This window comes from Lycorma delicatula, chromosome 3 (assembly GCF_047948215.1).
Source record: "Lycorma delicatula isolate Av1 chromosome 3, ASM4794821v1, whole genome shotgun sequence".
Taxonomy (NCBI): Eukaryota; Metazoa; Arthropoda; class Insecta; order Hemiptera; family Fulgoridae; genus Lycorma; species Lycorma delicatula.
The window spans coordinates 210,147,372-210,219,460 of record NC_134457.1 but is presented as its reverse complement, the minus strand read 5'-3'; positions in this window follow the sequence as shown (position 1 = coordinate 210,219,460).

Sequence of the window (72,089 nt, the reverse complement as noted above, 5' to 3'; positions counted from 1 at the left end):
TTATTTTTTAATTTAAGAATGACAAATTATTTCTAAAACCTATAAAAAAACTTATATACATATCATTTTAGGATTAGAAACAAATCTTGTGAGAAATATTTCTATAATTTAATTTTTTGATCAGTACAATACTTTGTTTTATGGTGTAGCGGTTGAGAAACGAATAGGCGACAACATACGTATACAACCGAATGCACAGAATTGTGTAACAATGTTTTTTTAAATTTAATGTTTTCGTTATATTTCTATTATAATGGTGATGACACATATGTATTCATTAGAAAATCTATCAAACTATAATGGACTTCAGCGTCTAGAATAAATGCCACGCGCTATTTTTAAGGCTCCATTTTTAATAAAGGATCTGAAGTTCATTACGGATTCCAAAGAGACGATTGTACAAATTTAGAATACCAAACCCGATAATCTTTGTGTTAAGTGAAAGGATGTCTTCTAGTCATAGTGGGCCTGCATAGTTTCCTATAAAATGTTTGTAAAATTTCATTAAATGCAGGAGATATGTTTGCTTTTCTATGAAGTCGACAGCTAATTCTCATTGTAGTGTATCCAGGATCGTCCACGTTATTATAATTTACCTTAACATAATTTTTATACTTTTTAATATAATTATAATATTTTTGTCACGTGATGGTGGTAGGGGGAGGAAATTACAATCATAACAACAAAATTAGTTTTTGGAGAGAGATCGTATCGTATCCTTAGCATCACATAGCGATGTTGTTGCAGATGCGACTGCAGAAGGATTTTATATCAGATGAAATTAAATTAATGTGTTTAATTGATAATAGGTTTGGTTTCTTTACTGTTCTATGCTGCTTAAAAACAAAGTTAAATTACGGCCTTAAAACCACGTTTAATTTTTTTCTTCTTTGGCTATATACTCATTACATGTTTCTAGTGAAAGCCTTATTCATCGACTTTTTTCTTCTTCCTTACTTTAACTAATGTTTTAGAACAATCTTCAGCCGGTAAATTGTCTGGACTTTAGCTATGATTAATATTCGAGTGTTAAATAATTTGTCTCTTCTTCTAAATCGATAAAATCTTCTTCTAAAAAATTTCTTGTTTCTCTTAATACTTGCCTTCCTTAGATTAAAAAAAAAACTAAATTCCATTTTTTTCTGTTACTGTAACTTATCGATGAAGAATTATTTACCTGTAAGCCTGTACAAAAGTATATTAATTAGGTTAATTGTGCCGGTAGTTTATTTGATGAAAATGAACTCTAACGACAAATTTAAGTTACTATAAGAAAATGACTGAAAATTACAATTGTATAATGAAACGTAAAAGCACACTTATAGAATGCTTCGACTCAAATTTTCATATACGTTCTGGAAAAAAAACGTTAACATGTAAAAGGAGCTATGTATTTTTATACTACTGCAAAGAGCACATAATTGATATATATATAAATAAAATATTAACATACTCGTATATAAATAAAAATTCATACATAGTTCTATTTATATATAGATGCTCCTTTAATCTCAAAACCAAAATTTCATTTAATCTAGTCCAATAAATATAACGAGTATTAATAATAACTAGCAGACCCGGAAATTCTTCGCTATAACTAGATTTGAGTATGTATATATATATATATATATAAATGTATAAATGAACACAATTGAAAGTTTGATAAAACATTAACAAAATTAACATTACGGAACTTCACAAAATTTAACCATGCCCTTTTTCCCTTTACCCTTTCTCTCTTTTCCCTTTCCCCTGTTCCTCATTTTCCTTGAAGGTTGGGCATGCGCCGGATCACTGATCCTGCCTTGGTTCTCCCAGTCAGCCGCCGCCTTCCACAAATTTAACCCGGATCAGGCAGTCAGGTACTGCCTGACCCACGATACAGACATCCCAGGGCTCGCACGTAGCAGTAAGAGCTCCAATACCCTTACCCATGGGACAATCCCTGCCAACGGCCGAAGCGACTTACTCACGCTGGATGGCGCAAAACTTCGGCAGAGTAAGCTCCACAACAACCTCAACCCGGCTCCACAACCGTGAACAGACATGGGCACTCCCCATCCGCACTCCGTCCAGCTTCGGCAAACAGATCACGGTCATGCCTCCCACCACCCCTGCTACAAACAGTGAAACCGAGAAGCACAACCACAACCAATAATATTATTATTTAATAATAATGATATATATATTAATTAATTTTTATTAAAACTTGTTTCCTATAAAGTGATTTTAAACTATATTATCTATGATAATAAGAATCTAGAGAACATTTTAAATAAAAAAACAAATTAAGGAAGATTTTTAATTAATAAAAAAGACTAATTTTAAAATGAAATTATGTACTTTTAGAATTATGTAATGTAAATAGAGTAACTCTTACGTCATATTTATGAAACTTTGATTTAATTGTTCTAATGATTAATTTTTATTGTAATTATATTTATTCTTACAATTTGTATGCTCATAATAGAAAATAATATATTTACCAAAAATAAAGTATGTGTATTTACCCATAAGACGAGTTAGGAATTTCGTCGAGTCAAAATACCTACTAGGAGCTATTAGTAAACTAGAGAGATCAGAGAAGGCTTACGGAAAATATATGGAATAAATAAACAAACGACGAAAACAAACCCAATTAGATGATAAAAGTACTACAAGAGAGGTCACGCCATTTCTATATTTAACCAAAAGAAATAAATTTACCGTTGATGTCGATTTTGTTAAGAAATTCAAACATTTAAAAAACTGTAAAAAATTCAACCGATTAAATATTAAACAACGATATATTTCGTAGGAAGAAAGAAAAGAAAAGTTTGGACGAGATGGTGGAAGGAGTGAATAGTATGTTAGAAATAAGATTCGGAAGTTGAAAGTGCTGAGGGAAAAGAGAAGAAGACTTAAATTAAGATGGAAAGATAATGTATCAGAGGACCTAAGGGAGAAGATGTAAAGAAACGAGCCAGTCCAAAAACAAAGAATAAATAGAAGAGAAAAAGTTACAAATGAACACACTGACCCCGTATGACTAAGATGAATTAGAAAATATATTGATTTCCTTAAAAAAATTGATGTTTAAAATCAATAAAAATGCGAAGTAGATTACATCTTATATTAATTCTAAAATACTTGATATATATGTATGACAATATGTTGAAACTCAGGGACATAAAAAAATTGAGAAATTAAAAAATCCGGGTTGCCAGTTTTTTGATCGGTTATATTTTATTACTCTTACAAGCCTGTTGCTTATTGTGGAAACCGAGAAATTAAATAATTAATTTATTTTCCCTTTATTCAAGATATTGATAAATATTTATTTATGATTAATTATAATAATCTAATAAACGTTCTGTTACTTCAAGTCTCGCTGTCTTCAAATTTAGTTTATTTTTCCTGTTTTGATTTCCAATCGTAAAGGACAACTTAAATTTCTTTTCTTTGTTTTTAATTTGAAGGAAAATGTTTTTATTTTTCTTTCTGAAGATTAAAACAGTTATTGTTTATAGAAGGCAATCAATGTTAAGAAAACAAGAAGTACTTGATGCTAAAGTAAACTTCAGGGTAAAAGTTTTATATGAAAGGTTGTGAATTCCGTTTGAGCGCTGTGGGATTTCGTAATGTTTATGTCAAATCTTATTACAAGTATTATTTGAAAGAGCTTAGTTATTACTTATATAACTTTGAAAACATTGAAAATTCACTTTTCGGAATTATTTCATGTTTGGTTTATTAATAAACGTTTCTTGTTAATAAATTAGATTAAGATAATGATTTTATAAAATTATCACGTCAATTTAGAAATTAATTTATTTTAATTACTTTTTTATTTTTAACTTTTTAATCGATAAAAATAATAATAAAATTGTAATTTTTCTGCGGCTCACAATACAATGAACATTATTAATTGTAATTTTTCCTTATATCCGATCGTATATCTTTATATTAAAACATCTAAAGAATAAAGTTAGACAAAGTTACTTTCTATGAGAGTAAAAATTTTCCCTACGATGAAGAGAGTTAATCGGGTATTTTTAGCCGGCTCAATGGCATATTTATTTTCTTAGATATGGGTAATATATTTTGATGATAGTAATATATTTAAGTCATTGAAGCAGATTACGATAAAGCACAACGGTTTATCTTTATTTTCTTTGTACAACTGTTGCGATGCTTGTTTTGACGTGAAACGTCTTAAAAATCACACCGAAACATAAAGGGTTCAAAAACAGAAATTTTGTAGCGTTACGAAAAGGTCTATACTGTCCTGCCTTAATAACTCTCTAATTATTAGTTTCAGAGATGTAAATGCATTTTATAACTCACAAGGTCACCTCGCCGATACAACTTTGAGTTTGCATCACTGGTGAGCGAGTTGCCGGGAAGGGGGCACAGCGCAGATCGGCAAAAACTGGCGCTCTCGCTCATTTCCATTCAGTGTAGCTGACGACTCAGACGTAATAGTGTGGTGATTCGTATGGTTTTGTTTAGAGTTTGTTGAGATAGATCGATTTAAGTAATAATAAGTGTATTTCGGACAATATTTATGTGCAAAAAATTACAGTAAACACGTAAAAAAGTTTAAAAATTCAATATGTCAGCCTTACCACGCGCAAAAGTCAGCCGGAAATATAAATTACGCATATCGTTGAAAAAAGAAGGTTTTGAGGCACGCACAGGTACCCCAATGTCCGGTGTCGAGCGAGGGAGACTTTTGGGAGCCTCGCAAAGATGGCACGGCGCGCTCAGTGAACGACGCCGACGGCGCGAGCACCTCTGCCGCTGCTTATTATGCCTTATGTCTCTTACTTCTCATATCACAGACCAATGTTGAAGAAAATTGTCGTAGAATATTAGTCGAAATAAATATCATGTACAATTTAGTGTCTGTTTTGTATTAAAATTAAATTTAGTACGCAGTCCATATCTTGTTTTTATTTCAATCTAATGCACTAAAAGTGACTCGCTGACATACAGACCGACCAATTTATCTGTAGAGTTGACCAAATGAAGGAACTAAAATTTTCCATCGGAGACTTTTACTTTTGTTTTAAAAAGATACAATGCTGGCTCTTCCATTTAACTTTACAGATAACTTGGTCGGTCTGTAGCTGGGAGGAACTTCATCCAAAGTCTAACGTTTCACGTTTAACCAACGGTCGTGCGCCCCGACACAGCCCCACCCGATATTTTTTGGTTATGAGAGACATTTATGGGAGTGAATTTTGTTCATCATCTTTGACTATAAGTTTACTTTTAAGTAACTAACTTTGTAGCTGCAATAATAATTTTATGATGATTTTATTTATCTTCATAATATTTGGGGGATTTAATATCACATCTGAAATCTTTTTTGAAAATACTTCAAGTTTTTCTTTAGTTTTAGTAGAAAGCTAAAACAATTCCATTTTTGATAATTTTTTTTAAACCTTTGTCAAGTTTATATCCATGTATAATGCGCAGATACATTATAAATATTCTTTAATACACTTTTATTTTACTAAAACCTACAGTTTTCCAGTTATCGGTTATTTATTTATTTCTTAAATATTTATTACCTCAGCCAGAAATGGTTATTTAAAAAAATTGAAACAGAGATTTATGATTTGTTCTGTTGGATAAACTGAATAAGAAAATATGAAGAGTAGTAAAAAAACAGTCATTTTTTCTCCCCTGGATAACTTTATATTTTCAAATAACAACGTGATTAAATCATGTTGAGAGAGGAATGTACAATCTAATCTTGAAAGAAAATTATTACCAGTACAGTGTATGCTTTTAAAGCAACAGTCCGTAAATAATCCGTGTAATCTATATTGCAATGCGATGTGACAGTACTCTTTTCTCTTTACAGATATTATTATAAAATAAATTTTACTTTTAAATATCTTTTTGCCCTCGTCGTTAAATAATAACTACACATTTTTTTTTCTTCTTAATAAATATAGGACACAAGTTTTTGTTTATTTTTTTAAATTATTATTCTCAGCTGAAAATAATTTCTTAAAAATTTATTATTTGAAAAATACCTGTTATAATTGGAATATCACTGGTGGAAAAATGAAATTGTTTGTTATAAAGTAGTTAATAGGACATATATTTAGAATTTTTGTACGTGTTTGACACAACCATACATTCGTGTTTAGTTGAAAAAGTAATTAACAAAAAGTTCTTTCCTTTCGTTTCCTTCGTTTTTTTTTTTTTAAGAAAAGCTTTATTAATAAAATTCAATTGCATGGGTTAACAAATATATAATTGCAGAATAAAATAAATTGACCAGGAATTTTTTCCGGTATTAAACGAGTTATTGAGTTTAAAATTTATAGAAAAAAGATATAGCGCATCAGATGTACGTAATAAAATGAATATACTGGTATAGTAGTTATATCACACATTGAAGAAGTCGTATTTAATTTTATTTTATAAATTTACTGATAAATTCATTGTATTAGATTGGTAAGTATTTATTGTAAAATACTGTATCCTGAAATAGTCACTAAAATAATTTTTAATTGGACAAAATGAATTCATAGGCTGACGAGCTTAAATTTTTAAATATTGTACAAAAAGTAGTTTTCCTCCGGAAACAATAAAGTCGTTCGTCAAAAAGTCATGGATTTTTGTTTGATGTAAAATGTCATCTCACTCAAACCTTTATACAAACCTTTTTTTTTTTTACAAACCTGGTTTCCATAATACAAACCTTTCAGCTGAATGACAAAGCTTTCGGCTAGTCCCTCAATCCACGCTACCTTATGTCTTTTTACACAGTTTTTCTGGAAACCGATAAGGATATATAATATTAATATTGTATGATCGTAAATTTTGTTAAGATGTTATTGAGATTGTTTTGTATTTCTAAATGACAAGCTGAACTATTCGGTATTCGTTTGAAACTAGTTGTTATTGATTTTTATTAAGGAATCCGTAATAAAAATTAAAAAAAAAAATGCTTCAAATTTTATTTGTATAAGTTTTTACGCTGAAATGTTTTATTAAAATAAATACCCAGTGAATAAATGATAAAAACAAAAATTTTCCCGCAAAATACGAGAAGGAACTTTAAAAAGAAGGAAATTTAAAAAAAGTTTTAAAAATGAAATATTTTTGCTTTATTTGTCATACCTAAAAGTAATTCCATAAAACGAATCCCCAGTAAGTAAATCATAAATAACCATACAAAAAGAAAGGCTGAAGGGTTAACCTTAACTTGCGACTGAGCGCCAATTACGTTATGATACCAAGAAGTTAGGCCAACTTACCTGTGAGCGTATAAAAGAAATATCCGACCAAGGTTTTCATTTATTGCAGATCAGGCGGACTGAATCTTCCAACGGCCGTTACACGCATGGTGTTTTTTCTAAGGTGAGAAGTATGCAGGTAGTTTGGTGGATTTCTCCCAATCGGCAAATTAAGCAGTTTCTTTTTGGATATGGTGCTTTTCGAGATAGGTTGGCCAGGTTTAGTTTAATTCAAGCTTGTGTCCGGAGTGTAGGGCCATTGATCATGAGTGCCATGTCTAATAAATCTGCCCCAGGAACAAAATTGAACGTACCAAACTATTATAGAGAGCTTGCTAGGATCAGTTCTGATTTTGATCTGCAAGTTAATTGGAAAACCGAAAGGGAATGGAGCAAAGTTGCTGGATTCCTTAGATTGTTAGCCCTGAGAAAGACGGCTGAGGGGGGTCTGATGTTGTTACAAATGTATATATGGAATAGCAAACCGGGTGGCTAGGGGTCGCCTGTGCCCCTAGCCACCTTAGTTTAATTGGCTAAGATAGGCGTTTTGGCATCGAGCTCAGGTTAACGAGATATTCGTTGTAAGAATGTGTGAAGTACTCTGTGATGGAGCTGCGGTGTAGAAGGCTGTAGAAATTGACCTTGATTCCAAAAGTAGACCATAATAGAGAAAGATAAGCTATGTTTTCATTAGAATCGTATTAAATTTGTGAACCTATTTCGTGATGTTTAAGTTAATCAAGAAGACTTTGAGTAAATTTAATTGTGGATCAAAATAGTCGTTGTTGCAATCAATACTCATTTTGTTGGTAGGAGGATAGTATTTCTGGTGTTTAAGTAATGATCTGAGTGCATAATCTTAATTGAAGTTAGATATGGAAAGAGTTTTTGTGTAAAACCTTCGGTGTTAGAGGAAGGGACGGTGATCGGGCTTCCCCGAATCGATTAATTTGATATCTGAGGGTTGTAAGTTACGATAGGTGGTCGTGGTTGGAAGAAGCCGTACAAAAGCGGTAGTAAGTTGTGTAAATGCACTGATGGAAATGTCTGGCAAGACATTTGCTTAAGTGGCATTCTGAAAGAGGCCAAATTGATAACTGTGATGTTTATCAGGTTTAGAGGGTCTAAAAAACGACCTCCGGTAAAACCCATCAGTGCTAAGAACGGACGAAGGGGTTGTGGCGACTGGGATCGTCACAAGACGTAATCGTCTTCCTCTACGGGGGTTCAGGATTGTATGTAGTAGATGCTGCTTGTCCAAAAAAATTTCACTTGCCTGTTTATGAATTGAAAATCAATAAAATTTTGTGTTGAATAACTGATATCTCGAGAAGAGTCTACCTGATTTGATAAATGAAATACACAAATAAGCCTTCTGTTGTAAACATTATTCTTGGGGAAAAAGGGTATATTTCAACAGAACGTGATTTAATCAGCACTCAATAATTACGTGGAAAAAGATTCTCGTGGAATTCTAAATATTCTCAACAAGTTTCTTACTATACGTCTAAAAACAGTTATCTTGATTATTTTGTTCCTAAAACATTTAAAAAATTTTTCTATATAAATACACCAGTAAAAGCATCATTCGTGTTGGAATAGCGACCTCTGGCTCCTTTAAGAACAAATCCAGTGCAGTACATGGACATATTTATATATATATATTTTTTTTTCTCCACCTTGGAGCTACAACTGCTTTAATATGAACCCAGTCCTAAGGGAAATTCAGGAGGAATTATTTACACCTACACTTCTTTCGCCATCTTTGATGATCTTAACCAACATCATGGACATCGTGTGCAACAATCATTCAGTTTGCAGCTTATTACCAATGATGTACTCTGGGTTAAGTACACCTATTTTTTTTTAGCATGCTTCCCTATGCTGCAGGAACTGATCGCACATTAACACTGCATGTTCTGCGGAATCCTCCTCCCATCGTATTCCTTGGAGAGTCCAGTGTCCACGTATACAGGTATGCCTTAAAACACTTGTGACCAGTAAGGAATGAGTAATCTCGTACCCTAGTTCCTTATGTTTTCAGTACTGCCATCTCTGAAGGCAGTCTGTAAATTCATTTGCCTTTTGTCGACTGATTGCATCTTCTTTGATTTATTTATCTAAAATTTATAAAGATATCTTACAAATATTCTTTACATCACTTTACTTCGGTGTTTATTAACAAACATTATATTTTTTTTTATACTATTCTCTACTGAAGAGGTAGAAAAAAATTACATAATTCCTAAAATAAAGTAGTTTTGTACATTTTCCATTTTTCATGAAATATAATACAAGTATTAAATAACAAATAAATTGCCTATAATATATTGCTTATTAAATTTATCTAACGGTCTTAGTCTTAAATAGTACAAACACTTGTTATTTACTACTTGAAGGTTTTAACAAAAATACATGAAAAACAAAAAAATACAAATCAAAGAAGTTTAAAATGTGTTTTATTGTTGACCTTACAATTTAAAATAAATCAGTAAAAACCATGGTCCTACAAAAAAATAAGAGTAATCTACCTTTCAGAAATAAAACATCTTTTCTGTTTTTGATTGAGCAATACTTCTTTATTTTTATCAAACTTTTTACATTATTTTAACTTTGTTGTAGGCTTGAATCTTAATGATTATGATAAAAAAAAAGGTGAAGAAAATAGGTACTGGCAGTGTTGTATTGTTTTGGGTTTTTTATGTTTTCTTATGAACACAGTAGTAACAAATATCATGAAGATTAAAAATTTATACTTCGGATTTGAAGTAAAATTATTTGGGGGTTTAATTTTTTTTATAACTTTTTAGTTAATGTGAACTTAAAATATAATTAGAGATCTAGTAAATTAAATTCAAGTGTTATTACATATTACATACATATTGCTTACTTAGGAGAGTATTTATTAGGTTGCTACCTTAATTTAATTATATCTCTTGGATTTTAATTTTATATTTGTTTGCGTAGACATAAAATATACTTTTTTAATTTTTTTTGACATGATAATTATGTATGAGAGAAAGGAGTGTTATATATTTCTAAGAACAAAAATTAAACCCTTTTAAGGGTTAGTGGTTAGTTTTTGATAATTTAAAAACATCTTTAATCCGAGAACCTTTGGACATTCTATGGAAAACCCACATATTTTTGCATACAGTTTTAGTAATTTTTTGAATGAATATTTGTAATGAAAACTTAATATTGTTTCAATAGAAAGTCTCTTTCATCAAAAATTTATTTTAAATAATAAAAAAAAGATGTAAAGTGTTCTTTTTAAGTGAAAAAAAAAATTGTTTAATAAATTAAATATTTGAAAATTCTTTGCAGGTGTTAAAATCACATTATATTGTTGTTGGGTGTTTGATTTGTTGTGTATTGTTTCATCTTATAATGTTCAAGCGCATTAAGATGTGATACTTTTTTGTATAATAATGGAATATCTAGGTTATTATTAGCTTTAGTATATTTATACTCATGAGATGATTGGCAACTATTGTCTCTAGGTTGTTATTTTCATTTGTACATTTATCAAAGTAATTCTCGTTTGATTTTAATCGATGTAAAAAATTATCTGGTCAGAAAATTTTGGTTTATGTTATTCAGACACCTTGGGATTATTTGATAATTATATTCTGTGTATAATGATTTGATTTTAGTTTAGAATTCTAACGACCTTATTTTATACAAATTCTTTTAATTATTAGCGATGAATTGTTGATTATGTACATTAATGAAATATATATTTTTTTGGTTTTAGTTCTTTTTTTTATTGATTTTATTTAGGAGTTTGATAACAAATGTGCCATTATGTCTATTAGTGTAAGCTAGGTTGCTTAGAATGCTAAAGTGTTTTTTCTGTGTGGTCTGTAATGATGTTTATTTTGTAATCAGAGGAACTTACCTCTTACAAGATTAAAAAACTCTTGGTTTGGCTATTTAAAACATGGTTGTTTTGACTGGTGACTATTTTGAAGATAAATATGTTTGGTTTTTTATGTGGTTCTTTTTACCTGTAATATTACTTCTGTTTTGGTACTTTTCAGTATGAAGTAAGAAAATATTATACGATGGCGTATATTCGTCTACAAGTATGAGTATTAACATGTAATTCATGACCAGCTTGATATAAGTGTTTGACTATATTATCATTATATTTTAATGTGTTCTACATTTGCTAATTTGTTAATTATATTATAATATTATTATAATAATTATAATTATTATTATTATTATTATAGTTATATTATATTATTATTATTATTAGTTTGCTAATTTGTTGTTTATATAATCTGCTTTTTTCTGTTTTAACTGCAAAAAACTTGTATTTTTTACATTTAGTTGTTAATGTGTAGAAAGCTCCTGCTTTCTGTATATGTTTTTCTATTTCCATTTGTTTCCTTTTACTCCATTCTTCTATGTTTAGGCTGTGCGGCCAGTTTCTGAGTCTGAACATGTGACCAATTTTACTAACTCTATGTACTATTGCTTTGTAATAGTTACTTACTAGTTTCTTCCTTTTGCTACGAGATATTTTCTTAGATTGGGTGTATGAATGATTGGAATTCATGTTTCTGATGTATAAGGATTATCTCCACCCTTCTGTCTTATTTAATATGACTCTTTCTATTGCTAAGTGAAACTGATGGATCCTGTATTTATAACATTGTGTTGAAGTTAATGTTTTGAATCCTTATAGTTCTATTTTATCCCATTTTATTAATCCAAATGCGTGTGTGAGACTTGGTACTTATTTGTTCATAACTTTTACTTGTGCAGTAGGTTCTGTTCTCAGTATCTTTTCAAATTGTTAGTGTATTTCTGTTTCATTTTTCTTTTTTTCCCTCTTGTTGTGTTATTATCTTTTGTTTGTAACTCCACGATCTCCATTTCTTGTATGATTCTCTAATCTTCTAATATGTAATTTTTTTTGTTTGCCTTTAATGATGTTGATTTTAAATTTATACGAAAAAATATTTTCATAATGTTTTGACATTTTTTTGTTAGTTTAGACAATTCAACAGTTGCTTTTTTGATGTAAATATTTTGAAATTGTGCATTTAAAGATGATCTGTAATTTTCTAGAGTGGAACCTACTGTGTAGCATCCGTAATTGGTGAGATGTGTGAGATATTGAGTTAAGAACAAGAATGTGAGTTATTAGATAAATAATGATACAGAACCAGAGGTCACTTATGGAGTCTTCTAGGAAAATTCCATGTCTGATACGTGTAGGATTTGATGGTACATTTTCTGATATTGTTGGTTTAATAGTGATTTTCCAGTTCTTCATGGGATTAAGAAACCTTTATAAGTTGAGGGCAAAATTTGCATATCTGTGGTAACAGATATGCAAATTAACATACATATGCAAATATGACAGCGTAGTAGGGCACACTGTTATAAATCTTTTGGTTGTCTATATATGAAATATCAAAGCTCTTCTTTCCATTTTAATGTGATTTTTTATTTCTGTGTTTCTTGTTAGTAATTCATTACACATCCTTGTAATTATTAAATATTGTAAAAAGTATTTTTTAAATATTTTGGTCATAAGTGGATGAAATTTCTTCAATCAAAAGTTAGCTATTTTTTGTATGGTTGGTGCTGTTAAATCAAATGAGGCTTTTTTTTTCCTAATGTTTTCTATTATAATGGTTATTTCAGTCATTTGTTTTGTTGGTGTTACTTTTCTATTTCTATTTGAATTCAGGATGTTTCCCTAATATGTTGTTTTGCTATAGACCAAATATTACTCAAGAATGTTTTGGTATTTTTCATGTTTGGTGGAATTATCACCTACTATATGTTTTTGCTAACTCTTGTAATTTGTGCCTTTTATGTTTAGTTGTTCTATCGTTTTTGCCTTTTTAATTATTCTAATTCATAATGCTGTTTTTCTTTTCAGATAATTTGCCTTATTGATGGTTGTCTTCATTAGTTTTCTTTTTATAATCTGATTTGCCAGACTGACTTTTGACATTTCTTTTGTTTTATTGTCTATAAATCTTTCTGTTTCATGCGTATTTTTGAGCTATGTATATTAAAAGATTTGAAATTTTTGAACTGTGTATTAAAAATAACAATCCATTAATTATTCTAGTATGATTTTTTTTATTTGTTGTCTCTTTCATTGTTTTTATATGCTTGACTCTCATTATTGTAATAATTCTTTTGTATCTCCTTGAATTTCCTATTGTTAAATTAGTTATCTTCATATTCTATGTAGATTAGGTTAAATCTTTCATCAACTACTTTTGTACATTTATTTTATTGACTTTGTTAATATTTATTTTCTATGTTGATTCTGTATGTTTATTAACGTTCTGTGTTTTTAGTATGGTTTTGTTTACATGAAATACTATTTCTACATCTGTATGTATGTCTTCTGGTAGTATACAAAAACCTAATGCATAATTCTGGTAGTATACAAAAACCTAATGCATAATTCTGGTAGTATACAAACACCTAATGCATAATTCTGGTACTAATATAAAATTAATACTTGTTCCACTTGCTTTTTTTGGTTATAATACTAACAGTGAATAGATAATCACTGGTCTGTTAATTGAGTTTCGGTTATGTGTTTATAAAAGCTGTAAGCAGTGAATGTCAGTATCTCGCTAAATTTAAATGTTGATTAGTTACCTGACACCTACAATATCAGAATATGGGATGTATATTTTCACTTCATCTGGGTATCTCAATTTTCTGTCTGATTGAATTGTTAATTCAATTTTCTGTCTGATTCTCTGCATGGACTAATTGCTGGAAGGATGTCCTGCAAAACATTTCTATTAGGAAACATTTCTATTATTTCTATTACAAAACATTTTTATTATTTAGGTTGGACTCATTATCAATGGAAATCCCTGTTTGTTACTTTTTTGACCATGCTGAACATTCATACATATTTTCTGACCATTATGATATTTGTCCGATGGAAGTTTATTTTTCTAGTTCCTGTTTTACGCACTAGAAGAGGGTTTCCTGCTTGTAGAGCCAACCTTTACTAGCAGGGTGAAGACATTATGAAGATAAACATAATTTTTACTCTTTCATGTAGGTGAAAAGCAGATTTTTAAATAAATTTGAAACAAGGTTTTGTTCAAAGAAGCCGAAGTAGACATTTTAGAAGTTGACAACAATGTTTTATAATATCTTAAAATACAATATCTTAGCACAAATTTATGCTAATCTTTATAAAAGAAATTATTTATTTTAATAATTGTTGTTTATTTAAGAAAATAAGCAAATAAATAAATCAGAAAATTTTTAAGATGTTAAGGAAATAATTTTCAAATTGATCACTAGGGCAGGATTAAATGTTAAATGGCATGCAAAGTGCCTGGACAGTTCAATTCATCATTGCAACATTTTATAAACTTAATTTATTCTCACTTATGCATGAGATTACCATTAAAATGAACTTTATAAAATATTTAGTAAAGTGTACATGTTTAATTTTTTTCATTTTTTTAGCATGTAAAATTACTGAAAAATATATATAAATTTATTCATAAAACGTACTTAAATAGTTGCTTGAAATTCATGTTATAAATCTTGTCTTACTCAGTATTTGTTTTTACTTGAAAAATAACATTAATAACAATAAATAATATGAGAATTCCAATGGGGGGAAACTTAGAAGTTTTTATTTTTACGCATAATTCATTTTACTGTACAGTAGCCATATTATAGTTAAATAAATATACTTCAAAAGTTTTAATTTATGTAAATATTTTTAAGGTTTTATCCAAATTGTAAATCAAGCCTTAAATCTTGATTTTAATAGTATACAGTATACATAATCTGTATAGTTATTAAATATTATATAGTAAGGAAAGAATAAATATGTTGATATTTTTGTTATTATTCATCTATCTTATTCCGTACATTGTATGCACTTTTTTCATGCTATCTAAAGGTCATAAAATATATCCTCAAAATGAATGAAAAAAAAAAAAACAAAACTTAATATTAATGCAGTAAAAAGTTTATTTTATCATCATAGCATATATTCTATTTTTTTAATTAAAAACAATGACTACGCTGCATTATTTAACTATAAATGGCATGGAAGAAACATTTAAAATAATTTTTTGTATCAGCAGTGTTTTCTCTGATTATCCAGATTTGGCCTTGCAAAGGTCAGTCCGGATATTCTGTGTCCTCTGTAATTCCTTTTTAGTTCTTTTCAACTTTTTGAAATTGGCACTATATTAAGAATTGGTAGTATTTATCATTTATTTCTTTTTTTTAATTTGGTAAATTTGAAAAATTTTTTAAGTTGAAATTTAGAGAAAAACTGAAAAGTATTACTTTTTGTGATTTTCACTGGTTTTATTTATTTTTTTATTTTGATCTTTATTTGATTCATTTCATGCCCTTATCCAACTCATTTTCTTCTGCACAAGTCTTTTCTTCTACTTACTTTGTATCCCACATTTTTAATTATCTGTTTTATATGCTATCATTTTTGTCCTCTTTTACTGATTTTATTCTGTGTTACGAATCTAAATATATTGAAATGCGTAAATGTATGTATATATAACCTAATTATTCAATAAAAAAATGATTATTCTGTCATCAACTTTATTTCTAATTCTTCACAAAAGACTTTATTTTGCATTTAATTATTCCAACTGTTTCAACAGTCTCCTGTAACAACACATCCCACATTCGTTGTTGAGTTGGTTTCCTATTGTTCATGTTTCACTGCCATCAATTACTATGCGCAATAATAATATTTTAAAGACGATATTCTTAATTTTTAAACTTATGTGATTTTTTTTTTAGTAGGATAACAGGCATCTAATCTATAGTCATTAGCCTTTGTCCCAAGCTAAAACTTTCTACCATAATAAAAAATAGCAACCAAGTCAAAATGAGCGTCATATTTTTTTATTTATTTATTTTTTTTGAGGTTTTAGGAGGATCGACTACTTTGGTCATGAGCCCCTTTCCACTTCAAAAAATAAAGATAATAAAATAAGATTTAATTTACTTCCCATTTCCAATGAAACTGAAGACTGTTAATTAATTCTTCATTAAAAACTCAAATAAATACTGAAACATTATCACTAACAATCTTGATTCTTAAACATATCACAGTTATTTACCTCTGGGGCTTTGCTTTCGGCCATCCTTTCTTACATCTTTTTTTCATCCTCCTTGCAGCTTCTACTTCTGATGACAACGTGTCTGAAGCCTCAGACTTGACATCTTCATCTCTTTCAGATACCAGTGATGTTCTGCAGCTAACATCAGGTGATGATAACTTAGATGGAGCGGTCAGCATGGCCGTTACAGCATGGCTGTTACTGATTCAATCTCAAAAGGTCTATTTGGGGAGGCTGAAGTACTTGCCCTCTCCTTAGATATCCTCTGGGCTTATGGAGGCTCCATAGGTGGTGGTCGTATAGTGTTTATATCCGGTGCTTTTTCTATTGTTACTTGCACCTCTATTGCACTAATTTCAGACTTTGTCTGCACCTTTGTCACACTCTCCTTCACGTTATGACTGGTCAAAAGAGAGATGTTTTTGGCTTTTTCATATGCCTCCTTATCCTTACGCACAACATCGATTGGCGGTGTCATCATCTCGAGTTTTGCTGCTTCTTTTCATTGAAAGGATTCGATCCTAGTGTCAATGATGTCCATTTGTGGATGAATCTTCACGGGTTTAATTGTTTCTTTTTGCTGATTAGATTCAATCTTATTGTCAATGATTTTCTCTATCATAGTAGTAAGACTTAGTGCAAGCATAAGAAAGCAACTGCTCCATGTTAACTTTAGATGATGAAGGGGCAGCAGCTGCTTCTGTATTAGTCGTTGTCGGTCAAGATGTTCTATTGCTAACAGTTTTCCTCGCTTCAGGGTAACTTATTTGTTAACTTCGTGAATGGCCGTTTCAAATTTGTTTCTTTAAAGGTAGTTGTGATGTCCTTTGCAGTTAATGCATAGAGGAGGATTGCATCCATGAGTCTCCATTCTGCACACACAGATTTCTTCCCCTACTCATCTGATCGCAGTGTGTCCGAAACGTTGGCACTTAAAATATTGCATTGCAACAAAGAACCTCACCATTTCTCCTCATGGGAACCTGCGGCTTTGAATCACTCAAATCGTCATTCTTTGGTGAAATTAAGAAAATCACGTCAAATAACAACTCCATTCGATGAGTTAAGCGTATAATAACGTTGGATAGACACCGGGAATCAGTGATCTTCTTCAAAGATTGAACTTTTTGGCTTTGGCTATCGTTTACAGTTTCGATGTACAAACCATTAAAAGTCTTGCTAATCTCCTTGACAGGACCATCAGCACAATTTTTAATTTTTTGAGCAATTAAGAATGGACTAAATTTTTCCGCAAATCTGTTCTAATTCTGTCAGTAAATTTTTTAATTCTGTCAGACTCTTTAAAACACTTCCTCTTCGATTCTGATGAATCAGCTGTTTCTATACGAGGGTGTTTATGTACACTCTCTGACAGGTTGACTTGTTCAAAATGTTGCATTAAAGTTGATCCCTCTTGTAGCTGTAGCAAGGCTAGCCGCCAGTAACACTCCAGTGTTACTAACCTTGGAGGTCCGATCCAGTATGTCGGTGGAACCGGCATATATCCTGGCAGAGAGAAGCATTCAGGGCTCCCATGCACCGACATAGATGGGCACCTTTGCTACAAGCTTACCATCGCAGGGGATACGTGGACAACAGAGGGATCTCCGTTACAGCTGCAATAACATCGATTTTGGCCACCACATCGCCAGCTCTAAATGTGGTATAAGTCCATTTTCAATGTACATTATCTGAAGGTGGCCGAGAAAATCAAATACAACATAGTAACCTGAAGGTGGAAGACAGGTCAAAAAAAGATCACATTTCCGATAAAAACACTCGGAGCCCCGTTAGCCAACTATGTGTATTGTACGTATGTACATATGTACAGATGTTGCCGCCCTGGACGTGGAACGAAGGTGGTGTGTTCTGGACGTAGGGATTTTCTACCTTAGGAATTATGTAACTCAATTGATTTCTTATGAAATATGTGCTTTCTTGTTAAAGTCAATTTAAATCTTCATTAGGGTATTTTCTGTGATACCTTAATATCTTTATCATTATTATTGTTAGTATTAATAGTAGTAAAAACCCAATAATTACATTTAATACGGTAACGCCCTGCATAATCCGATTAGTGTAAATTAGCAGAATTGACAATAAGTTACATTTAATTTCCTAGTTTTTATTTACTGTTACAATTCTCGAATTATTAATTTACTTTAGTATAGGTGATTAATTCACCACATTAGCTCACGATAATAATGCATTAACTTATAAAATATTCTACGTACGTTTGTATTCTCTGAAAAAAATAAAAATAAATTACCGGGATTCGAGCCCGGAATGTTCCCAATGAAACACTAATAATACACTACCATTATTATGGAAGTCGTTATTGTTTATTACTTACACTTTAAACAAAATTTAATGTAAAACTTTATGATCCTTTTTTTTATAGTAAGAGGTGATTTTTCAGAAAAATCCAATGTCCACATTCCACGTATTGGCGCTTAATAACAGATTCAAACACTGGCATTTATATCAGGTGGTGTCTAAAATGCCAACAGTATAGTTTTCACATTGATTATTGCTATCAAAATAGTTTTTAAAATTTTCATATTTCCCGAATCGGTGTGGATAATCAGTCATGATTATCAAATATAAATTGAATTTGTTTTTGGTCTAAATTTTTCTTTGAGCATTGATTCACGGCCGTTCAGTTTGCCTTCACATTTATTTTTGGTTTCATTAAAAAAAAAAAAAAAAAAAACTTTTCAGCCAATTTAAACATTTTTATTTTTTATCTTTTAATGTTACTCTTCTCTCAATGTTTTCTAAAAAAATTAAATAAAAATTAACAAGGTTAGATCTTATATCATTCCTTTGTAAGTAAGAACTTATTCTTTTTTTTCTTTTCTCTTTATCTACTACTAATTCGTTTAAGATTGTAAGTTATTGTTATTTCTTTGTATTTCATTCTTATCTTCCTCAACGTTGAAACGTTTATTTCATTCTACCTTTATCGAAAAACTTCGAGATTTATATTTAGGTATAAATCTCGAAGGTAGCATTTAAACATAGATTCCTCATTAAAAAAATATAATATATTTTTACTATGTGTAAAACTACAGCAAGATTATTTAATAATAATGCTAATAGCGTTATATGTCATCCATAAATGAAAAAAGAATTTTACTGTTTATATCGACTATCTGCTTTTGCAATATTTAGTGCGTGCTCCTGATATGAAAGGAACTTGTATTTAATGTGTAACTTTTCAGATAAATAGTTTCAGGTTACACAATTAAATTCCGTTCCACAATTAAAAACATTTAGAAGAAACAATGAACGGCATGGATGAACTCCTACCCAAGAACTACGGCATGCAAATAAACAAGAACAAAACGAAAATAATGAAATGTAGTAGAAATAATGAAGTGGACCACTGAATGTAAAAATAGGAAGAGAAAAGATTATGGAGGTAAAAGAATTTTGTTATTTGGGAAGTAAAATTACTAAAGATGGACGAAGCAGGTACGATATAAAATGCCGAATACCACAGGCGAAACGACCCTTCAGTCAGAAATATAATTTGCTTACATCAAAAATTAATTTAAACGTCAGGAAAACATTTTTGAAAGTATTGTTTGGAGCGTAGCTTTATATGGAAGTGAAACTTGGACGATCGGAGTACCCGAAAAGAAAAGATTAGAAGCTTTTGAAATGTGATACTATAGGAGAATGTTAAAAATGAGAAGGATGGATAAAGTGACAAATGAAGAGGTGTTACGGCAAATTGATGACGAAAGAAGTATTTGGAAAACTATAGTTAAAAGATGAGACAGACATAGGCCACGTCTTAAGGCATCCTGAAATAGTCGCTTTAATATTGGAGGACCAGGTAGAAGGGAAAAATTGTGCAGGCAGGCAAAGTTTGGAATATATAAAACAAATTGTTAGGGATATAGGATGTAGGAAGTGTATTGAAACGACTGACACTGGATAGGGAATCTTGGAGAGCTGCATGACTGAAGAAAAAAAAAATTTATATAGCCTATGAAATTCCCGGTAACGTAAGGGTTCCTACGTTGTGTCATATACCTAAATCGATTCAGCCATTGAGCTGCTACAGTGGAACAAACATACATACATACACACACAAAAATACATTACACTCTCTTTTGGGCACAAAAAAAAAATTCTTTTAATAAAACTATAAACTCATTTTAAATACATTTGTTTTTAGTTAAAAAAGTTAGTGAAAACATTGATTTCTACTTTTATTAAAGAATAAATTTCAACGTAAGAATGTGTGTAAACACTACTAGATGGGAAGTGAATGGTTTAGTTTAAAACGTGGAAATAAGTGAACTGGGTGGACTGGAAAGGATGGATGACCGGTCTTATTTAAATCAGAAGTTCTGGTTGAGTTCTTGTTGTAGAACTTTTGAAATGTTATTAGTTGTAGTAATTATCGGGAAAACGACAAATGTCTTTCGGTTGTTGTTATTTGGTCATTTTGCTGTTATTGAATTAATATCAGAACTGGAAGAAAATGTTAATTCAAGACATGAAATTTTTGTATAACATTTTATATGTAAAAAGGATTGATCCGCTTTTTTTTTAATTTAGAAGAAGGAAAATCATTATTATTAATAATAATTTATATATTTTATGACTATGAGTTTTATAGTTATATGAATTTCTTCTACGAGGTGTGTGAGAAAAGTAATGAGACTGACTTTTTACTTACCAAAGTTTTTATTTTTTTCAAACAACAATATTACCCCCTTCAAAGTAGTTTCCTTGGGCAGCTATACACTGGCCAAGTCGTTGTTCCCACTCCTAGTAGCAGCGCTGGAAGGCTTCAACTGGTAGGGCTTTTAACCGGTCAGTCACAGTCTTTTGAATGTTCTACAGAGTTCCAAAATGACGTCCTTTAAAGACACGTTTCAATTTCGGGAAAAGGAAAAGTTAGAAGGACTCAAATCAGGTGAATAGGGGGGTTGAGGAACGGCAGAAATGCGTTTTGAGGTCAAAATTTCCGTGATGGAAGTGGCCGTGTGACACGGGGCACTGTCATGATGAAGCATCCACTTGTCTGCAATGTCTGGTCTCACGCGAATTACTCTTTTCCTGAGCCTTTCAAGGACACCTTTGTAAAATACTCGGTTGACAGTTTGTCCTGGAGGAAAAAATTCTTTGTGCACGGTACCTCTACTGTCAAAAAAGCAAATCAGTACGGTTTTGATCTTTGATTTGCTTATTTGACATTTTTTCGGTCAAGGAGATGACGGAGTGTGCCACTCTTCGCTTTGTTTCAGGATCGTACTCAAATATCCAGGATTCATCACCTGTGATCATACGAATGAAGAATTCTTGGTCATTTTCAATCCTCTCAAGAAGATCAACGCACACGTTTCTTCGATTGTCCTGTTCCGTTGTGAGGTTTTTCGGCACCAATTTTGCATGTTCAAATCGTCTGTCAAAATTTGATGCACGGTGAAAGTGTTTAAATTTAACTGTTTATTCATCATCCTTATTGTTAAACGACGATCTGATCTCACAAGAACCCTCACACGCTCAACGTTTTTGTCAGATTTTGAAGTTGAAAGTTTCCCTGAGCGAGGTTGATCTTCAACGTGTTCTCAGCCTTCCAAAAATGATTTTCCCGGCGGAAAACTTGTGCTCTTGATAAGCAATGTTCCCCATAGGCTTGTTTCAACTTTTCAAAGGTCATACTCGCGGATTCCTCAAGTTTAACACAAAACTTGATTGCACAACGTTGCTCTAAATTCCGATGCTCCATTTTCGTAACATACAACAAAAACACAAGTTTACTGATGGCGCTGTCAAAAATAATGTGTTTGCTGAACGGAGTTGAATCTCGTACTGAGCATGTGGAAGGGATGAACAAATCGGTCTAGCACAGACCGGTAGACTCAACGTTGCCAGATCGCTCACAATGTTACCAATCTCATTACTTTTCTCACACATCTCGTATTCACGATCGAAGAATAACAATTAAATCGGTATAAATACAATTGTTTTTATTATAATTTGGTGTCTTTTTTGTCGTCACTAAATCCATGGATATAGTTTATCTAAGAACATTCTTTCATATTAATTCCTAGTACCAGATGCAGCTTTGTAAACAGTACATTCGTATGGTTCCCAGCGTTAAATATGGTCCTTTTCTAAGTATATCAGTTAATTTTTGTTCCGGTTACAATCAATAGTACGGTTACAATAGTTTCGTCGTGACATCTGTATGTACCTCATAACTCAAAAATGATTATCCATAGGATGTTGAAATTTTGGATTTAGAACTTTTGTAAAATCTAGTTGTGCGCCTCACCTTTAGATTGCAATAGACTGGACCAAAAATGTCCAAAAAAGGCCAAAAACCAAAAATTTAATTTTGAATTTTTTCTTAACTGGAGTAATAAGCCCTCATTGAGAGACTTTCAACGATATATCGTAAGCGGTACTTATTTTCATCGGTTCCATAGTTATAGCTAAATATTAATTTAATTAATGAAATATTTGGATCTTACAAGGGGAAGGAAAGTAGGTTCGAACCAGACTTCATCTCCATTTTTTTATTTTAGCTTTTTTTTAATTTTAATGTATAGATTTACTAATAATTATTAACCTCTGTTATTAATGAAATAAAATTTTATGTACTTTTAATTTAAAAAAATGTGTATATGTAATTTAATAGGCGTACACAGAAGTCATGTGGTATCTACATCAGACTTTTTTAAATTTTAATGTTTCATGATACGGGTACATTTATAAATATAAAAAATAAAAAGTAGCATTCTGGCCTTAGGATGTTCTAAAATTTCCATTTTCTACTAATTTAAAATTAGAATGTAAAATTATAAAATGAAAAATGTTCGGTTTTTATTCTACGAAGGTATGAATTAATTAATTTATACTGTAAGGATTATTACATAACGTCTGCAATAAAATTTTCAAAAAAAAACTATTTTAAATTATAGTTATTTAATAATGTGTGTATGTGTTCGCGCGTGCGAATTTATTTATAAAATGAACAAAAGATTAATTTTAAATTGTATTTTTTAAATGTACGTATTAAAATTGGTGATAGAATAAACCTAATAAAAAACAATATTGGATTATTTCTTTTTACGTTAAGGAAAAGCTTTAACAGTGGTTGCGAACGGCTTCCCTTAAATGAGCAGTTCATTTTGAAGACTTTCCAATCCACTTTAGTTTCGATTTACAAGAATCTACTAAGCAATTTAAACTCTTTTATCTGTGATCTTGTAACCAAAATTGCTTTTGTAAGAACTCATTTTCGATTCTAAGGACTAAGTGTTGTTGGTTTGTTTCAATCATTATCCATTATATTATTGATTCTTTTTTATTATTACTATTTCATGAATTTTTACCTCTAAATGATGTTACTCGTAGCAAAATGCTGTTTTTTTTTCTTTTGCTCCTATAAGATACGTTATCTCTAATTTTATTTTTATTTATGACTAGCTCTTCCTTACTCATATATAGAAATCTATAGAAAATCTAGCAAGAATCATAGAGGCTTTCTATTTGAAATGAAATATATATATATAATTTACTGTCAGTTTGAACAAGGCTTTTTTACTGTATGCATTGTGTTAATTTTAATTTTTAAAATACTTTCGTTTATTTTTATAAATAAATGAATACAGGTTTTTATTTAGATATTCGATTAAAACTGGTTTAAATAGTTCATAAACTGTGTAGATGACGTAACAAAAATAATTTTTAAAAAAAATTCATGTTATATGTAAATGAAGTAATTTTTACTTCTTGTACGAAGTAAATGAAGTATAGTGATCGCGAGAAATTTCGGTTTTCAGATTTTAACGGAAATATCCATTTTGACTATCCCTAAATCCATTTTCGGCTTGTACGTCGCTACGTACATACGTATGTGCGTATGTATCTCGCATAACTTAAAAACGATTACCTGTAGGATGATAAAAATTTGGATTTAGGATTGTTGTAACATCTAGTTGAGCACCTCCCATTTTGATTGAAATTGACTGGCCCAAAAGTGTCCAAAAAATTAAAAAATCCAAAAAAATCTGGATTTTGGCCTTTTTGTTAAATGTAGTAATAATGAATCCTTCATTGAGAGCTTTTTCAACGATATGAAGAGTGGTAGTTATTTTCATTGGTTCCAGTGTTATAGCCAAATAAAATTTTAATTAATGAAATACTTGGATCTTACATGAGGAGGGCACATCCGTTCAAATCCGACTTCATCTCTTGTTTTTTTAACTTTTTTTTTTTAATTCAAATATATTGATTTATTAATAATTATTAACCTCTGATTACAAAAACGTTTTTACAATGAATTAAAAATTAAAATTAATTTAAAAATAAAAAATATCAGAAGTTATTAATGAAATGAATTTTATGTTTAAAAAATGTGTATATGTAATTTAGTAGGCGTTCAAGGAAGTAATGTCTGGTCCACAGTAGATTTTTAACTAAGTTTTGAATATCTATTTTGAATGTCTATATTTTTGTGATGGCAAAAATCATATGTATTCGAATAAATATTTTTCTTTAAATCATATTTTGTTAAAAAAAGATTTTTGATTGTTATTAGTATTTTTGTATACTGGAGCTGATTTTTAGTATATTTAAGAAAATAATCTTGACAAACTGTTGTTAAATTTATCATTATCCTCTAACTAGTTAGATCATCCAAAACTTTTTTTTTTTTTGAGATGATGGGCATCGACTGCTTCTGTCATTTTACGGTATGAGTGTAGAGATTTTTAGCATATAAAAATTCCGTGCCCGACCGGTATTCGAATCTAGGATCCAAAACCTTTTTGATACAATATCTTTTTAGGAGTTTGCATTCGGTTTAAGCTTAGTTACATCTGTTATTTTTTTATTTTATATTTATATATTTTTAAATTCAGCCAAGAGTTCAACTTTTTTTGATCGATTAAAGAAAATTATTCTGCTAATAGAAAAAAAACCACATACCAGCTCATTTTTGTAACTTAATGATTTCATCTGTAGGAATTCTACACTTTACTGGTCACATATTTGGTTTTTTCTTTTTAACATTAGGTAATCGTCAATATTGCCTTATTGAAAAGAATTGGTTTATGAATATAACACATTCGAGTTACTTGTATGAGACAGTATTCCTTACTTTGAGAATAATTTTATTATATAGAAATTGACATGCTGAGTGAGGGAAAGTCACTGATACAGAATGTATCACGAAGTTCTCCTGGGACTTTCATAACCAATTCTACTCGTGAACATAATGGAAAAAGTACATCTAAACACTTGTCCTAAAATGTTTCATTTGTTACGGCTAGTGAAAGATTTCGCTCGGTTTTCAGCTACGACGGTGAAATGAAGTCGTATTGAACATTTTTGGACATTAATTAAGGGATGGAGTTAGTTAGTAATTTTTTATGGTTTTTGACTTGAAAAAGTGAATAAAATAGATTCCAGAATCGCATTTGCAGTATTTTTCGAGGGATCTGGTGTGATAACCAATAAATTGAGGTAAAAAACCCTGTTTTTTTGTTGCCGTAACTGTGTAATAAACACGTAAACTGTTAACTTGTAGAGAATTTAATTTAAATAACAAATTATTGTAGATAGTTTGAATTGAATATATAAAAAATTAAAATAAATTTGAAACAGTTTTAACGACCAGTGTCCTAAATAGCTTCTAGAGCTTACCTAACAGCGTTAGCGGACTAAGGGCGGTGCCATACAACACCGGCTTACATGGCCCAACCGCTTGTCATATATTTACTAAAAAAGGGTAGGCGCACCCCATCAACTACTAATGAAATATGACATCCATAAATTGAAATTTACTTCTTCTAGACAGCATTTCGATGCCAAACCTAAGTTGCTGAATGCCAGCAAGTACGTGTCCACTATATTAAAGCGTTTGGATACTTAATTAGCTGATGGTCAGCCATGCATCTCTAGGTTAGCTTCCCCTAGCAGTGCGGTAGGAGTCTTTCCCTTAAGTAAATTACTGATGTCGGTTGAACAAAGCAACCGCAACAAGGAATTCCCACACGGTCCGACAAAGCGGCTCTCGCCACATCGACTCGCCGCTTGTGGGTGAGCAATTTGCCCCTTTATGTTCCAGGGTGGCTCGGTCTTTAGCCCCCCAAGAGCAGGGCAGTCAAACATCAGGTGTTCATTTGACTGGACTTCCCCGCAGACACACAGCTCATCATCTGCCAGGCGGAACCGATATTGGTTCAAATTAACATGGTTGGTGAGCATCTGGGCACCCGTTGCCCTTAAACACGAACTCGAGGCATACCATCCCCCCAGATCCCATATAAACTTGTATATATGCAACAGAGGAATACGCTGATATGATATTAATTTTTGGTGTTTGTAATTGCAATACTACAGCTGCTGCAGTAGAATATGAAATACTTTTCTGAATCGCAGGATTCCAGAACCCAAAACAATTAGCACGACTTTTCACAATCTTCGGGAAATAGGTTCTCTATCTAGTATTTGTATCCGCTGCGAATGATCTGACCAATACGATCTGTTATTGATGAAATTATTATCCATGTAATCCAGGCGTCAGTGCACGACGTCTTTCTAAGCGGATCGAAGTTTCGCATTCGATGGTTTGGATAACATTTAAACAAAACAGTTTTATCCTTATCATAAACAGCCAATTCAAAATATACACGCAGGAGACGGTCAGCTTCGCTTGAATTCTGCCACTGATGGAACACAAATCGACAACCTTACAAGTATGTTTTGTTTACTGATGAGGCAAATTTCACTCGATACGGCGTCAACAACATACGCTGCTCTTACTTGGGTAGAAGTAAATACTCATGAAACGATGAAAGGCAATTTTCACACCGATTTAGCATTAATCTATGGAGCGGTCTTCTTCACAAACAGCAGTTTGGGCCGTTCATATTACTTGCCGCTTAAATGCTGAGGCCTAATTACACTTTCTTCAAAAGGTATTGTTGCACGCAATCGTGCAAAAGCACGATTGCGCCCCTTCCCGTTTCTCTTGTGTTGTTTCCATTCACTTAAATCATCATTCCCCTGAGAAATAAATACCAATCCATTTCTCCACGACCACGTGGAGGATTCCTTTCCATAAAGCTCGCCTGATCAAAAACCTTTCGATTTTTGCGTCTGGGGATGGATGAAAAATATTGTACACAAAACAAAAATACATTTTAATGAGGAATTAATTATCTACATTACAGACGCGACTGAGCATCTTAAGGAATGCCCTGAAGAACTCAAAAAATCAACAAAAGCAGTACACAAGCGTCCAATAAATGTGTTGAAAATGACGGACACACTTTGAACATTTATTATAAACTGGTACGAACAATACAGTTTGGTCTTGTGTACTGTTTCTATATAAAATTAGAATTTTTCTAACTTTTTTGTATTTACCTTGTTTGGAATTAAATTCTCAACAATTTTTTTAAAAATTTATTTCCCATTTAACAAAGTTATTGTACGTCAAACATAATAAACAGGGGTTTTTTACCGAAATTTATTGATTTTCATCTCAGAATTTCAAAAACTACTGCAGATACCGTTCTGAGACCTTTTTTAATCAATTTTTCAGTTTCAGATCAAAAACCTAAGAAATTACCAATTCTATCACTTAACGTCCTGAAAATTTCTGTACAACGTGATTTCACCAGGGTAGCTGAAATCCGAGCGAAATCTTTCACTAGCCGTAACTTGCAAACGAAGAATTTTAGTACGTATGTTTATTTGAATTTTTTCCATTATTTTCACGAGTAGAATAGGTTATGAAAATCCCGGGAGAATTTTGTGATACATTCTGTATTTGATTTTACTTAATTCAGGTTATGTAGTGAATATCAGAACAGTGCCTGACACACTGTCTACAAGTGAATATTGCCTTTGACTATGTCAATGAGAAAATGTTCTCTGTTGGGACAATCGTTTTTTACTAATAAAAAAAAAATTCAAATTTTGACGTAATTTGGTAGATCTAATATTTAAGTAACGGACATATTTAACTGCAGAGACTTTTTAACTGATAATTTTTCGTTTATTCTTTTTTATTTATAGAGCTCATGTTTATAGTTAATTCAAATACTAATTAAAAAGAAGGGCTATTATAATATAATATAATTATATATATAATGTAATCTAATATATTATATTTTATTTTTTAATAAAATTGTCAGGAATAATAGATTTATTCATTTGCTTCAATTATTGCAGGAATCGACTGGAACTTCTTTAAAAATAAATCTTTAGCAAAATTTAACGAATTTACTGGATCCATTGCTTTCATTCTTGGTTTGTGCTAATGAAATTCAGGTTTTCGGGCTGAATTGTTAATCGTTTATAAAGCATTTATAACCAGTTTATACATGCCGTTTGTAAGACATTTTGACAGTTCAGAAATAATTTGTAAAAAAGGAAGATTTCCCGTGAAGAAATATGACAATTATTATAGTCTGTAAGCTAGATATATGGTAGTGAGAGTTGGTTAGACTACGGCTTCGTGATTGTAGACAAAAGAGATATATCCTGGAATAAAAAGAATTGCATTACTAGATGGGTTGAATCAACCCACCTGCATTTCGATGGTTTTGTTTTCATTGGTGTCGACAGTTTTTTCCCCCATATTAGTATATTTTTATGATCTTTGAAAATTTGGTTGGGCTGATGGGAAAATTATATATATATATATATATAATATTAATTTGTATGATGTACATTAAATATACAAATATAAGTAAATATATGATAGAAAAAAAAGAAAATAACTTCTTGTTGTTTAGATAATCAGAAACTAAATAACAGAAAAAGAAACAAATATTTAAAATATTAATTTATTTTAATATAAAAAAAAATTGATGACTTTTCGGTTTGAGTTACAAGAAAACATTCTGGTGTTTATTCATTTGCGGACGCAAATTAAATTTTTTTTATGTTTGAATGTAACGAACTTGTTCACGCTACCACTCGTTATCAATTGAGTATATTTTTTTGTGTTCGTAGAGCAAAACAGTGCAGTTTGTAGTTCATGTTCTACTTCCCTTTGAACAGTGTGTGTCATTTAATCGTACACCTGAACAATATGATTTGTTCTACGATTTTCTGTTTCAGTTGGAATAGCAAATACTCACTTTACTGCCTGAATAATGCTCCTTTTTCAAAGCTGTTATAAGTACTATCAGTAAAAGCTTTCGGAATAGTTCGCATCAAATGTTTTTCAACTAGTTTTGGTGCATCTTTTATTTTTGGTTTTAAAGATTTCAATTTATTTAATTTATTATTATTATTAAAGTTATGTTATCTAATAATGTTTATTTATAATCAAAAAGTTATTGTATGTATTTGAAGTTTTTTAATTGATATGTTTTAACATTTTTTGACACTCTTATTTTAACGAGTAGGATGGAATAATAAGTGAAAAATTTCAGACCCTTGATTTAAATCGAACATAAAACCAGATGATCTGAAACCAGCACGCTAACCGCTTCTCAACTGGCCGGCTAATTTATGGTTTTATTACTTGACTGCTTCTGTACGAGAAATGGTCATGTATGCTTTTTTTTGTTCCCTTCTGTAGCTTCACTGATCCAACCAATTATAGCCAACGTTTGAGTAGTAACAGGTCTTTGGTCTGGAAGTAGTACAGGCTATTTTAAATTGTCTTATTTAAAACAGTGAGGCCATACTGGGACCAAAATTTAAAAATTATGCTTTTACCAATATTATTGGTGGTATTCCTTAAAACGATAAAAAATAAACACTTTTACCTCTTCTGATTTTTCGAAAAATTCATAATTCTCGAGTTAAACGCGAAAAATGCGCTCGGCAAAAGGAAGCAGTAATGCATCGCTGCTAGCGTCTGCTTATACGCTGTATGTTGCCGGATTCGTTGTATCGTATTACGGTTAATGATGGAATATGATAGGTCAGAACCTGTGACCCACCGGGTTGGTCTAGTGGTTAACGCGTCTTCTCAAATCAGCTGATTTGGAAGTCGAGAGTTACAGCGTTCAAGTCCTAGTAAAGCCAGTTATTTTTACATGGATTTGAATACTAGATCGTGGATACCGGTGTTCTTTGGTGGTTGGGTTTACAATTAACCACACATCTCAGGAATGGTCGAACTGAGAATGTACAAGACTACACTTCATTTACACTCATACATATCATCCTCTGAAGAATTATCTAAACGGTAGTTACCGGAGGCTAAATAAACAGGAAAGAAAGAAGGTCAGAACCTGTGCGTGATATTATCATTACACAACAGATTTGAACCTATATGATGTCCATAACTCTCGTCAAATATTGAATTTAATTAAAATAATAATTTTAATAAACCGATACACATAAATGTTACACGCAAATACATTAAAATTCAAATTTCTATTAAAATAGAACATTAGTAAAAAGATAACCTTAAACTAGTATCGTTTCTCGATTACTACTAACCTGAATGGTAAATTTATGGAAACAATAAAAGGAAATAAAATAAAATAGTTATTAAATAACATAAAACCTGACTACTAATTGTACACATCTACACTAGAATAATTATAAAAACGAACAGAAAAGAGTTGAAATAGTTTTTCTTTCTTTTCTTACATGCATCTTTTCAGGATACAGGAATTTAGTCTGTGATGTGAAATTTAAAGATTCTACTTTTACATCTTAAGTTGTAGTCGGGTGCCCATGTAGGCTACTTGAAATGGTGATTTTAATGACCTCCATTTTTTTTCTGTTTAGCCTCCGGGAATCACTGTCAGGTAATATTTCAGAGGATGATATGTATGAGTGTAAATGAAGTGGTGATTTTAATGACCTCCATTTTTTTCTGTTTAGCCCCTGGGAATCACTGTCAGGTATTATTTCAGAGTATGAATGAGGATGATATGTATGAGTGTAAATGAAGTGTAGTCTTGTACTGTCTCAGGTCGACCATTTGTGAGATGTGTGGTTAATTGAAACCCACCACTAAAGAACACCGGTATCCAAGATCTAGTATTCAAATCCGTATAAAAGTAACTAGGATTTGAACGTTGGAACTCTCGACTTCGAAATCAGCTGATTTGCTGGTTTCCCCTAATCGGTACATCACACATTTTCTCTCCGAGGATGGTACCTTTTGGGCGAGTTTGGCTAGGTTTCGTTTGGCGGATTAGAGTCAATGCCCGGATTGTAGGAATGGTGATACAGTGGACCACGTTCTCTATGTCTGTCCCCAATATGAGCTCAAACATTGACGAGCTGTCAGGGAACTTGAGAGAATGCATTCCTTTCTGGATCTCCGTTGCGGTGTGTTGGTTAGCAGAGGGAGTTTTTAATCGAGGTACTCGATTGTGGTAGGTGGCTAGCGTTCCGGCTTAGTCATTGGCTGGAGGGAGGCGCATTGGCATCGTGCCACGGTTATATTGGTGTTTGTCCCCGGCTCCTGCGTGGACCGGAATATGTTCCTCTTATTAGGTGACTTAAACTGGTCGATTTATTTGGGTGTAGGTTGTGAATTTCTATGTTCCGTAAGACATAATTTTGATTGGTAAAGTGTAGCACTGTATAACTTTAAACTCATTCGTTTTTTGGGGCATTCACAGTCACGATTTGTGTTGTCAAATCTGGACTAGGCGCAAGGTTTGCGCTTTTACTTTTTCGGTTAGTTAGTTTGAGGAAATCATTTTAGGTTGGATGTGAAGTCGTCCGTTTTAGGCCTACTTGAAGGTGAAATTTGATTTGTATTTTACTGATACAAATGTCTGCCGAGGCATTTACATCGGTGGCATTCCGACCGAGGCCTGGCTGATGACTGTGAAATGTAATCAGTTAGAGGGTTTAAAGACGACCTCCGGTAAAGCCCCTCATGGGTCGCATTGGAGGGGGTAGTGTGGCTACCGGTAACGTCACAAGGTGGGTGGGTGTCTTCCCCCTACTGAAAAATGTATCCTGAAAAAATGTCTATAATAAAAGAAGAAAAAAACGTATTTTAGTATTTTTTGTTCGTTTTTGATGATTATTCTTGGTAGATATGTACAATTAGTAGTCGGGATTTTTGCTTTTTAAAAATTAGTTTATTACTTTTTTAGTTTAAGAAAGATAATAACTTGCTTTCTTGTTTTCAAATACTGGTGTAGAAAACAAAGAAAGGTTCTCTTTAGCTTTATACGTCGTAGCTAGCGAAAGCCAAGGTATTTTGCATACAACTGTATGCAAAATACCGTAACTTTATCATACATAAGTAAAAATACAAATTTAATTAATATTATCCCAATAATCTAATAAAATAGGAGAAATAACGCAAATACTCTTAATTTGATGATAATACGAGTAATTACCTTAAACAATCATACTTAACTTCTATCTTACTTCCAACTGGAAATGTAGAAAAGAGTGCCAATTGCATTTAGTAATTTTTTGGAGTGTGGAGTGTGCTTGAAAAGTATCTATGTAATAAAATAGATATAGCTAGGATTACCGAAGTTACAGATGAATAAAAAAACTGGCAAAAATGTTACTAGACTTTCTCGACATCTGCGTAACGTTTAAAATGTAATCGTTAAACTAGTGATAAATTTGTAAAGTGTTTTTAATTTTTGGATATTTTTTGCTTTCTTATTTATTATGTTTTTAAAGAGATAAAAAAGTAATTTTACAACTCCATTAATAATCACCAAAGTTCTCCGTTGAATTTTATACCAAAATACACTTTACTTGCGATACAAGTCATAGATTAAAAAGTCGATGTACCCCATCACCTTCTATAATTTCTGGTTTCATAGACATTTTAGACATCGTATCTAACGTTGAGGAGACTCCATACAAAATTTCGTGATTATACGTTACCCGTTCCAAAGGGATCAAGCAAAATAAACTCCCAACACACGCGTAATCAGACATAGAGAATTAGTTTTTTTATACATTTTTGAACTCCGGGGAATTCAAAGCATTGAAAAATGCAAAAAACGATGCCCAAGTGTTTGATCCATTAAAATACACCACCTTTTTTTATACTATGTACAAAATCTATACTTGTTAATGTATGAGTATTTCACTGTAGACTGTAATACTCTACGTATGTTGTAAATATATATATATATATATATATATATATATATATATATATATATATACTTTCGTTTCTCTTTTTTAACTTCCTTTCATAAAGAATTTCTCAATTCCACTAGTATATAATTTATTTTTGTATATTCAGGGCTTACATTTTATATATTGGATAAATTTCGACGATGTTTCTTTGTTTTGTAATGAAAATTTTAGTGGTAATATTGTTGCAAGTTTTTGCCAGATAACCTAAGTAAGAGATATTTTAATTGTAAAACTGCATTGATTTTTTTTTTTACATGATTTCAAGAGCTTTTTTTTGTTGTTATTTCTTAACGTTGGGATGTTACAACATATAATATATACGAGTATCCTAATATTATGAGATATTAAACGTATTTTTACTTTAAAATTCAAGAAAATCAATCAGGAATAATTTAGTAAAATTGAAAAAATATTATACAGTAAGTACATCGGATATAATGACATAATATAAGGTAGGGATATAATGATATAAGGTAGGGAATCTTCGAGAGCTGCATCAAACCAGTCAAGTGACTGAAGACAAAAAAAAAATCAGTAAGTACCGTTTATAGTGATATCGGATATAGTGATAAAACTTTGGTTGGTTTGGTATGCTGTTAACATAAATAAATTTATGCATATTGTTTGTAATTAACATCGGTTGTAGTGGCATATCGGTTATTACGACTTATTTTTTCTACTGCAACGCAACATTTTAATCGCTTATGATGACGGACGGAAGTGACTCTCTAAAGTAACGTAGTATATCTACATTGTAGCTACAGAAATATTTTGGCGGTTAAAATGAGTCACCTTTTCCTTTTGACCTGCATAAGTATGATATTTCTTGTTTTTCTTATCTTCTTCCTGTACCAGATTATTGTAAACTGAAGCAGTCGCATTCATTCACTTATTATTAATCTTTTGTTGTGAGCGTGTATCATGAGGATACAATATTTTATTTTACATATCTTGTGTAATTCATTTAATAGTGATTTAATTATAACTTTGCGAAAAACATTCACGGTAGAGGAAAAGATGCATATTATCTGGCGGTTAGAAAATTGTGAGACTAATAAGAACATTGGCCAAGAATTAAGCGTAGGTCATTCGACAATATCGGTTATATGCAAGAACCGTGAAAAAATTAAAAATAATATTGAAACAAATTCTATGAAATCAAAAAAATTACGGCCTAGTCAACATAATGATGTAGACCAAGGGCTGTTAAAATGGTTTAAATACCCGAGGGCTAGTGATATCCTATTAGCGGCCCTATATGCAAACTAAGGCGATCGAATTTTCTGAAAAATTCGGGAAACCACGTCAAATAACTTCAGCTTGCATACAACGGTTCCGTCACCGTCACGATATTATGTCGTGGAGAATAAGCGGCGAGGCCGCAGAAGCTCCAACCGGTGTCAGAAAAATGGCTAGAAATCATTAGGCCAAAATTGATTGATTTAGAAAAGAACTTTTAAAAACTGTATTACAACACGAAATGTTCGAAACAAAGCAATATTACCGACTTTTTGCAGAAAAAATAATTTTTACAATTTTTCTCTATCGTATCTTTTTTACTCTATCGTATTTGTATTTGTTATTGCATATTTTTTTTATAATATTTTATTACGGAAATAAATTATTTATATTTTACTGTATTACAGTACCCGTGTAGATGGCACATTAAAGTAGTATCACTAAGCTACATATACATCGGTTATAATGACCTAAAATCGTCGGTTCCTTGGAGGTCACTATAAACAATATTCATCGTAATTGTTTTAAGAAAGAAGACAAAATTATAAATTTCCTAAATTTAAAATTTTTAAAATTGTTGTTACTTTAAAGTAACATAATATTAGTATTTCATTTTTAATTAGGTGCCTGCTTAACAACATCGAAGTTAGCAATTATTTTAGTTTTTACAGACATATTGTTTCTGAAGTCGGCTTTTAATATATATATATTTTTTTTTTTTTAATTACGTACAATTTCAGGGAGAGGTTTGAAAAAAAATGTTTGTTTACAATTCATAAGAATTATAATTAAATAGGATGACTGTGTCTCAGAGTATAAAAGCGTATATCTACCAAAATTTCCTTCTCAAAATTCTTAAAATTTTTAATTTTTGTAATATTTTTTTTCATTAATGAATTCAGTTCCTTCCTTTTATCGTATTTATTTTAATGCTTCTTTACTTTTATTTTTTTTTCAGTGTTTGCTAATTCAATTTAAAAAAGATGATCATTATATAGACGATCATCTTTTCAAAAATCACTTTAGGTTTCGAGCTTTTCCCTTTTTTTAAACGAAAATAAATTTTTCATTTTTTTTCCACTTGGTCTTTACTCGTATTTTTCACGAGATTTTTCCATCCAAATTTTCTGTAGTTTTTTTTTTTTTGTTAAAGTTTCATATTAAAACTTTTCTACAAGCGTTTTTGAAACAAATTTTTCATCTGACTTTTCTCTTTTCATCAATAAACACTTTTCGCTTATATTTGATAGGTTATCTTGTGCATTTGTTTAAACTTGATGACTCGATTAAATTTTTCAATATTCAACATAATTAATTTTGGTTTGTATTTTTTTAAATAATTGGTTTGCGTGGTATTTCTCCCTCCACCACCCCATTCGGTCGCCTTAAAACATAAAACAAAATGTATGCCACAAACGACTACTGAGTCTCGAAACAGTTTAGCGACCAGTGTCCTAATTAGCTCCTAGAACTAACCTAACAGCGTGAGTGGACAAAATGCGGTGCCATACACCACTGGCTTACGTGTCCCAACCGCTCACTTGTCATATATTTGCCAAAATGGGTAGGCGCATCCGGTAAACTTCTACAAATATATACGAAATCCGTAAATTAAAATTTATTTCGTCGAGACAGCAATTCGCTGCCACGCCTAGGTCGCGTGAAATAATTATAATTGGTCGCCTATCTTTTGGAATAATTTCTGTCAAACAGTTGTTTTTTGTAATTTGTTTTTATAAGCCCAAAATCAGAAGAGTCTTTAATAGGACTAAGACAACGACGACGCCAGTTTGGTAATGATTTTAATATATAGAAATATAGAGCGTGTTCCGAAGTTCTCCTGCGACTTTCATAACCTATTTCACTCGTAAAAATAATTGAAATTTTTAGTACATTAATTATGGAGCAGAATTAGTACTTACTAATGGTTTTTAACCCGAAAAAGTGAATATAATAGAGGAAATAGTTTCCAGTATCGTTTCGGCAGTATTTTTTTGAGAAATCTAGAGTGAAAACAAACTAATTGGAATAAAAAACTTTGACTCACAATAACTTTGTTAATTTGGTAATAAGCGTAATAAAATTCAAATTTTTTTTGTTTTGCTCAACTTGATTTCATTTCCTAAGCATCTGGCACGGTTCGACTATTATGAAATAGATATGTGAAATAGAAATGATAGAATGTATTTCATTTATATTTCATAATAGTCGTAAACATCTTAAGAACATGAAGTTACATTTTTATTGACGTATAAATTATTTTTTATTTTTTGACGATCGACTTTAATGAACATAACATTTTTAATTTAAAGTATAGTTATATATAGAGAAACTACTCATATAAATTTTGAATTAAATCTTTTATGAAATTCCTGATGATCCCTAGTGACTCCGAAAGTACTAGGACAAACACACACATGGTGTATTACACCATTTTGTTCAAAATTAAATTTTCTACAAGTTTCGTTTAATGGTTAAAAGGCTTAATATATATTTTACCCATTTGCCACAGTTATTGTACGTAAACCATAAAAAACACGGGTTTTTTATCCCAAATTTCTCAAAAACTATTGAGATACGGTTCTGGGATCTGTTTTATTTTATTTTTCAGATTAAATACCTTAAGAAATCACTGACTCTGTTCCTTAATTAACGTTCTAAAAATTTCAGTATAAATCTCATTTCACCGAGATAGCTGAAATCCGAGCGAAGTCTTTCACTTGCCGTAACTCGGAAACGAAGCAGTTTAGGATATATGTTTCTATGATTTTTTCCATGATTTTCACATATGGAATAGGTTACGAAAGTCTAAGAAGAACTTCGTGATATATATATATATATATATATATATATATATATACAGAGTGTATGTGTATCTCAACAAACAATATTTAATACTTTAATCAAATACTGGTTAGAAAATTAACTAAATTCTTATAATTTCAAATCATTTACTTCCTTTCCTTTATTCTGGAGTTTTAATGCCTGGAAAGTAATAAATAGCAAAATAATACTAACTAATTTTAATACCTTTAAAACACCCGATATAACCTAACAATATCGTCTTACATTATAGGTTTTATTTTACAACATTCTCTTGTAACTGCGTGCTTAAAAGGTTAATATTATGAAATTACCGTCAGTAATGATTACTATACATGAGAAGGTGTAAAAAAAAAAATAATAAAAATAAATTTCTCTCTTTATTTTTCAGCTTTGATGGTGAAATCAAATTTTATTCACGACATTAAATGCATAATGAAACAGTAAAATATATTTTAATTTTAATTAATTTCTATTATTGATACACGGTTTAGTTTTATGTGATTTGATAATCGGTTAATTAAAACAAATTGAAGCCATAAAATTCAGTGTAAAAGTTCATATAAAATTCAGATAATAAAATTGTTAGACCGTAAAATATAGATCTTACATAAAATATTTATTGCATTATAAACCATGTTTCATGAATTATTAAATCTAAAATAATTTATAATAAGTACAATAGTAATTAACTGGAATTAAATTACTTTTTTTATGACTCTATATCGGTTTCATTTTCAATAATTATTCCATAAAATAAATCTACTTTTTTTTATTTCTGTGGTCTTTCATTTTTTTTAAAGACTTTATTTTTTATGATTGCGGGGTCAAAATCGTAAAAAAACCTTAACAACCTTAGTCGAGATTTTTATTAAGTTTGTTTTACAACAAAGAAATTAATTTTTTTTATTGTGAGTTTGCGTACGTTTATGTAGTAGGGTTTTTGAGATACGTGGATCGTGATTCTGGGGAAACATTCACCAGGAATTAAAAAATAAAACGGACAACGATTTGTGATCAGACAAAAATTATGCAATATTTAAAAAATTCCGATAAATAAATATGATTTAAACTAAAAATTATAATTAAACGTGAATTTATATTTATTTTTGTTTATTATTTTTTTATATTTCTTATTTAAAGTTATAACAGGTCTTAAGGACCTGTTGCGTCCGATTAAATTGAATAAATACGTGTATGTTAAGTGCCGTGATCAAGTAATCCTAGGGGATGTGACGTAAGAAGCAAATTATTCATTCCTCTAAAAATGCCCAGCCGTTCTGAAGAATAAGCACAAAACCATGCGAGTTAGGGTTCCCCAACGCTGTAGGGGGAAGACACCCACCTTGTGACGTTACCGATTGCCACACCAACCCTTCGTTCCAAGCCCAGAGGGGTTTTATCGGAGATCGTCTTTAGAGCCTCTAACTGATTGCATCTCACAGTCATCAGCCAGGCCTCGGTCGGGATGCAACCGATGTAAATGCCTCGGCAGACAGTTGCACCAGTAAGATACAAATCAAATTTCGCCTTCACGTAGGCCTCAAACGGACATCTTCACATCCAACCTAACATGATTCCCTCAAACTAACTGACCAAAACGCGGAAGCGCGAACCGCGTGCCTACTCCAGATTTGACAGCACCGTTCGTGACTGTGAATGCCTCAGAAAACAACGCGTTTAAAGTTAAATCAGTACTACACTCATATCAATCAAAATTATGTCTTACGCAGCATAGAAATTCAGTCCTACACCCAAATAAGTCGACCAATTTAGGTCACCTAACAAGGGGAGCGTTGAACAACTGAATTACACGCCTTTTTTCAAAAGTTTCGTCCCAGTTTATGAAATGAACTGATTTTTCAATTGTGAGCTTTAGGCGGATCAGATAATTAGTGTTTAAAAAAAGTATAATTTTTTTAAGGATTCCCAGAACGGAAATTTGCAGATCAGTAAACACAAATATGACAATTTACAAGCCTATTCAATGTTTCAAAGCTTGCCTAAATATTAATGAATAGGTAAAGTAAAATTAGAAAATCTAACATGGCAGCAAAATTCATGAATGGCAGCAGTATTCTCATTATTTTTCCAACAACTTTAAAACGTGAAATCTCGTTCTTGCTTTGTTTACGTAAATGCTATTATTATAAATACATACACAAAAATGAACTGAATCAGTTAACACCGATTGCAAATCAAGTATAAAAGCATATCAACCGGTTCATCCAAAATCAAATGTTTCAGGGAAAAACAGTTATATGTAAACTACCTTCTTTCCTCAGCCTTGAAAAAGTTTGAATAATTGTTAAAAAGACCCTTTATAAATTATTGTAGAGCCTATTGATACATACAGTGCTGAATACTCCAAGATAAGCAGAAGGAATAAGGAAAGGTTTTTTATGCTTTAGAGATGGACTTTTTGAGAAAATCCTGAGGTATTTCCAGACGGGGTAGAATAAAAAATGTGAATATAGGATCAGAAGTGAAAACAGAGAAACAATAATGATTGGAAACTCGGCAAGACTTTTGGTATGGGCATATCTAAAAGTTCACTGAGAACAAGTGCCCAAAGAGAATGTTTTTTACCGGGAAAGGTAAGAGGATGATCGCGGGTATAACATGTAACGGATATAACATAAAAGAGTGGGATTGAGAGTGCTATGCAGTATAGGCAGTACCAAAGAAGAATAAAGATTGTGATTGGAATGCGGGAATTGGCGGTAACTGAACAAATCTCGCTAAAAGAAAACAAGATATATTTTAAATATTCGTTACGTGTGTTAGGTATTCCTTACGTCTAAGTATTTCACTTTCATTGAGGCGTAAGTTTTTTCTTAGTAAGGAAAATCCAATTATTCAGTATTGATCTCAACAGATGATACTATTATCTAAAAGATACGGCTAAATAAAAAACAAAAAAAAAAAAATACTGAATACCAATTACCGAATTACTGTCAAAGTAAAATTTATTGCCATTCTCTTGTTGATAATTCTTAAAAATTTGATAAAACCTCAAATTTAATTTGATTAAATAATGTAATAATTATTTAAAATATTTAAATTCAACATCGAGTTAAAAAAATAATCTTTCATAAATTTAAGATTATTTTTATAATGTTTTTTTTTTAAAGTTGCTACTTGTATTTTAGTCCGAAAACGGTAGAGATTAACTTAACAAACATTAGTTAACAATGCGGTTTTGGCTAGAACTTGGAAATTGCCACTTGGATGCTTCTCAAATATCACTTGAAGCTACAGTATAGCTAACGATAGAAAGTAACGCGGACGGAAGAACGGATGGACAGACAATGCATTATTGTATGAGAGTAAAGAATTGTTGGAAAATAAATTGTTGGAATTATTGGTTGCACGACTACCATTTATGTGCTGATCTAACGTTTCACTTTTTGAAGTTAATTTTCCATGAATATGGCAGGCTTTGAATGATCTGTATATTTAAAATTGAATAAAAATTAATCACTTATAAATTTATTAAAAAATGTAAAAAACAATATAAATTTATGAAAATCAAATAAATATAAAATTATAATATCCAGCACTATTAAAACATAAAAGATTTAAGATAAAATGAAGTGAATTCGGTCAGTCGAAAAATTCATGAGCTAATAGTGTTGGTTGTGTAACCAGTAAAAACTGAATTGCTAATTACAACTAATTTAGAAAAGCTTAGCTAAGTACACCTCTCTAGTGCTATCAAGGCTTTATATAATCTAACTGTATTATTGGAGAGGGATACTGACCGATGATAAATTTAATTTAATACAGTAGAATATGATTATGAAATTTTTACTATAATCCATTTTAATTTTGAAAATATACTGATGGAATTTTAATTATTGAATAGTCGGTAATTAAATAATTTTTTCAGATGTTTAATTATTTAACCATTTAAAAAGAAATAAATTAATTATTTGAAATATAATTTTTAAATAACTCTCAATTAAAATGAAAAAAAAATATGCGATTTCGTTATCAAATTCTTGGTTAAAAAAGTTTGCGTTATACTATAAAAAACAGTTTTTCTTTAAAAAAGAACACGTGTACAAATGTACGTGTTTGTTTTTACTTGTTTACTGGTACAGGATTCTAAACCACTCCGGCTACATAAATAGTAAGGTTAGACAAGCCTTACTGACAGACGAGTACGAACGAGTATAAACGATTGTACGCGGGGATAAACGAACGTTCTCTGTTACTGTTAGTATGCAGTTAGTTATGTGTCGGCGTCTTTTAGTTGCTATTAATAAGGGTTAACTTTGTACGTTATTTAATTCTTTTTTGGTATCACCAAAAGCTTATCGTGTTATTTTGACTTTAATGTTAATACAAGTGTATTGATTTTAATCTTAGTTTAATTTAATAGTTCAGTGTTTTACGTAGTTTATGCATAACCGATGTAAAATATTCTGTAAGGTAAGTGTATATTTGTTACTTCTATAAATAATTGTATCTCGTATTGTATTCATTATTTCAGAAATATTAGTCAGTTATAAGTCATACGCACTCCCTCCCTCTCACTGTATGTTTATGAGTGTGTGTGTGTGTGTGTGTGTGTGTGTGTGTGTGTGTGTGTGTGTGTGTGTGTGTGCGTGTTCTGTGTCTGTATTATCTCTTGCGTCTTCTGAATTAAATTATGATAAAATATTAATGTTTTTATGTAATTACAAAATAATTTTGTATTTCTGTAGATTAGTGTAAATCTATGTATTAATACTAGTAAAATTATTCCATGTTTTTAATATTAAATAATTTTTTTAAACTCTCTTCGATTTCGGTATTCAATCTACCCACGCACAGATATAGTTTTGAATAATTCTGATAGTTAAAATATACTTAACGGTAATTCCCAACAATTAAATAATCGGCTACAATTTTTCTTTCATAATTTAATATCATAGAAGATAAGCTTAAAGTTAAAGTTTTGTGAAGAGAGGTTAGGGGTAAAGTTCAAACAAGGTATGACAATATTTGAACACCATCTTGTAAAACGCTTGGCGGAATTTGTTTTTAAACAGAAATATAGTTACTATACTGACTGCTGCTCCACATATTCAGTGCTATTAGTCATGTGTAGGGCAGTGACCTTACGAAGACCGCCAGTCATCTTCAACAGCTGATTCCCGAATCCGAGTATTGACACTATTAAGGTTAGTTTATGGTTTATTTTGCATTTCCGAGTCTTAATTAATTTTTTTGTCGTTTAACATATCATATGTCAATATGAAATATTTGACTACGGTCTTGCTCAGTATTACTTACTTAGCTTATATATGAATATTATTATCATAAAGCTAACTATAAATTATTTTATTAATTTACAATATGTAGTGTTTGATTGAATATAATTTATTTCTATTCTGTTATTTGACAGTTTTTCTTGCAATCGTTTATTTTATTTAACATCAAGACAGGGTGTTATATGAATTACAATAGCTAATATTACAGTAATAATAATTTTCATAAAAAATCAATTTAAAAACATTTTATTGAGGTATGTTAACTACATTTTTTTTTTAAATTTGCTGAAGTGTTGAAACTATTTTGTGTGCTTAATCAACCATAATTATTAGTATTGTATTATTGATTATTAAAGTATCTTACATAAAAGCTACAAATAGTACACATTAAAATAATAAAAAATGATAAACATTTAACACAATTTCCAGTAAAATGGAAGGTAAAAAATTTTTTTATCTTCACAAATCAAGTCAGATTAGTATCTCTTGTACTTACTTCCCAGGTGCTTTACATGGCACATTCTTAAGAAATACTGAGAAAAATAGTGCAATGAAACAAACTAATGTAGCTTTTCTATTGAAAAACAATAAATTATACATTTTTGATGAGAAATAATAGCCTTTGCTTTATACAGGAAATGGACATGGTTCATATTAGGTGTTCAACTGGAATTATTATTTTTGTTGATGCGAACGGAAAAAAGTTATATAATAATTGTTTTTGTGTTTATTTTTGAAAAACAATATTTTTTCCAAAACTAACAGAGTTCAACATTTATTAGAAATTAAAATAGACTAATAGATAATTCGTTACATTATATAAATTTTTTTTTTTTTTTTAACCTCCGGGGCCACCGTTAGGTATTGCTTCGGAGGATGAGATGAATGGACAAGTAGTTTGTGAAAATGCCATGCCTTACCGGGATTCGAACACGGAAATAAAATAAAATTAGATTATATTAATCTAACCAAACTTAACCTACGCTCGTTTCTCTCGTTAACCTTCGCTTGCTGGTCAAGGTTATTGAACGAAGCGAGCGTAGGTTAAGTTTGGTTAGATTATGTTTCTAATTATTTATTATATTAAAAAACTCAAACATGTACACACAATATAGACCTTTATTTATATCCTCAGCCTAACAGTCGCATCGCGCTGTGTTAGAACGGCCTCCGTTTAATCAGAAAGTACCCATTTTTCTTACCTTTGTTATAACTTTATGAGGATAGATAATAAACAATGCACAGTTCTAAAAAAAAAAATCGCTTCCTTACTATTACAGTGTTACGAAGAGAAAAGTAATGCTACAAAATGATTCGAGATCATTAATACTTGTCACCTGAAACAAAATGAATTGCTCTTCCAAAGTTTTTTATTAACCTAGAGTTACAAAGAAATAATAGGTATATATTTAATATTTATTGTAATTGTAGCGGGAAATTTGAAGGACATGGAAATTTAATATATTTTTCAGCGTCAGGAATATCATCTGTATAGTGGTATGAAAAAACTGTTTACCTCTGAACCGATTTGTAAGATGCGCACTTTTTACTATCCGAAAAAAAAGAGATAATCGCGCGTTTTGTTAAGATGATCATCAGGAAAATTATGAAGGTCGCCTTGTTTATAAAGAAACGTTTTTGGGCGATAATGTAATTTAGAAATGGAATGAATTTTTTTTGATTCCTCAGTTATTTGAGGGGTTGAGTTATCATCCCCATTCCTTTCTGTTGTTTGTTAATCCTTTAACTTCACCGTAATTATTACATACCTTCTTTAATAATCTGTTTTATAAAGTAAAATTTTTGTTTTCTCAGTACTTTTTACCTTTTACTCAGTGGCGGCTTGTAGTTAAAATTAGTTAAAATTAGCCTTTGTTTTAAAATTGTGTAAAAAGAAACAAGCATGTATAAAAAGAATATTTGGTACTTACGTATTAACGCCACCGCAGCTACAGCTTTATTTAAAAACAAAGTAGTAAATCGGATTTCGGTGGAAAATAAGCCGAAACACATTCAAAACAGAATATAAATGGTTATTTATATTTATTTATTTTATAAATATAATTTAACCAAACTTAACCTACGCTCGCTTCGCTCGCTAACCTTGACTAATTAACACCGTACTTTTTTGAGTATTTATATAATAAATTCAGTAATTATTGCAATTATTTATTATTTAAATAATCAAAACACTCCTGTTAATTAGTTAACGCTGTAGAGCGTAGGTTAAGTTTGGTTAAATTATATTTATAAAATAAATAAATATAAATAACCATTTATTAAAATTAATATAGACTGTTTTGAATCTATGTTAAACTCTATTTCGGCCCATTTTCCACCGAAATCTGATTGACTACTTTGTTTTTAAATAAAGCTGTAGCTGCGGTGGCGTTAATACGTAAGTACCGAATTTTTATTCAGAAAATTGATAAAATCCCAAAAGAACAAAATAAAACATTCTTTACTTAATTTAACCTTACAGTTAAAAAAATGGCATCCATTCTTCTTGTTTTAATTTGCGCAAAAAGATCAATAATTTTCTCCTTGATCACACGTGAAGGAAAAAGAAAACTACTTCAACCAGCATGTCAGAGTCGGTACTGCGGGAGCGACAGTGCTCTCTTTCCTTCACAGACTCACGTGTATTTTCCTATGTGCGCATGCGCATAACAAACAACGCGCCGCTGGAACTGTGAAGCGCACAGTTCTATACAAAAATTTTTGTATCTTTTCCATAAACAGGGGGGATGGCTACTGACATTAAGCTTAAAGATTATATATTGTACAAGGAAAAGAATTAAAGAAAAAATGGACTCATTATATTAAATGTCATTGATAATATCCAGTGTAAGTAGGGGGTGCTGCAGTTCCACAGTGTTTATAGGCGAGCCGCCACTGCTTCTACTCATCTAATTATAACCAAATTAAATAAATCCGGATATTTTAACGAATAGCCTACCGACCTTTTTTCTTCTTTTCATTATAAAATTTTATTATACTAAAATTTAATTCTTTACTGAAAATAAATTTTTACTACTAAAATTTCAGTTTATTCTAACACAAAGATTTTAATTTTGTGATATTTTAATTCTTATACATCTTCACTGTTTTCACGCAAATTGAGAACTAAATTATTTGGATAGCTTAGTAGGTAAAACTGAAATATCGAATCTCGTTTAGTACATAGGTAAAAAAAAAAAAAAATATGATACTAAAGAAAAATAATAAAAATTTTAAAGAAATTTCTATAACCAAACCAGTTCTACAGGATTGAAAGGATTTTAAGTTCCATAAAATTAAATAGCAATTTAAATTAATAGGAATATGTAGGAAAACGTTGCTACAAATGCCTGTTCTCATGTTTCTCGACTTTTCTTTCTTTCTTTTTCCTGATGAGCTTCCGGGAATTACCGTTTTTAGATATAACTTCACAGGATATTTGAGGATGATATGTATGAGTGTAAATGAAGTGTAGTCTTGTACAGTCTCAGTTTGACCATTCCTAAGATGTATGGTTAATTTAAACCCAATCACCAAAGAACATCGGTATCTACGATCTATTATTCAAATCCGTATAAAAGTAAAACTGCCTTTACTAGGACCTAAACGCTGAAATTCTCGGCTTCAACTGATTTGGGAAGACGCGTTTACCACTAGACCAACCCGGTGGGTTATGTTTCTCGATTTAGATCACTTTAATTCGTACTTTGTACAGTCCATCACCACCATCAACCATCAGCCATCCACCCACCACCACTGGGAGGAATTCCTTCTATAATATCCCGTATAATACTGTGTTTAAAAGGCCACTTCAATTTCTTTCTGGCTTTCTCCATCGTCCATTTTCATTAATATAGAACAATACACCACACACAAGTATTTAATAAAATATCTTGATAACTCTTATTCTTTATTTATATTCTTATAAATAAAAGCTTTCGTTCGTCGGAGCTAGTTTGCTTTTGATCTCTACCAGAAATGAAAATTCCACGCGATCAAAATTCCAGCACATACATTTTCAGTATAACAAATACACATTTCTCACTGTCAGTTACCAAGAATTTTTTTTTTGGGTGATAAATTCACCGTATAATTTTCAAATTTTATGCATGGAAATATGGATTATTAACCTTATAGCGATTGAAAAAATGCCAAGCCTGACAGAGATTTGAACCCGGGACATCCGGATGAAAGACCGAGAAGCCACCATATTTCCATAGCCACCAGGCTATGGAAATCGACAGAATTTTATAAGTATACAATTATTATTCTACTGTTTGAAACAAGCATTTAAAGAAAATAATAGGGAAACTAATTACTCGTAAAAATATTATCAAAAAAAAAAAAATTCTTGCTCATTAGGTGGTCAACATGATGATTAATATTAATAATATTTATAAAAGAAATTCTCATTAGTAGTTATCTAGAGTGTTACATGGTTTGGCATATTGCTGTAAAGAGAACTACTTAATTTTGTCGAACTTTATGTTTTTATTGCGAAGATATATTTTGGTTGTAAAATTTATTTAAAATCTATAATTCTATTGTAATTATTATTACCCATATTTTATACGATATTATAGTTTCACTACAAGACTATCCAAAAAATCATTTAGTTCTAAATCTGCGCAACAGCAGTCAGGATGTGTACCAAAATTAAAATATCATAAAATTTAAATCTTTGTGATACTCTGAAATTTTAATGACAAAAATTTAATTTTTCAGTAATAACTGAAATTTAGAAGATAATATACAATTTTATATTGCAATATTAGAATATTGTAAAAGCGTTATTGTGAAAATTTAAGTTACCGATTTTTAATATACGCCGAATGATGTAAACAATTATAGCAGTAGCTAGTATAAATATTTTTAATTGATCCTTGTGTAGATAGTACCTACCACCTACTTATGTTTTTAATATCGTTTTGGAACTTTGTTTATCAGCTTCTGTAAATATTTAACAATTTAGTTTCATGCAAAATTTAATTACCTCATCGCTTTTACAATTTAAATGGTGAGAGTTTTATCAGTTAAAAAAATCAAATTTAGTAGGTTATAAAAGTCTGTTTTTAATTATATATACGTTTGTTTCGGCCAGTGTTTGTACCTCAGGAAGGCTTAAATTAGATAAATTTCATAACTTTTTAACAACTCTTTTTAATATTTCTATTCGATTTAATATTTTTTCTTATTGAAGCGTTATCTCAATGGGGACAGTTTTTTACATCTTATCAAAGGCTAAACAATAAGAACCTCTTTCTAAAAATAAAAGGCCGATAATTTTCATAACATTTTCTTTCTTCAACCTACGAACTTGAAGCTTTTTTCTTTTTCTTTTTTATTAGAAAATTAGGTGTTTAATCGTTTTCAATTGTTATTTTGCTACAGAAATGAAGGGTAACATTTTAATTTATTAAATACTAATGTTTTATTTAAATCGACAAAAATATTGTAATTTGAGATATTTAAAAATACGGTACTATTTCGGAATCCGACAGCCAATTTAAAAAAAAAAAAATTAAAACAAAAACAGTATTTATATTTAGACAACACAAAATGCAACTATTTTTTCTGTCATTAAACAGAAAAAATTCACTAATATGTTGAAAACATTACTTCAAAAAAATGTTCCTTTCTGATTTGTCTCCATAAAAATTCACATAAATAAGAATCCATTAATTCTTTGGATGTTTCCTTTTATTCTTTATTTCGTTGTTTGGCACACATCCACAAATTCTCTATATTTTGTGTAGGTGCTCCTGTCTCAGGATCGACAAAATTTTCAGAACGGTTCACGGTAAGGTGCTGAAAGTTGAAGTCTTCCAAATTAGGAATATTGTCGTAAGATTTCAATTTGTCAGATATAATTATTGATCCTTTTTCGATACAAGCTTTAATTATAGTAAGTAAAGTGTCTTTCGTACGAACCGGAACAGCATACATAAAACACTATTTTGTTTCTCTACAGATTCCACCTAAAATCCACCGGTTCGGGAGAATTCTTCCTCTATTGTATTTTTGTTTTGAGACAGAAGACTCGTCGATCTTCACTGTCAATGTCGGATCCACCAATTTTTATTGGATTTTTCAATAGTTTATTTGCACAAACTTCACGCAAATTGTTCTTCTGATTAGCGATACTTCCAGTTTGTATGTTCAATTGTTTGAGAAACAAATTTAGTCGTTGCATATTTGTTAACCAGCAATAAATAAACAACCCATCGGGTTGGTCTAGTGGTTAACGCGTCTTCCCAAATCAGCTGATTTGGAAAGTCGAGAGTTACAGCGTTCAAGTCCTAGTAAAGCCAGTTATTTTTACACGGATTTGAATACTAGATCGTGGATACCGGTGTTCTTTGGTGGTTGGGTTTCAATTAACCACACATCTCAGGAATGGTCGAACTGAGAATGTACAAGACTACACTTCATTTACACTCATACATATCATCCTCATTCATCCTCTAAAGAATTATCTAAACGGTAGTTACCGGAGGCTAAACAGGAAAAAGAGAGCAATAAATAAACAAAATAACTTTTTCAAGTGTTAAATTGCTGCTTTCTAACCATGTATCTTTACTTACATGTATGTATTGGCGACATGATTGTTTATTGCACAACCAGCGAATATTGTTTGCACTATAATTTTATTTCATTTCATGCTGCGTGTGCAGTATTTTTCTTTTCTGCAAAAATTTCACTGCTTTCTCAAAGCTATTAACATCCCGAACGACAAATTTCAAAATGGCGATCGTTTCAGTTTTTGAATCTTAAATATCATACGAGTTATTAGGTTTATCAAATTGTGTTTTATTATAAGAATTATGAAGCATTTTGTTGTGAACAAAACGGCACCTTAGTCGTAAACGTCCGACGAAAAACAACAGAGTTATTAAAAAAGTATGCCTCAACCGATATGGCGGCCGTTTTGTTTTTTTATTAAAATTTTGTGGTTTATGATTAAAATTGTTATGTTAGCAATTTTAATCAGAAACCATGATAATAAAAAAAAAAACTGTAGTTTAGAGGGTGAGTGAGGATGATATGTATAAATGTAAATGTAGTCTTGTACAGTCTCAGTTTGACCATTCCTGAGCCGTGTGGTTAATTGAAACCCAACCACTAACGAAGCCTGGCCATGGCTGGTCAGGAAACATGGTGAGGTCAATTCTTGACACAATTGACACAATTCTTGACTGCCCATGGCTGTTTTAATAAGTTCCTCTGTGATAGGAAGAGGAGGAGATCGCCAGAGTGTAGGTATTGTGGGCATTGCGATACGGTTGAACACACGATGTTTTAGATGGGAGGAGGCTAGGAGGGAAGCGCTGGCTATTGTTGGTGCCATAACACCAGATAATGTGATAGAGGCAATGTTGCATAGCCCTAGAAACTTTAACCTAATTGGTAAGATGGTGGGCAACATTTTGAAAAGGAAGGCGATGAAGGAAGTTGAAGAGGAAGAGGATGGTACTTAGTGGGGTAGTGTAGGGTGTGGCTGGATAGCCCCGTTCATGAGGAGTGCGATGCTGAGATGTTGAACCTCCGATGAGTGAGCGGGGACTTCTGGAGTGAGTAGGAAGGGAAGGGTAAAGACCGAGTCCCGATCGGAGGTCCCCTGTGGGGTACCTCTGATTTGAGGCAGGTAAATAAAGAATGAGACCCGGTTAGGGGACCTCCTTAGGGGACCTCCTTAGGGGACCCCTGATTTGAGGCAGGCAATTGAGAGGACCTAGTCCCGGCTGACCGGGTGGTACCCGGCATGGTCGCCCGGAAGGTTAGAGGCAATGGCACCCCAAGGACCGAGTGTGCTTCTGCGGCGGGTCCGGGCCTAGGGGGTTGGGATCAAAAAAAAAAAACCACCAACGAACACCGGTATTTACGATCTAGTATTCAAATCCGTATAAAATTAACTGCCTTTACTAGGATTTGAATCTTATTAATCTCGACATCGAAATCAGCTGATTTGCGATGACGAATTCACCACTAGATCAACCCGGTGGGTAGATCTTAGTATTACGCTGAGAATAATTCACATATATTCTTTTTACAAAGATTATTTGCTTTAATTCTTGGCTCCTGAGATACTAAAATGCATCCTTTAAAGTTAAATAACGAAAACCTGTTCTCGTAAGATAGCGAAAAGAACTCTAAAAACGTTTCTGTAAAAATCGTAAGAAAATAAGCATACTGTACAACAACCATGTAGAAAAATTACTTCGACTTTTATTGATCGGTTGAATTTTATCATTATATTCATTAAATTTAGTGGGTTAAATTTTTCGTTTCTGCAGTTTTGAAAACAAAGACTGTTCTCGGTTTGTGATCTTAGGGAGATTTTTTTTTTATAAAATATGAATTTTTTCAAATTTTCGCATAAATTAATTAAGAAATTTCGTGAATTATCCCAATTTTACATTAACTTAACTTAACTTAAATAAATTTCTCTTGAGGATATTCCATGAATAAATAATTGAAAAAAATAAAATAAAACTTGATTCCAAACACCGAAAGGCTAGTGGCGTTATCTCTTGCTACGTCAAATACATGTAAAATATTTTTTAAATCTGTTATATTTTAAAACAGCTCAAGTTATTTGTATTAATTTTTAGAATAAATGATTAATTGATAAAATCTAATTTAATGTCTCGTTGGGAGTAACGGAATTTAAATTTATTTTATCCTAAGAACAGTTTCTTCATTTTTAACGTAAATCATTGAAATTATTTCAAGAAATCTTTGTATTGGCTATCTTTGATCATTTTCCAAGAAAAATAATGCTTTTTAAAAGATTTAAGCCTGGAATTATAAATGAAAGATAGAAATCTACACCAAATCCTAAATAATGATTATCAATTAACTTTAATCTTGCTTTGTTGATTTACAATAACTTGTAGGTGAACGGCTAGCTAAATTTTTAATAAAACATTTTTAGATAAATTTTCTCAAAATCAAAGTAAACTTAAATTAAATATTATACTTGGAAAATTTGTGTATTATGGTGTAACAGGAGAAAAATTATATTGTGTTAATGGTATTTTTGTAGTGAGTTTTTAAGGTTTTCTTCAAATAAACAAAGAAATTCTCAAGAATAAAACAGAGAAACAAGATTTAATGGTATAAAAATGAATTTTTTCAGGAGGTTGTCATGTTATATAACTTTTCATTCGTTACGTATTTGTTCGTAGCAGGAGAGCTTATGAAAATTATTTCAATTATAAATGTAAGTTCTTTTAACATTGAATAATTATGGTGTGATTAAACCGTTACGGATTTTGGTACGGAACTTATGTTCTCGGTTATTCTTATTGGTTTTTGTTAAACGTTGAAACAGTCAACGTTCTACAAAAGTATGATAATAAGGTACAAAATTGTTTTCCCAGAATTTTTTTGTTGAAAAAATTATATCGCCTGTTATATTGACTTATATGAATTAATATTTCATAAAGAATCTCTTTTGCAATATCTTGGTAAATTTCGTTTTTTTTTATTTTTTAATAATTTTATTGTATATTTAATACTTTTTCATATCGTTTTAAATTTTTTGAATAACACTTCATAAAATTTGAAGTATATCTTTTCAATTTCAATTCTGTCCAATTCAGAACCATTTTGATTGGTTAGCGTAATTTCATACTACTTTTCGATGAAAACTTTTGATTTCTAGTCTTCCCAATTTTCAGCAAATCTCTTTACCATATCCCACGATTTTTCATAATCTGGTCTATATGCTTGAGCTTCAGTTTTCCTCTAGCATTCCTTCCTTCCAATACAACTTCTAATATTATTTTAGTCAAACGGCCGATCCGGTTGGCCCTTCTTTGTTTTAACTTGATCAAGAGGCAAGGTTTATCAATGCCTACTATACTTAATACCTTCTCATTACTAACTTTTGTTTATCCACCGGATTTTCCTTATTCTACGGAAACACCGTATGTCTAAAGCATTAATTGTTGTTTCCACCACCACTCCAAAATTCCATATCTCCCTTCCGTATAAAAGTTTTTACAACCTTATCGTGAGGTCATTATTTGTTTGTTTTAAATGAATAGATTACTCTTAATGTTAAATTCTTTCTTATCCTAGCTGATAGGCCGGCTCACTATTTCCTTTTTTGATCGATCATTTGTCTATCATAGCCTATACACATTTATAAATATTTTATTTAGAAGGTGGGTTTAAATCCAATAAACTGCATAGTTAGTTAACGGCATAAATATTGAAATATTTTAACTTCCTATGGATTTAAGTTTAGGGTGTAATGAGATAGTATTTCTTTCTTTCTTCACATAAATTGCTCAAAAAAAAAAAATAATTTAAATTTTCGTGACGGTTACAGAAAACATTTTTTCTAATTCAGATTTAATTTATGAACAAATTATTAAGAAATGAAATCCAAAACAAAATAAATATTATTTTCATTTAAATGCGACTTTGCTGGTTAGTGTCATCTTGTGATGCGTAAAATTCACGAATTTCTTTAAAAAAAAAACTTTTTTTTTGTCCAGTCATTTGACTGGTTTGATGCAGCTCTCCAAGATTCCCTATCTAGTGCTAGTAGTTTCATTTCGGTATACCCCCTACATCCTACATCCTACAAATTATATTTCTTACGGAAGGCTCGTTTAGCTTGTGCTATTCGGCATTTTATATCGCTCCTGCTTCGTCCATCTTTAGTAATTCTACTTCCCAAATAATTCTTCTACCTCCATAATCTTTTCTCCTCCTATTTTCACATTCAGTGGTCCATCTTTGTTATTTCGACTACATTTCATTACTTTTGTTTTGTTCTTGTTTATTTTCATGCGGTAGTTCTGCGTAGGACTTTATCCATGCCATTCATTGTTACTTCTAAATGCTTTTTACTCTCAGGTAGAATTACTATATCATCGGCAAATCGTAGCATCTTTATCTTTTCACGTTGTACTGTTACTTCGAATCTAAATTGTTCTTTAACATCATTAACTGCTAGTTCTATGTAAAGATTAAAAAGTAACGAGGATAAGGAACATCCTTGTCGGATTTTCTATCTTACTACGGCTTCTTTCTTATGTTCTCCAATTATATTCTTTCTTATATTCTTAAAAAAAAACAAAAAAAACTCTTTATCAGTTAAATTTATGATTTCAAATTTAGTTATATAAATAGTCTGGAATAAATTGTTGAAAAAGATTTCCAAACGTTTTCCTTTTTGTGTCTTTTTTCATACTTTATGTAAATAATATTTTCATGCAGGTTTTACATCAGATCTTACCCTACTAAAGGGCATTTGTGTGTGTGTGTGTGTGTGTGTGTGTGTGTGTGTGTGTGTGTGTGTGTGTGTGTGTGTGTGTGTGTGTGTGGGGCCGTCCTCCTTAGCTTAGCACCGAAATGTACCGGTTACTAGCAAAAATCCCGATTCGTTAGTACATGTGTCGTGGTGGTCAGGTGTGTACTTGTTATATTATATATCGCAAATCTACATTGTGATCGCGAAAAATTTCGGTTTTCAGATTTCAACGGAAAGATTCATTTTAACCATCCCTATTTCCATTGTTACTAGTTACGGCAAGATGTCTGTACGTACGTATGTATCTCGCGTAACTCAAAAACGATTAGCCGTAGGATGTTTAAATTTTGGATTTAGGACTCTTATAAGAGCTAGCTGTGCACCTCCCCTTTTTATTGCAATCGAATGAACCAATAGCGTCCAAAAAAAGCGCAAAATCCAGAAAAATTTGGATTTTGGACTTAATTGAGCACTTATTGAGAACTTTTCAACAATATATCATAAGTGGTACTTATTTTCATTGGTTCCAGAATTATAGTCAAATGTAATTTTAATTAATGAAATATTTGGATCTTATAAGGTATGGCACATCGGTTCGGATCAGATTTCATCTCCCTTTTTTTTTTAACTTCTCTTTTTAATTTAAATATACTGATTTATTAATAATTATTAACCTTTAATTGTAAAAAAAAATTACGATAAATAATAATTCAATAATAACAATAAAAAAAAAATTATGGAGAAATATCAGAAGTTATTAATGAAATAAAATATGTACTTTTCATTAAAAAAAAGTGTATATGTAATTGAATAGGCGTACAAGGAAGCCATGTAGTGTCCTCATCAGATGTTTTTATTTATGTGATTATTTTTCTTCATAAAATAATGAACTATAACAAAAAAGTAGGCACCGGAATGTACCGATCACTAGTGGAAAATTCCGTTTCAATTTGTAGAGTTAAATTTCTGTTTTAAGTTTCATTTTATCATTCAAAAAAACTAATTTTTACACAAGGTGTAATCAATTTTTGACATCTAATAATCCTATTTCGAGACGCCGCCAGCTAGGACAAACCGTCCGGGGGGCGTGCCTATGGCACGCCTCTGCAGCCTCTGCAGTAGAAATAAATAAATAGATTTAAATCGAAATCTATATTAGTTTATAGTTTCCTGATTATTAACGTCATACTACTTCTAAATAATGAAAAGAAATTTCATGTAATTCAATTATGTAGATTATTTTATCAAACTTATAATTTTTTTTTTGTTTTTTTTTTTTTGTAGTGACGTACAATATCCAATATAGTTGCAGAGTGGATTTTTGCGTGTAAGAGTTAAATTTCTTTCTATTTTACTTAAATTACTAAAAAAAAAGTATATTAAACTTTTTTATTGTTGTCTTCTATTACTTTCAGTACTAAAGTAATGTATTCGTGCTGATTTTATATTAGATTAAAATGTTAAAAAATGAAAATATAATCAACGTAACTAATCCTTCAATCGTGAACACGATTGGCTAGTTAGACTTATTACACCCTACGGCAGAAACATAAATTATAATTTCCTAAACTTCTATTTGCCGGTTGATCTTTATCGTAGTCTTTTATTTACAGTAATATACGGAATGAATTTTGTATCTGCCAATTTAAAAGTGTCTAGCATCTGAGTCGGTGATCAAGTACGGAAAATTAATGTTATGAGTTTTTTCATTTTTCATTTAAGTTACGAAAAATTCTAAAAAAATATAATATTGCAATATTATACATTGGTAATAGCGCATCATTATACGTAAATAACATTTTTTCATTAAAATTTATCGTTTGACTAACAAATGAAAAAAAATCAAGACCAGATACCCAATATTGTTTTTTTCTGAAAGGCAGTTTGACTGGTTAGTGTTATCTCATACACAGTGTTAATTAACAACAGAAATAATGTCAAGTCAGGTGTTCAAGATGAATTTTATCAAGGTGTAATATTTTATAAAATTTATGAGCGGTTGATTACACAAGTTGTAATAAAATTCAACAATCAGCAGAGAGAATCGTGGAGTGCGAGTCTGTACATCTGTAAAGTGACGTTTTTTCCAATAATTCACCGACGTTTGTAAAATCATTGATTTTTTCCACTCTGACTCTACTGCACGATAATAATATTTTTTATAAAGAGATTTTTTTGGAAAAATGAAGAAAACAGAGACAAAAAATACTGTTTATTATTATTATCCCACAGCTTTTTCTTTTGCCGGTGACATTCCCTGGAGTAATTTATACCAACGCGATTAGGCTTGCTATTTTTAAAAGCTTTTATTTAACTCGCTTTAGGAATAATCAAATCTTGCAACTGCTATATCTTTTGATCTATCGTATGAAAATCAATGAAATTTGGTACTCGTATGTAACTTCGATGGCAATACAGCACTACGGTGTCGGAATTTGATATGACCCACCCCTACGCCCGAACGCGCTACCCCCTACGCAAAATTCATGCATTTAGTTGAAAATTTTCATTTCTCATCAACTATCGTATAAAAATGATTGAAATTTGGTACACGTATGTAACTTCGATGTGTAAAAATAAATATTTTTACTTTTTTTAGTCTTAAAAAAAAATATTTAAAAAAATTACAAAGATATATTTGATTACATATAAAAAATTATTTTTTAAAAAAGCTTTTATTTAATTAATATTAATATTAACATTAATAAAAAAAGAAAATTTAAAAAAACCTCTAAAAAAAGAGAATTAAATCAAATTGAGAATTTAAAAAAAACACTATAATACATTAACAAATATAAAAAAATGCACTGAAAAATAAAAAATAAATTATATAAATATCTAATAAATAACCAATAAATAAATGTAATAATTATTAAATTTTAAAATGAAAAGTAATGAAAATATTTAGTTAAATAAAAGCGTGGGGCATTAAAATGACAAATACAACAGAAGAAAATTATTTAATAGAATAATCTGTAATTATCTGACGTTCAAGTTGGGACCTCTCATATAGAAAATACCAACTTTGGAATATAATTTCCATTATTATAATCTCTTTTCTTTATTTTAATTGCTATCGGCTCCGCTTCAACTGTGTAATTTAAGAACAGCATTCTGCGATAATTTTTTTTTATTTTTAAAGTGTAAAACCGATTAAAATTCTTTCGCTGATTCTAAAACAGTACAGTTAAATGTGTATTAATTGTTAAAATTTTTATCAGCGGCTCAAACATCGGGTTGAACAAGTGTCACCGATTTCCATCGTATTGGAAGACCAGTGGAAGTTTTGTCTGAAGCTTTGAAAAATCGCATTAATAATTTTATTCGCAAAGAGAGACCATAAAAGTTTAGGAAATTACTAAAATTTGTAATGCGAGTATCAAAACCGTCCATTCCGTTACCTATGATAAGCTGAATTACTGCCAAACGTGTTGAAGGTAATCTACTTAAATTTACGAACATACTTGAATTCACATTTGTACCAAACTTATACAACGGTTTTTAGCGGAAGGTAATGCTTTTTCACATCGTATAATAACTTGTGAAAACTCAGATTCATCATATTTAACCGAAATCCTAATTTATGGAATGGAAACTTTGAAGTTTGTCCGTCAGGAAAAAATTGAAAATTCTAGTACTTTTCTGACAAGCTAAACAACTAAAATAAAACACACAATGACGAGGAAACACCCTGGTTCTCTATCAAAAGACGTAATTCTTCTGCATGAAAACCTCACCCCCATTTCACTCAAAAGTCATGGAGAGGTATTCATAAGTCGAGTCGGGAGGTGTTTCCCCATCCATATTACAGTTCTGTATCATCATTTTTTTTTTCGTGTGGTCCTCTCAAGAAATTTTTACATGGCACCTAGTTCTGCAACAATCAACAGGTCTGGCTCAGAAACCCAGGTGAATAATTCTTCACTACTGATAAAAGTATGTACATTGAAAGATGATAAGACAAGTTCCTAAAATGAAAAGAAAAGTTTCTTTCTATGACATCGAATAAATTATGATTATTTAAAGTGTAACCATCATTATATATAAAATTTCTAACGTTATTTTTTTATTGTAGTAAATACAATATATTTTTTTCTAAACGTAAACATTTTATAAAACAAAGTAGTTTGGGATACTTAGACATATTGCATTTTTTAAGAAACGGTTGTTTGTATAGGCCAAAATGAATTTTCATATTCAGTTACAAAGTCAATGAATAGTCTAGGTGGTATCTGTTCTGGATTGCACTTTTTCTATATGATCGCTAATTTTTGCTTTAATGCCTCAAAAATATCATCAGAAATGATTATTTCGTTATGCAATATCGATCTATTAATTTATCGATAATAATTTATTCCAAAACATGAACAATGGCGGTCAAATTTGATCGGTTATATCTCCGAAGATAATTAACGAATCGAAACTTTTTTTTAATAAAGAAAGCGTGTTTTCCGAGTACTATTCAGCTGGGCTTTTTAAAATTAATTTAAATAAAAATTCGTGAAGCTATTCATTTTGTATATAAGCAAAAGAATTGCAAGTATGTTTGAAAAATTCCCTAGGCTCTCTTTATTAACCGATTAAAAGTTTTCAAAATTATGGCAGTTATCGTGTCCAAAAGAAAGTGAAATATATATAAATGTAAATATAAACGTTTGAACTGACGGTGGGTTTGGGGTTTGGGTAATGTGAAACGCGAAGATATGTCGAAATTTTCCGGAAGTCGAATCACGGTACTCACGACAATAGGGTATGGAATCTACCTAAAACCTTTCTTATGAAATCTACCTAAAATTAGATTTTTCCAAATTATTTAGATTCAGAAATAAAGTCTCTAGACTCATAAAATTTTAATCGCATATATAAGAGCTATCAAACTTTCAAATGCCTATTGAAAAATTTAAATCGGTTAATTAAGAGAGACTAGGGAATATTTCAAACATACTTGTAATTTTTTTGCTTATATACAAATTTTAATATCTTCACGAATTTTTATCTAAATTATTTTTAAAAAGATCAGTTTAATAGTACACGCTTCTTTAAAAAAAAAAGTTTCGATTCGTTAATTATCTCCGGAGATATAACGGATCAAAGTTGATCGTTAACGTGCAACTTTTGGAATAAATTATTATCGTTAAATTGACAGACCGATATTGCATAACATAATAATCATTTCTGATGATATTTTGGAGGCATTAAAGCAAAAACTTGCGATCGTATAGAAAAATTTCAAATATGTCCATTTTAGAACAGATACCGCCTGGACTGTAATGAGTATTGTTATTTATTTTTAATTTATTATTTCTTGTTGATATTTCAACGTCGAAAACTACTCATAGTAACGGAAATTGAGGTCCAACCGAATTATTAGAATGTTGCTATTTGAAATTTTTAAGATTCACAGTATTTTGTAATATGTTAATTGAAAATATCCATATTTTAAGTAAATTTTATTACTCGTTGATATTTAAAAAAATTAATAAAATATTTTTCATTAGTTTGAGCGATGTAAGATTATAAAACGTCCATTTTACTTTACGATTAAGAACATCCAAGTAAACGTTTTTTAAAACGAATTTTCCGCTGCGGCACAAGTATGCAAACTTTTATTATAAGAAAGAACGAACTCTCATCCCTTTCTTGCCTCTATTCTGGGTACGATGTTTGAAAGTATTTGCATAACAGTAATATGTATTATTGTCATCATCTAACAACATTCATTCTTTCCACTTTTTTCGTACGAAAAATATTATTAAACTCTTTTGCTTTTTGGCATAGTACTTTTATTGTTTGTTGTTAACAACATATTATTTAATACTTTTTTCATTTTGTTGCAGCATCTGTTCGTATATTTACAATTATTTTTTCATCGTGAAAGTTAATTGCAACTTATTCATTCTTCTAGATTTTCCTATTTAAATACATATATCTGAAAAAAATATTATAAAAACGAAATAGTTAACATTCCCAGATTTTGAGTTAAACTAAAATCTCCCTAATAATTTAAAATTATTTTTGAGATTTTGAGTTAAACTAAAATCTCCCTAATAATTTAAAATTATTTTTATCTTTATTAATAATTGACTTATTTAATTTTTGTCGTGAAATGTCTTTAAAATCACACCGAAACATACGGTACCAGAACATAAATTTGTAGCGTAACGAAAAAGTCTATATCGTTCTGCCTTAATAACTCTAAAATTATTAGTCTCAGAGATGTAAATGTGGTGTCATTTTATAACTTACATGATCAGCTCACCGATACAACTTTGAGTTTGTGTCAATAGCAAGCGGGTTATCGGGGAGGGAGCACAGCGCATATCGGCCAAAACTGGCGCTCTCGCTCATTTCCATTCAGTGTAGCTCAAGACTTAGACATGATAGCGTGGTAGGTAATTCGTGTGATTATGTTTATAGTTTGTCCAGATAAATCGACTTAAGTAATAGTAAGTGTATTTTGGACAATATTTATGTGTAAAAAATGAAAGTAAACGGGTAAAAAAGTTAAAAAATTCAGTATGTCAGCTTCAGTCCGGGCAAAAGCTAGCCGGAATTATAAATTACGCATGTCGTTGGAAACGGAAGGTTAAGAGCCACGCACAGGTACCCCAATGTCGGGTGCCGAGCGAGCGAGACGTTTCGGGAGTGTCGCAAATCTGGTACGACGCGCTCAGTGAACGACGCCGAACGCGCGAGCACTTCTACCGCAGTTTATTATGCCTTATGCCTCTTACTTCTCATATCACAGACCACTTTTTGAACAAAATTGTCATCGAAAATTAGTCGAAATAAATAATATGTACCATTTAGTGTCTGTTTTATGTTAAAATTAAATTTAGTACGCATTCAATATCTCGTTTTTCTTTCGATCCAATATACTAAAAGTGACTCGATGACATACAGACCGACCAATTTATCTGTAGAGTTGGGTAAATGAAGGGACTAAAATTTTCCATTGTATAAACACGATGGTGGCTCTCCCCCATTTAACTCTAGAGATAAGTTGGTTGGTCTGTAGCTCGGAGGAACTACATCCAAGGTCTATAACGTTTCACGTTAAACAAACGGCTGTGCGCCCCAACACTGCCCCGCCCGATTTTTTCTTAATAAAAGAGGCGTTAAATAAAGATTTTTCTATAATGAGTAGTTAAAAGCATAACAAAGTTTTAAAAATGAAATAATTTATTATTATGTTTTAAAGTCGATAATATTTTTGGTTTCTATACAAAAAATTAAACAATTAATTTCTACCCTTTCGAAATGTTTTGAGAAATATCCTCCTCTGAAAGTGCCTCACATAAAAAATAAAATTAATTTCTTGACCTTAAAGTATGTAGCAGTAGAAAACTATGTACCTATCATATCCCCTCCTCACGTGTTCTGTACTTTATTTATGTGCAATTCTATGTATGAATTTCTTTTTAATAACTCAACACAGTATTTTGATTTATCTAAAAGGCCCTTACAAATTATGATTAAAAAAAAAAATTTACCAGTAATTAATTTAAAACACAATTAAAATTTTACTTTTACTGTTTATTTTTACAAAAACAACATTATTTTTTTGATTAATTTGAAAAAAGTAACAATTAAACCTTTAAAAACCCTGAATTTTTCTCTACCCGTTCAACGCGTTCGTAAATAAGAGCTGAAATAATATTCAAAAATGCCTTCTGTATTTTTAGTTATTTTATCGTTATTTTTTATATTTATTATCTTCATGCCTTTAATATAATTAAAGGTTGTTAGAATACCTTAACGTTATTTCATGTGTTTAAATTAATTAAAATGTACTTTAATCACACACATTTTTAATTTTTATTTAATTCACCACATTCCTGACGTGATTTGTATTATAACGTACTGAGCTGAATAAAAGTTATTTATTTATACCTGGTAATTCTTCGTGTAGTAAAATTCTGTATGAGTGTCGCCTTCTTTTGGATTTATATTTTGGGGTACCCATAAGTCCTTGAAATTTTCTAAATAACCTATGGTGACCTCAACACAGATATGCGCTAAGGAGGCACCTATATTTTGTACATATACTTTTATTTTTTAAGTAATAACGGTAATAAATAATAAAGCATTAATCTAAGTTTTTTTGTTTAATTTGTTAAACAAAAAACTGTGTTTTTTTGTTTTAGATCAAATCTAAGAATTTAATGTTAATTTTTAAGAATTACAATTTTTTTTAATGAAAATTCATTCACGCTACGTTTAATTAATTAAATTAGTTTAAATGTAGTAGTAATTATAAACAAAAATAAAGGATATTGTGATTTTAATTAACTTAAGAGAAATTTTGTAAATTAGTTTATTAATGTTAATTTTATATTTTTCAGTTATCATAGTTATATGTTACTGTATATTGTAAAATCATTCTTTTTTGTATATGTATTATGGAATAAAGAATTATTATTAACATTAAATAATAATGCAAATTATGCTAAATTATATTACATTTAAACAACGGTAAATTCTTCAGGCTTTTTTTTAACATATTTCACTGATGTTCAATATGTACCTTTGCAGATGTGATAGATATGGAGAGTGTTCTTCATTTCATTCTATAGGCTTTTGAGAATATTAAAGTTAATCAATGCAACAGCACTGTAACCGTACTAATGCAGATCAGTACGGTTTCAAAGTTCCGTGAAATCAGCGTACAGTGAAAGTACAAAAACATTACCTTTACGTATGTATAAAAAAAATTGCATTGCGATAAGTCCTGTGATCGAGACAGCCACCGAATTTACAGCTTAAATCGATTTTATCACAACGTGACAAGTTTTGAGATTTAAATAATTTAGATTAAAATACTACTTTGAAACTTAGCAAAAATTCAAAAAACTCTGTCGCATTAAGTGGTGCGTCAGAAGGTTGAATTTCCGGTTTTAGTTAACCTTGAAAACCTGCCCAAAACTCAAGTTTTTAATTCCGGTGCCTGTGAACCGATTCGCTTGAATATCAATAGGATTCTATCTCTTCTAGGTTTAAATGAATCTACCAACTTTCATAAAAATCAGTTAAAAATTGCACCTAGTGGAATAAAAAACTTAAAATGTACGTAAAACCACGTTTTTTTGCTCTACTCTGGTTCCTATCAACCGATTCGCTTGAAAACAAATAGTTCTCTATTTTCAATATGTTTACGTCATCCCACCAAGGGAAATCCGGTTTAGCGGAAATCCGCTAAAAATACATAGTACCTATATTTAAAACATTAAAATGTTAAGTTACTTGATGCAAAATATTCCGAGCTATTATTGCAATATGCTGAGTTCTAAGTTACAAAATTCAGTGGATTTGCGGGAGGGGGGCCTAAGGGAATAGGTTTATATTAAAATAATCTACAATCTCTTTACTTGGCAATAGATGTTCCGATCTAGAAATTCAACAACGGCAGTCTTCATCCCGAAATTTTTCATATTTCTCGACAACTTTTTTACCCAATCTACTTTTGTATAAATGGATCCCGTCCTTCCGCTGTTCTGCTAGACATCGTTGCTTAACTGTGACAATATATGTAGTTATAAGTTATTTTAACGCAGAATGCTTTTTAAAGTGAAATTATCCTGATTTGTTATTATTATCGTCTAAGGAGCACCATGGAAACTACGTGCTTACTATTTGCTTGAGAGTAGTTTGAAGAGTGTTCCTTACTTTTAATATGGTAAGTCTCCTATTTGTTTCATAATTTGAAAATTTTAATTTTTTAAAATATTTAATGAGCTTTCGCATAAACCTGATTTTATAATTGAAATTTTGTGTATTAGGGGATTGATTCAATTTCTGATATTGTGTACTACATTCTTAAGGGGGTTTTACTTAATAAAATATTACTTATGCCTGTTTTTCAGTTAATAGAAAATAATATTATTGTAAATATCGCTAAGACTCATAATATAATTAAACGTTTTGATGAAATTACTCTTTCCTAATCCTAGAAAATGTTTTTTTTTATAAATCTAGACCATTGAGTTCCAAAGTGGTCCAGGTGGACCCCTAGGGGTCCACGGGAGACTCGACGGAGGTCTACGTTGGCGTGACAAAAAAATGGGGGTTCACAATTCGTAACCGGGGGTCCACGAAAATTCATCTGGTTTCGATAGTGAAGAACTAAAATGTTGGCTTGAGACTTTGCGTATCAATCTAGGCAGATAATGTTTTGAGAAGCTCAGCGACTGTTACTTGTAAAAACTTGCATATTCCATATACAACGAACGTGTCGAGACTTGCAAAGCGCCGCCGCTGCCGCCGCCGCCGTCCACAACGCTTGTTCAGACGTGCAAAGGGACGAAATACGACTTGTGGTGTGTGTGCTAGCAATCTTGCATGAACTTGTTTGATTCTTCACTAATAATAAACGTTACTCATTTGTTTCCGGAATTTCGAAAAGAAAAGTAAAGTGAATAGATGTTAGCGTTTGCCAGTGTCGGAAAAGTAGAAAGTACTTACCTGCTTTTTTGTTATACTCACTTTTATTTTATTTATTGTTTATTTATTTATTTGACAATCTATTGTGTACGTCAGTAAACAAAAAATGCAAAAATTACAAAAAATACGTAGGTACAAAAGGCGAGGCTTATTCCTAAAAGAAATCTCTTCCGTTTAAGGATTTATTAATGTTTGGTCTAAATTTTTTTTCAGAAAAATTAAAAAAAACCATTGGAATCGATTTAAAAACTGATCCTGAATATACCATTTCCCGGTTGTAACCCTTATTCTGTAACACGTTGTATATTTTCATAAATTGTACCTGTCTTTACATACTCGTAACGTACATCAAAGTAATAAATAAATGATTAAAATTTCAGAGTTGTGATATCAAAATATTGGTTATTTAAAAGTATTTTCTATAGAATTTACAGAAGTATATAAAAATATAATTAATGAGTCCGTGGAACTCAGCCGTAACGCAAATTTTCATAGTTAGATCTAATCTTCACATTTTCCGTCGACTGGAAATATGGTAGAAATGTAGCTGCGGGGGTCCACCGGAACAAAATTTTGAAAGTGGTCTATGAGAAAAATAAGTTTGGGAACCTTTGATCAAGACTATCAGCTTTTTAAACAGAATGACTTAAAACACTATTTATTTTCAAATGAGGAAAACAATGAAGAGTTTTAAAAGTAAATGTTTTGTTTAAATAACATGACATATATCTTCTGAGTTGTTATTAGTTATTTTCAGACCTTAGCATAAAATTAAATCTTTTAATTGTTAAGTTTTTAAGAAATTGAGTAAATAAATAAGTTCGTATTTTTAATAATATTTTTGAATGAAAATTATAAACTTTTAAGCTCTTTTAAAATGAGGAAAAAGTTTTCCAAGTAGTTTTTATCGACTTTTAGGTCTATTTCGTTTTTAATGAAAGTTCAATTTCTTAAATTTCTTCCGGTTTACTTTAGTTTTCATTCCGTAGGGGGAGGAGAAAGCTCTGTCTGAATTCATACAACTATGAGAGTCTGGGATTGTCCTTCATAGGCTAATTCACACGACTGTCAGTTGGAAAAGCTTGCAAATATTTATAGTTTCGGTGTCTGTAGTTTTTTTTTTACGGAATTTTTGAAGAAAAGTACGATATTACTTTCGGTCGCATGGTGGTAGTTAGCAAGGGGGGAGGGGCGAAAATGAGTTTTTTTTACGTTTTTAGGTATGATGAGTACGAAAAAACTATTTATTTAAATTGTGGTTTCTTACATACATATATATATGGAATATTTTATATATATATATATATATATATAATGTATTTATTTATAAGTTTATGTAAAAACATTTGTTGCTCAAAAATCTCCAAAACTACTGGATCAATTTCATTGAAATTTAGATTTGTTGTAGTTTCTCTCTTTTTCTGTTTAGCCTCCGGAACCACCGTAAAGTATTACTTCAGAGGATGAATGAGGATGTTATATGTATGAAGGTAAATGAAGTGTAGTCTTGTACAGTCTCAGATCCACCATACCTGAGACATGTGGTTAATTGAATCCCAACCACCAAAGAAAGACCCGCCGGTTTGGTATAGTGGTGAACGCGTCTTCCCAAATCAGCTAATTTGGAAGTCCAGAGTTCCTGCGTTCAAGTCCTAGTAAAGTGAGTTATTTTTATACGGATTTGAATACTATGTCGTGAATACCGGTGTTCTTTGGTGGTTGGGTTTCAATTAACCACATATCTCATGAATGGTCGAACTGAGACTGTACAAGACTACACTTATACATATCATCCTCATTCATCCTCTGAAGTAATACCTGAACGATAATTCCCGGATGTTAAACAGGAAAAAGAATAGAAAACCACCAAAGAAAACCGGTATCCACGATCTAGTATTCAAATCCGTATAAAAGTAAAGTTCCTTTACTAGGATTTGAACCACAGAATTCTCGACTTCGAAATCAGCTGTTTTGCGATGACGAGGGTTTAACCACTAGAAAAACTCAGTAGGTTGTTGTAATTGTCTGTTTGACGTTAGGCTTGTGAGAATTTGATGAAAATGAGTTTTTTTTTGTTTTTTTTTTAACCTCCGCGACCACCATAAGATATTGCTTCCGAGGATGAGATGAATGATTTATAGCGTGTTAAATGCTATAACTGAACCCGGGACCTCTGGTTGAAAAGCTGAGACGCTACCACCCGCACCACGGAGGCCGGCAATGATGAAAATGAGTTGAATCGTTCTTGAATTACGCTCAATTTAAGGTCAAAAAATTTTGAGCAAGACTGATTAGAAATTGATTCGTTATGATGCTGCAAATTGGAACGTGGAAACAAAGTAAAATTATGAAAAGCCGGTCTCATTGCGTAGAACTGCGCATGATTTTTTTTTAGATTGTTGTAGTTTTTTGTGTCATTGATAAAGTTATTGTCCCCCTATAGTTTGCGTTGTACATCCCAAAAATGATAATCTTTATCTGCCGTATTCCAAAGTGGTGGTCTTTCACAAACTGCATTGATTAATTTTTCATTATCAATATTCACGTCAAATACGTAAAAATATTAATAAATTAGTACGGTTTAAATAGTTAAATTTATTTATAAAGTTATGTGGAAGATTAAAAACAAATTGAACGAATGAAAGTGTACTAGCAACTACAAGAGGTAAATCCCAATTTGAGGGAATATGTCGCTTGTTGCATGTTGTATCCAGTTGTGCATGTAATCGGCCGTTCAAGGTCGCTTGCAATAGTTGCCGTTTCGTAGCACTCTTTTCATTGTGATCAGGCGCGGTACTACGTGTGTACGTACTCAAATGACTCTCCCAGGGGTCGAGCAGCCTTATTCAACGACTAAAAAGGCATCTAACAGATAAAAAAGAAAGAATCATAATTTTAAGACTCTACTTAGGTAAAAAAGTAAAATGCTACACAAAAATCTTCTATAGTAATAATTCTTAAAGAAGTAAATAAAAATATATATAAAAGTACATACAAAAAAAAAATATATATATATTTGTACGTATATATATTTGTAAGTTTAATGCGAACAATGTTTTCAGTCTGCTGCATACCAAAGGGAAAATGTCAACCCTTCACCTCAGTTATTGCTAGTCTAAGAAATGAGGCACAGAAAAATCTGTGAAGCGACTTCTGCTATGGGTTTTGATGAATTACATTGTGGAGAATACACTTTCACAATTGTTTGTGGTAAAAAACTTTGAATTTATTTTCATATCCGAAATTTTGTATGTTTAGCAGTTTTTTTTTTGACAGCAGTTTAAAAAACTCTGATCCTGTCTCTTTCATGGATAGTAGGAATGAATCAGCTTGCAAATCACGTATTTCAAGTTGGAATTTAGCTTCTTATTCGTGTATGTCAGTGGCAAGAGGATTATGGAATACCATGACGCTTCTTTTAATGTCTCAAATTCTTGAAATCTTTTGTAAAATTCTACCATAATTTTTTTTTTATATTTACACTAAAATCCTAAAAATCGAAAATTTTATCATTTGACAGTTGCCGGATGTTGGTTTTTGTCACCAAAAAACACATTCTGACAGTTGGTAACCGCTTGAAAAATGTGGTTTTTTTAAATAAAAATTTTTTAAAATCCTTAATTTGTTTCGAAATGCGTTTATTAAATCTAATTTCACCTGTTTCCTTCTTGGAGATGTAGGTTCAGTTCGTTGAAATGAGTCTATTAGAAAAGCCATTTGTTTAAGAAAATCCGTGCTTTGAAGCTCCTTTTCTATTTGTCCAGTGTTGGATAAAATAAAGTTTTTGAGGAATTACAGGATTTCTTCTTTATTTTCGGAGAATCTCCCAGACTCTCTCCTGTGTTTAACCTGCGGACATGGTTAAGTATAGCTGCAAATTTCCATACTCGGTCACCATTTCCTCCTAAAACAACCTAAATTGTCAATGAAAAGTAGTTTTATTTTCACCTCCTAATGTGTTAATTACCTTAATTTTTAAAAATTTATTTACTCACTAATTTTGTACGTAAGACTTCTTGATGGATAATACAATGAATAGTCGTACAAGTCACACCATTTTCCCTAAGCCACCAACCAGTCCAGATTCCTCTTTCACCATCACTTATCATGACCATCTCTCCTACTATTTTTTATGATTGCAGAACATTTATTTAACCTGTCAACTATATTTCCTAAGGCGTCATAGTTGTCTTTTCAATGTTTATTTCAAATAATTCTTTGTTGATAGAAAAAAATGCTCGTGAGTAACAAGAATCAATATCAATAGCTAATTGACATTTGCGCTTCCGGATAAGACAAAGCGAGAAATAGGAGCTTTTTTTAACAAAACTTAGTAAATGATTTTCCTATTTGTTCTTCTGTAAAAATAGCTTATCTTGTAGTTTGGTTGAAAAGCGACACTCATTCGAATCTCTCGTTCAATTTTTCATCTACAATAGCATTTACCTTTTTTATAGCATTTTTTTTTTATTATGATATCAGTAAATGCTTTCTTTACTTTGGAAAGTAGAAGAGAAATAGTATAAGAAGCATGCAAATCGGCTGACTTAATTTGGGATATTTTATTTAACATATCAGTTTGCTGCTTCACCTTTCTTATTTAAATTAATTACTAAAACATTTCGATATTCCTCTGCATACTTCAGATACACTTTTCCATGCAGTGTTGAATAATGTCTTTTCACATTATATTCCATAGGAACTGAGACAAAATGGATGCACACACCATTCAAACACTAACTGAAAGTAAAAAATCCTTAAAAAAATAGATATTTGCAATATAAAAATGTTTATAAATCTTATATTTTAATATTTTTAATTAAAACTATAAATAAAATTTTAATAATATTATTATATTATAATAATCATAAGTAGAATTCTGTACAGAAGAATTGAGAGGAGAGTAGAAAAAGTGTTAGAAGAAGACCAATTTAGTTTCAGGAATTGTATAGGAACAAGGGAAGCAATTTCAGCGCTCAGGTTAATAGTAGAAGGAAGACTAAAGAAAAACAAACCAACATACTTGGCATTTGTAGACCTCGAAAAGGCATTCGGTAACGTAGACTGGCATAAAATGTTCAGCATTTTAAAAAAGTTAGGGTACAAATACAGAGATAGAAGAACAACTGCTAACATTTACAGGAACCAAACAGGAACAGTAATAATTGAACAACATAAGAAAGAAGCCGTAATTAAAGGATGTTCCCTATCACCGTTACTTTTTAATTTTTACATAGAACTAGCAGTTAATGCTGTTAAAGAATAGTTTAAATCCAGTGTAACAGTACAGGGTGAAAAGATAAAGATGCTACGATTTGCTGATGATATAGTAATTCTAGCTGAGAGTAAAAAAGATTTAGAGAGAACAATAAATGGCATGGATGAGTCCTACGCAAGAACTAGCGCATGAAAATAAACAAGAACGAAACAAAAATAATGAAATGTAGTAGAAATAATGTAGATGGATCAATGAATGTAAAAATAGGAACAGAAAAGATTACGGATGTAGAAGAATTTTGTTATTTAGGAAGTAGAATTAATAAATATGGACGAAGTAGGAGCGATATAAAATGCCGAATAGCACGGGGGAAACGTGCTTTCAGTCAAAATATAATTTGCTTACATCAAAAATTAATTTAAACGTCAGGAAAACATTTTTTAAAGTTTTGAAAGTTCTTAAGTCTGGAGTGTAGCTTTACATGGAAGTGAAATTTTGTACGATCGGAGTACCTGCAAAAAAAAGATTAGAAGCTTTTGAAATGTGGTGCTATAAGAGAATGTTAAAAATCAGATGGGTAGATAAAGTGACAAATGAAGAGGTGTTGCGGCAAACTGATGAAGAAAGAAGCAGTTGAAAAATATAGTTAAAAGAAGAAACGGACTTACAGGCCATATATTACGGTAACCTATAATAGTCGCTGTAATATTGAAGGGGCAGATAGAAGGGAAAAGTTGTGCAGGCAGGCAACGTTTGGAATAAAAACAAATTGTAGTAAATGAATAAAAAATTGTAGTAATTGAAGTAAAACAAATTGTTAGGGATCTAGGATGTAGAGGTATACCGAAATGCAACGACTAGCACTAGATAAGGAATCTTGGAGAGCTGCATTAAACCAGTCAAATGACTAAAGACAAAAACAAAAATTGTAATACTCGTAGGATACAGTCATGCGAAATGACACTGGTAGTCATGACAGGGTTTCATGAATGGACGATGAATGTATACGGTGGCTCTCGCCTAGTTGCTCAAGGTTAGTTTTCCCTCTCCTTACGAACAGACTTGTAGGGGCACATAATAGCACAGAAGACGAATTGAAGACAATCACTTGTATAGTCATGTAAGATATGAAAGTTCTTTAAAGTACTTGATTAGCAGTGCTGATAAAAGATAAATTAGATTGACGGTAAAAAATTTTCGTAATGAATTTACAATAAATTCAAGAAAAAAACATTTCAGAAAATTAAAAAAAAATTATTTAGATTTAAAAAAATATATATAAAATTTTTTTTTTTTTTACTATTTTTTCTACGGCTTTGCGGGCCGGGAATTGGCATTCCCTGGTTTAATTCAATTCAGAATAAATTAATGTGAATTAATTATGTATATTAACAACAAAAAAGGGAAATTCTGTTTAATCGATTTAGCAAAGTTAGATTTATTTAGTGCAACTTGTTGAACCTTTTGATTAAATTAATATTTAATTAAATTTTTATTCACTTAATTAATTTTATATTTGTTTAAAATAAAAAACTGAAACTTTTTGTCTAGGTGAATGACTACAATCTATACATTATTTTTTTAATATGTCTCATGGGAATACATTTTAATCTATATGCACATAAAAATGAATGTTTGTCTGTCTGTATGTCTCTTATGCCTTCCTAAACCGTTCATCCGATTGCGATGAAACTTTGCTAAGTTGTGCGCACGCCCGCTAAGGTTTATGAATTAGTTTGGACCCGCTAGGTGGCGCTGTGGTCGAGATATTTTGAAAAATTGTATTTACGGTCCGATTTGGCTCATATTCAGAATATGTGTTACATGAAAAGAAATAGCTCTACAAAAAATGTACCCGCTGGGGTTGAGAAAATTGCATTTATGGTCGGATTTGGGTCATATTTAGAATATATATTAGTTACGTGAAAAGAAATATTTTTACAAAAAATGGACCCGCTAGGTGACGCTGGAGTTGAGATATTTGGAAAAATTGTATTTATGGACCTATCTGGTTCATATTCAGAATACATGTTAGTTAGGCAAAAAGAGAAATTTTTGCAAAAACTATACCCGCTAGGTGGCGCCGGTATCGAGATATTTACGAAACAAAGAAAGAAATATACAAACTTTCTTCTTCTATAGATATAACAGGCAATGTTCGTATGTGTGTCCGCTATAGACTAAAAAACTACTGGACCGATTTACGCTACTGATCCGATTTAAAAAGAAAGAGGGGAAAAGAAAAAAGAACAGGGAAAAAGAGAAGAAGGGAAAAGGTAAAAAGAGGAAAAAGTTGAAAGGGAAGAAGGGAAATAGGGAAAAAGAGATAAAGTGAAAGGCTAAATTTTATGAAGTTCCGTAATGTTAATCTTTTTAATGTTTTACCAA